General features: G+C 38.0%; 2 protein-coding genes, 1 long non-coding RNA gene and 2 pseudogenes across 4 annotated transcripts in view; 4 read left to right on the forward strand and 1 right to left on the reverse strand.

The window, feature by feature from the left end:
- The first annotated feature begins 5,920 nt into the window (after positions 1–5,920).
- Positions 5,921–22,457, forward strand: LOC143561685 (damage-control phosphatase At2g17340-like; annotated as a pseudogene). The gene is made up of 11 exons (XR_013140357.1): positions 5,921–5,935; positions 5,985–6,069; positions 6,218–6,286; positions 6,424–6,564; positions 6,753–6,881; positions 6,974–7,060; positions 10,151–10,225; positions 21,600–21,677; positions 21,791–21,868; positions 21,968–22,030; positions 22,116–22,457. The product of XR_013140357.1 is annotated as a damage-control phosphatase At2g17340-like (transcript).
- On the forward strand, positions 9,916–10,030 carry LOC143561686 (U6 spliceosomal RNA; annotated as a pseudogene).
- A 390-nt stretch (positions 22,458–22,847) lies between the features above and the next one.
- LOC143561666 (CMP-sialic acid transporter 2-like) lies at positions 22,848–26,048 on the reverse strand. The gene is made up of 14 exons (XM_077049681.1): positions 25,948–26,048; positions 25,755–25,821; positions 25,640–25,676; positions 25,443–25,554; positions 25,275–25,354; positions 24,348–24,423; positions 24,166–24,266; positions 23,972–24,043; positions 23,820–23,868; positions 23,700–23,741; positions 23,504–23,625; positions 23,291–23,399; positions 23,118–23,212; positions 22,848–23,034 (listed from the first exon to the last, which is right to left on the reverse strand). Exons 1-14 carry the CDS (start codon positions 25,972–25,974, stop codon positions 22,983–22,985), a joined length of 1,041 nt encoding a protein of 346 aa, XP_076905796.1. The 5' UTR covers positions 25,975–26,048; the 3' UTR covers positions 22,848–22,982.
- A 26,673-nt stretch (positions 26,049–52,721) lies between these two features.
- LOC143561667 (uncharacterized) lies at positions 52,722–53,295 on the forward strand. Its single transcript, XR_013140353.1, has 3 exons — positions 52,722–52,790; positions 52,865–52,956; positions 53,044–53,295. It is a non-coding gene; the product is annotated as an uncharacterized LOC143561667 (long non-coding RNA).
- Positions 53,296–71,049: 17,754 nt separating this feature from the next.
- The window catches only part of LOC143561674 (uncharacterized), a 1,469-nt gene continuing 429 nt past the window's right edge, over positions 71,050–72,089 (forward strand). Inside the window, exons 1-2 of the mRNA XM_077049684.1 lie at positions 71,050–71,724; positions 72,007–72,089. The exon at positions 72,007–72,089 is cut by the window's right edge and continues 118 nt beyond it. Coding sequence (XP_076905799.1) covers positions 71,269–71,724; positions 72,007–72,089 — 539 coding nt within the window. The 5' untranslated portion in view covers positions 71,050–71,268. The remainder of the gene's footprint in view (positions 71,725–72,006) is intronic.

The raw sequence follows: 72,089 nt of genomic DNA on the forward strand, positions 1-72,089 counted from the left end.
CATAGATCTATAAATCCTATTAGATCTGTTGGTTTTACATAAAACCTACCTGATGTGGATATTCAAAATCTCTAGATCGTGCGCGCCACCGCGGATCAAAATCGCTCCCTGTGGATCAACTTCGGATTCCGCATGCGCGCTCCCGGCGATCATTCTACGCCACAGCGGGTCGCATGCGCGCCCCCCGGCGATCACTCTACGCCAAAGCGGGTCGCATGCGCGCCCCCGGCGATCACTCTACGCCACAGCGGGTCGCATGCGCGCTCCCGGCGATCACTCTACGCCACAGCGGGCCGCATGCGCGCTCCCGGCGATCACTACACGCCACAGCGGGCCGCATGCGCGCTCCCGGCGATCACTCTACGTCACAGCGGGTCGCATACGCGCTCCCGGCGATCACTCTATGCCACAGCGGGTCGCATGCGCGCTCCCGGCGATTACTCTACGCCACAGCGGATCGCATGCGCGCTCCCGGCGATTACTCTACGCCACAGCTCACGCATATCACATGCTCATGAAGACAGCCAAAACCTATGCTCGTGGCGCATATCACATGCTCACGCATCACGCATGCTCACGCGTATCACGTATGCTCACGCATCACGTATGCTCACGCATATCACATGCTCACGCATCTCATATGCTCACGCATCACATATATTATTGGGCTTCACGTATGCTCATGCATATTAGATGCTCACGCATCATGCACGCTCACGCACCACATCTGCGCGTGAGAATAAAGGAGACATTGCGCAGGCCGCGCGTAAGCGACATAACAAATGAACAGTCTAATCCAAATCAGGATAAGAACAACCATGATTGTACTCACATGGCTACGCGCCATACTTAAAGGTTGGGAATCCTCATAATATCCCATATGGCTACGCGCCATACTTAAAGGTTGGGAATCCTCATAATATCCCATATGGCTACGCGCCATACTTAGAGGTTGGGAATCCTCATAATATCCCATATGGCTACGCGCCATACTTAGAGGTTGGGAATCCTCATAATATCCCATATGGCTACGCGCCATACTTAGAGGTTGGGAATCCTCATAATATCCCATATGGCTACGCGCCATACTTAGAGGTTGGGAATCCTCATAATATCCCATATGGCTACGCGCCATACTTAAAGGTTGGGAATCCTCATAATATCCCATATGGCTACGCGCCAAACTTAAAGGTTGGGAATCCTCATAAACCCATAGGCCACGCGCCAAGCTTAAAGGTTGGGCACACCTCATAATTTGCCCGAGGATGGGAACCATGCAATACATCCACTTTTAGTTGTCATGTTTTTGCAGGTTCGGCTACGAGCCGCACAAACACCTATGACATCATTATTATTATCTGGCCATTTGTGCCTCCATTATTATTTTGAAAACAGGCCGGGATATTCATCCTGCTCGGAGGAGGCCCTTGTGGGCCAGTCATTATCATCATTTTATAGCTCGTAAGTCGCCTCGCGCGCAAGCTTTTATTATTCTTATAGCTCGTAAGACGCCTCGCGCGCAAGCTTTTATTATTCTTATAGCTCGTAAGACGCCACGCGCGCAGGCTTCATTATTCTCATAGATCCGTAAGTCGCCTCGAGCGCAGGCTTCATTATTTTTACAGCTCGTAAGTCGCCTCACGCGCGCAAGCTTTATTATTCATATAGCTCGTAAGACGCCTCGCGCGCAAGCTTTTATTATTCTTATAGCTCGTAAGACGCCTCGCGCGCAAGCTTTTATTATTCTTATAGCTCGTAAGACGCCACGCGCGCAGGCTTCATTATTCTCATAGATCCGTAAGTCGCCTCGCGCGCAGGCTTCATTATTTTTACAGCTCGTAAGTCGCCTCACGCGCGCAAGCTTTATTATTCATATAGCTCGTAAGACGCCTCGCGCGCAAGCTTTTATTATTCTTATAGCTCGTAAGACGCCTCGCGCGCAAGCTTTTATTATTCTTATAGCTCGTAAGACGCCACGCGCGCAGGCTTCATTATTCTCATAGATCCATAAGTCGCCTCGCGCGCAGGCTTCATTATTTTTACAGCTCGTAAGTCGCCTCACGCGCGCAAGCTTTATTATTCTTATAACTCGTAAGTCGCCTCGCGCGCAAGCTTTTATTATTCTCATAGCTCATAAGTCGCCTCGCGCGCAAGCTTTATTATTCTCATAGCTCGTAAGTCGCCTCGCGCGCAGGCTTTTATTATTCGGCGTGCTATATCTTATTCATGCTAGTGCACCATCATTATCATAAAAACCACAACACGTCACCATCATGAAGAAAACCTCCCAAAACTCAAAGACAATAAAGATAAGGCCGAAGAAAAGGGAAAAAACCGCCTCACGCCCTAACACACCTCATAAAGTCCAGCGCTCCACCTAAACGCTTGCGCGCCCAGGAGCAACGCTGGACTTGGGGGGCTTGTAGGGGTATGGTACTAAACCCGGTTTTACGACCCTAATTTATTATGTTTGGCTTATTTTATTATATGGACTAATACAATGTTATTGGGCTGAGGGGGTTTTGTGGAGGTAACCCTAACTGGGCTAGGCCCATTAGGGTACCATGATGGTGGCCATGAGGCTCCCTATATAACGAGGTCTCCACCTCCTTATTAGGGGTTGGTCATTCTCAATAAGAGCCACCACCATATTTTTGTGTCTGTGAACAAGAGATCCTGGAGATTTCTTAGCGGTCACCTCCACACCCCCAAAAAGTCATTGCAGATCCCAACCAGCCGGAGAAGAAGATCAAGACGTGGTTCGTTCATCTTGAAATCCGTGGAAACATCGTCATGGATCAGGTCAGATTCATCTCGTGCTTCGACAAAACCCTTTTTATTTACCGAAACATAAACCGAATCGATTCATTCGTAAGTAGGTAATCCTGTCAAAAGTAACCGTTAACCGATAAAATTGAGTGACCCGTTTATGATTCAGGTAAGTGGGTAGGGGAATATCAGATACTTCGGTCTAGCTGAAGAGTTTCGGTTCTGATTATATATAGGTGTAGAAGATCTTAATCGGGTATATCGTATACCGGAATACATATGAGTTTGTATCATGAATCCTTTGTTGCACTAGAATGTAAAATAATAACCAGATTAAATTTGTTTCTAAAAATTTCTTTTATGGACTGTAAGAACTTACCTGCTCGTGTTCTATCGGAAGGCAAAGCATGTGTATAAGTAAGCATTAAAAAAGTTGTTTTTGTAACACAATTTTTTCTACCCTGAAATGAAAAGATAGTAAACATACTGGTATGACCACTGATTTGCACTTAACAAACATGTGGTGTGCATTGTTGATAATTGCAAAAATTAACTACTTGATATCCCTTCAGCCCCAAAACCCCTAATCATTAAACAAAATTCATGCCATGTAACTGAATTCTACAATAAAAATCCAAAATAAAATCACCTAAATAAATACGGTGTAGAATGCAAAGATTGTATCAAGAATTACCTTAGGAGCTGACTGCTTTCTCTTCGGGACTTACTTGGAGCTTAATTTACAATAAATATTTGAACCCGACACGACACGAACCGATTCCCGAACTAAACTGTTATATCCGGTCAGTTTTTATTATTATTAGTTTTCCGGCGGACTTGTATACAGGGAAAATAAAAGCTGTAAATTTTTTTATTTTAATTCTTTTTGATAAATAGAAATTATTACTGGTCATTTGACATAGGTTTGATATATGTCCATATCATTTGGTTTTGGTGGAAATGGGTTTTCATGGGCATTGGCCCGTTAAAAAAACTATTTAAACTACTTAAGATTGAATTAAATACTATTTAAGTTGGTATATGTTTATATAAAGTAGTTAAATTAAATAAAATTAATAAGTAATCGATGGTCTCTCACTCTAGTATGTTAAGATCGGTATCGACCGGTACATGTATTGAAAATACTGGTACCGAAAATTGTAAATTTTTTGTACTAGTATCGGTACCAAAATGTTCGGCACCAATAATTCATGCAAAATTCAAGAAATCTAGGTACCGAAAATTCAAAACTTGATACTGACGGTATCGAAAACGATCATCCCTACTCTCTACCTGGATTTGAATCTATATTCAATTCTTTAAATTTTCAAAGAAACATTTTCCTAGATCTTCATCCATTCTAACAAGTTCATTAATGACTTATGAGATATCTTAAATCTCACAAGAATAATCGTACACGCTAGCCATTCAACTTGTATCTTAACTATCATATGTACAAGATATTTCCTATAATATGACTTTCAATTTTAATACGGGGTGTGTGACTGGTTTATGATCATCATATGTGGTAGTAGGATTACTATGATGTACATAATATACCAAGTATATAGAAATTCTTTAAAGGAAAATGTTGTGTATCGACCAACACATGACAAGTATGAAAGAACATACTTAATAAATCTAACATGTTTGCACTAGACAATATAAATCATGAAAACATACCCTTTGTAATGTTAACGTATAAAAGTTTAATAAATTTATGTCTAGGGTGATAGCAACCTATATGTAACTATCATAATAAATGTACTCACAAACAACTGTGATTTAAGACGTCACATTTATGTACTATAGTTCTTTCATGTACTCATGTTACGAGCTATCTTAACATATCAACCCCGTCAAACCAATATATACATGGGTAATATCTAAAATCAAGTGAAAATCTACACTCTAGAGCACATACTCCAAACCAAATACTCTATTTTGAAGTGAAAACTCATCCACGCCCCTCATCGTTATAACACACAAAAATCGAGCTACATCTTTGTTTAGGAGCACATGCTCATGACCATTCTTCTCCTCGAGGAAACGCTCTAATCACACCTTTCATTCTAAAAGCACATGCTTTGAACTACACTCTTCTATCCATAGGACATGCTCCATACTAGACCTTTCATTTTAGAGCAGAAAACTCCATGCAAAGTTCCATATATCCTAGAACACAAGTCCAAGATCAGACTCTACCTTGAGACACATGCCTAGGATTATTTATTCACAACAAAATTACAAACACATAATGCACCAGGCACATCACGCCTCAATTCTAATTTTCCACACAACTGGCACGTGAAAAACAAACTGCCTATGACCAATCTATAGTTCAATGGCATGCCTATGACCAATCTATAGTTCAATGACATTGTAACGTACATGCTTCAACATACAGTAACATATTGTGAATTGTCATCTTTGTCAAGAACACGAAGTGTGTAATTGTTAACATCTCATTCATAGTACAAGGATCCATACCGTAACTCCCAACCAATCGATCAAAAAGCTACTTCAGCATTCCCATTAGCCCGACTCCATTCGTTTTAGCTCTGTGTCTTCGGTTGTTGAATTACACAATAAACAACACCAACAAGAAAATGTATTACAACACAAAACATGGAGAAAAGGAAACAACAGTGATTAACCAAAATTTGACGAACTCCATTATTGTCACTCTAATCGTATATTTCACCGACAAGAAGGAAGTAGTGTTGATGTTAGTTACTAATTTCAAAATTAGTGTTAAAAATGAAGTGATTCATTCCTCCTCATCTTTCAAACCAACCAACCAACCAACCTATAATGTGGTGGAATGGATATTCCAAGATAGATGCGTCATGCGTTGAGTTGGTGAAGAATATAAGTGTTAAAATCTCATAGTACAAGGACCAAAGGAGAAGTTACATGACCAGGTCAAAAATTTATGAAAACAAAAGGCCACCACTATTTCCAATAATAATAATAATATGGAGAGATGGTTCCGTTCCCGTTGCTGATAACCCTAAGAAGCCATTGAGCTCAACCTCTTCGCCAATTCCATTCCTTCTTTCAAGTACACCAATCATTCTTCTAATTCATTCATTATTATTATTATCATCTTCAATCTCAGTTCACAGGAAGAGAGCAGAAACTGTCCCTGATGCGCCCGCCAAAGGTCCTCTTTACTTTACTTATTATTCAATTAGTTTATTCATAATAATTAGTTCTTACTTTTTCCCCAATTGTTAAGGTATGCTGAAATACTAGAGGATTTCAACAAGGATCCTGAAACCCACACCTGATTGCATAGTCAGTATTATTATTACACCAATACCACCTAACTAACTTATTATGTAACCCCCCCTAAATATTACAATTTTATTAAAAGGTTGTTTAGGGTTACATGAATCCTATTACTAACATTTATACTGTTGGTTTAATAATTATATCATTGTAGCTTCTTTGTCGTATACGTGAGCTTATCCTCAGAGAGGTTGGTTTCAGAGACATATTCAAGAAGGTTAAGGTGAGGGAGGATATATTATTAACCTTACCTAGTCATTACTCAACAATTATCTGTGTGTGTTTTTTTATAACATATATAGTTTTTGAGTAAGTTTAAATGTAGAAATGGTTTTTAATTGCTTGGGTTTGATGCACTAGGATGAAGAAAATGCCAAAGCAATTACCTTGTTTAAGGATGTTGTCAATTTAAATGATGCTATTGAGGAAGAACCAAAGCGAGTGGAGAATTTGGTCAGGGGGATATTTGCAGGGAACATATTTGATCTGGGATCTGCAACGGTAACCGAATGCTTCTCACTAATAAAACCATTTATTCCACCATTCTACACGGACATAAATTTTAGTCATCTATTGAATTGTAACTCATGCATTACATGCTCCTGACACAGTAAATATCTGATTTTTATATGAAGAATAATTTGAGCTCTGTTATAATTGACAATGTAACATTTTTCTTATTCTTGAAGCTTGCAGAGTTATTCTCTAAGGATGGAATGTCATTTTTGGCTAGCTGTCAAAACATTGTTCCACGACCTTGGGTTATTGATGATTTAGATACTTTCCTTTTAAAATGGAGCAAGAAACCTTGGAAAAAGGTTAGTTCTACCGGGATTCGTCCTATAACCAAGCCGTTCCTTAAATCTGTCTCTTCGTTATGCATGTCTCTTACATATATTTATCATGACAGGCTGTCATATTTGTTGACAACTCTGGTGCAGATATTATCTTGGGTATATTGCCCTTTGCTAGAGAATTGCTTCGTCGTGGAACACAGGTAAGTTATCAAACTAAACACTGTTATGCTCTATAACTCAGTTTGCTTCTGCATTATTGATTCCCTAGCAGATAATTAAGTTTTAATAAACTGATCCCTCCAAAAAAAATGTATTTACTGTTTCACGCTTCACTATTTGTGTTTTATCTTATGTATGTACCCTTTGCATAGGAATGGAAAGGTAGCATTTGACCATGTTATGCATGTATACTTCAGTGTGGGCCATAATCTTTGAAAAACAGTTTCTCCTACTTCTCTTGTTAGTTTTATCTTATGCAACCACATTTATGCTTTAAATCCGTTGAATTTGAAGGTTTTAACGTTCTAATTCATCGCCCCGGTAATTATTAAAATCAAACTTAAAACAAAGACAGTGCCAAGACAGTTCCTACAAGTCAAGAAGTAGTGATCCTAGCTTAAGTTCCTACAAATCAAGATAAAACACAAATAGTAAGACTCAAGTTCTTGCATATAAAACCCTTGACCTTAAGACCCTCTTAAGTCTTAATATTAAAGGACTTGTGGATGTAACCCTAAAACCTTAGCATAGCCCAAGTAGCCAACAAGACATCTTGCTTAACAAGAAAATGAATCAAAAGAAAATTTATCAATATTAAATAGTAAAAGGTGATCACTAAGCGCCCGTAAATACACAAAATTGCCTATGGAGGTATCAAAGTTTAGTAAAGAGTTTTCTACCACCTCCATACACTAGATTTGAAAACCTACTAGATATGCAAAATATGATGCCTAAGGGTCACATCTTGTCACTGTCAAGTGGTGAATAAATTTTTCATGAAGTAAAGGATACTTGTATTTGTGTGTACAATAAGGTTACATGGGGCTCTACTGCTTTATGTATAGAATTTGATATTACTAATAGATGTCTTCCAGAGTGTCATTCTTCAATACATAACTAGTCTAATACACTCCAACAAGCTAGGATGAGGAATGGCCTATAGCCTGAATCATAAAGAGAGAAATGTAGGAGTTGGCAACAAATTTGTATAAGATGTCAACAATTTGATCATTAATCAACTTCCACATGCTTTGGCCAGGCACACAAGATAGGTTAAAGGCAAGCTTGTGGGAGTTATTTGGCGTTGTCTTGCTTGTGGTTAAAACAAATTAGCCATTGTGATGATGGTCATGACCGACTTGTGGTGACGTCTAGGTTTTTAGTAACTGGTAGTGAGCAGCAAGGTTTGCTAGTGTTAAAGAGAGCTTGTTGTTCAAGGGTTAGGAATTAGGACTATTGTAAGCTTCCAGGGTTTAAGAGTGGAGGTTGTTTCTTCTAGAATTTAAGAGATCAGGTTGTTTATTCTAGAGTTGGGTAGCGCTCTCTGCTGTGTGGAGGTTTTGGGGCTGCTGTTGTGAGCGGCTAGGATGCAGGATAGCATGTTGTCTTCATAAAGGTTCAAGAGCAACTTGGTTTTGATACCAAAATAAACCAAAAAGGATGATCATATGTTGATTGTGTGTATAATAGGGTTACACAGACTCACAGAGGCTCCATATATAGAGTTTAATATTATACGTAGATACCTTCTAGTCTAATAAAATCTATGGTCTGTTACCAATTTCCCAAAACTTTATAGACTTTTGTAAATTCAGAAAATAGTGACTTGGTGCAGATATTATCTTGGTTATATTGCGGTATTGCCCTTTTTGAATTGCTTCGTTGTGGGACACAGGTGGGCTGTCGAACTGAATAATTTTCTGCTCTATAACTCAGTTTACTTCACCCTCATTGATTTGACCAGATCAGTTCTTATTAATATCAAAAAGAAAACAACGAAAGTACCAACTTCTTGGCATAAGAAAAACCTTTAACCTTAATACCCTCTTAATATTAAAAGGATTTGTAAACTTAATCCTAAAACCTTAGCATAGCCAAGTAGCCAACAAGTAATCTTGATTAACAAGAAAACTAATTAATAGAAAATTTATTAACATAGATGATCACCGAGCCCCCTTGTTAATAGACAAATTTGCCCTGTTCAGACATCAATGGCTTGATCAGAGTTTTATACCATCTCTGGTCACTAGATTTGAACACCGACTAGATATGCAACAGAAGATACCTAGGCTTCACTTTTATCACTGACCAAGGGGTGAATAAAGGTGTCTTAAAGTAAAGGATACTTGTATACTGTTGTGTGTGTCATATGGTTATGTAAGGCTCTGTGTATAAACTTTCTTATTACTGATAGATGCATTATAGACTATCCTATCTTGCATGAAATTTGTCATAAAGTAAAGGCTACCTGTATACTGTTGTTATTCCTTAAATATATAACTGGTTTAATACGCTCCAACAAATTAGGAAGGTGAACGACCTGTAGCTTTAATTATAGAGAGAGAAATGTAGGAGTTCGCAACGGATTTGTAATTTGATTATCAATCAACTTCCACATGATTTGTCTGGGCATGGAATATAGGGTAAAGGCGAGCTTATGGGAGTTGTTTGTCATTTTCTTGCTTGTGGTAGAAGAAAATTAGCCATTGTGATGATGGTTAGAAGCGGCTTGTGGTGACAGTTATTGGTAGTGAAAGGCTAAGGTTTAGGAAAGTATGTTGCTTCTGCCAAGGTTTGAAAGCAGCCCATAGTGGCGGCTAGGGTTTAAGAAAGCATGTTGTTTAGAGTTTAGGACTGTTATGAGCCGTAGGGTTTAAGAGAGCAAGTTGTTTCTTCTAGGGTTTGGGAGTGGCCCTTCTGTTCTGGCGGTCAGGATTTCTACTGGTGATTGTGAGCAGCTAGGATTTTGGAATGCATGTCTCCATGAAGGCTTAAGAGCAACTTGCTTTTAATACCTAAATAAACCAAAAAGGATAATTATCTATAGATTAAGCATGTCCCTTCAGGGACATTCGATAAAATTGGGAAGATACAGATAATATTACCCCCCCCCAACTTTTATACCGCGCAAAAGGATGACACGCACAAATCAAAATATATTGATTGTTTGTTACACTACGGCTCCGTATAGTCTAATAAAGTCTATGGTCTGTTTACCAGTTTCCCAAAACTTTATGGACTGTGTTGTAAATAGAGAAAATAATGATGCTATTTTGGATTTCATGATGCAGGTTGTGTTGGCAGCTAATGACCTACCATCAATCAATGATGTAACTTATCATGAGCTACTGGAGATCATATCAAAGGTACTAAAGCTGTAACTGTCACACCCTCAAAATCCACTAACGGAGTTTTACCGTCAGAGGGTGTGAACTGGCAGGATCGGAATCATTAGTTATAACCAAACCAAAGAAAAACGTTTAAATGAAAGTAAATGCGGAAGCGTAAAACCTTAATTCAAAAGTTGCGTCACGCAGGACGACTTAAAAACCAAAAGTAACTGTTTAAGTTTAAATTTGCAGAATAAAAGTGTTTTCAATAATGCATGCTCCTAAACCGCGCGCCCGCCTCGGCTACCTGAGAATAACATACTAAAAGTGTCAACACAAGGTTGGTGAGTTCACAAGTAAGATAAGATAAATTGTTTAGCGTTTTGCGTAACCTCGTTACGACGTTTAAATGTTGCGTAACCTCGTTACGGCGTTTGAGTGTGTAACCACGTTACAACGTTTAAGTATTGCGTAACCTCGTTACGACGTTTGAGCGTGTAACCATGTTACAACGTTTAAGTGTTGCATTACCAGATAGTGTTATGTTAAATTATATATCGATAGGTAGCTAATCTATACAACAAGTATTGCTAAGTGGTTCGCGACCGAAGCTGACTGTTTATCAAGTGCCCGTCACCAGGTCATCCAGACCATGGTATGTGTTAGCCCAAATTTACACCCACTCAACCTCCAGTTGAGCTATAACGTCGGGTGGGGTTTGTCAAACCCAGTAGTACTACCCAAAAGTGACTCGCTATTCCAAATATTAACCGGTCCGATGTGTGGGACTTCAAGTTGTTACAAATGCCGCTTAGCCTTTACAAGTGATATATAATTTATAACAAAATCTTTCATATGCGTTTATCTCAGAAAATATGTTTATCGGAGTATGTTATCTCCCCCAAGTGGAAAAACATTTGAAAGCAGTTTAAGAGTGGGGTAAGTGAACTCACTGTTTGCGAAGAATATCCGATCTAGATCACCGAGTGATGCGCGTCGTAGAAAACTCTCTAGCGTTCTAAAACAACAAGGAGATTTTCTAAGTATCGGAACGTTTAACGAGTCTCTAGACTCGGCACATAATACCTATGCACGTAACATGTTTCGTGTTTCGTTTGTGTATTGTGTATGACTCTACAAGTACAATCGTGATACGACATATGAGTGAGCAATTACTTCCGTGTCATGTGTTAATAACCTACTTACTAGCAATAATTCCCGTAAGGGCAATTTGGTCAACAAACAAAGACTAACTAACCAATATTTCCCGCAAGGGTAATTTGGTCAATTCATGGCAATCAACTAGCAACTATTTCCCCGCAAGGGTATTTTGGTCAAAATTACAACAATTATATAGAAATTATCATATTTCATGCATTCCTATACAACTCAGCAGCTAGTTTCGTTATGACAGAATTTCTACTCGAAAGATTGTACTAGTTCACCGATTATAACGTCCCAATTAATTCACCAAAAATTACCACAGAAACATACATGTCTTAGGTTTCCAGAACATATTTTATCTTATTTTTATTCCATATAGATTGTTCACAATGATCAAAACATTACAGCTAACTTTTATCAGCCAGATTCATGCACATCAGAATGTTATTTGCAATTCCCGTTAAACGAAAAATCCAATAAATGCAAGACCACTTGGGTTTGGTTCCTAACTCAGTGAGTCAACTTCCAGAAGTGGAACCAACCCAATTGGTCTCGTGGTTCATGAGATATAACATTTACAACATAACCTAACAGCAGGTCTAACAGCTCAGCTTTGCATCACGTTTTTGTAAAATCATAAAAGTATACTTCCACTTATCCAAAAATTACGAATTTATACTTCATAGAAACTAGACTCAACCTAGTTTACTGCAGTACCCACAATCTCAATCAATTTCCACGTTTACACTTCGTTACAGTCAGTTAAACATCGTATATACATTCTGTCCAGAATCTGTTCACATCAAAACTCGACATAATCACAACCTATGAACTATCATGCATCCATATAACCCCCTAGACCCTATAACTACTATCCATGCATATCAATCCCACATACATGCAAGCTTAGGGTTTTATTTACACTCTCAATCAAGGACACAACAATTAACATGCAATACTATCAAACTAGTTATCAATCTATCATCCAATTAACAAGAATCATCACAATCATATACATGCAAGAATCGGCTGACTTAGGGTTTTCACATAACCCATTAAACATAAAAATTACACAACAAGGAGGTAAGAGGTGATCAAGTATACCTTCCTAGCACCTAGTTCTTGGATCAAGGACTTGAATTGATGTGTGTGTGTGTGATCTATGTGGACGGCAGCCGTGGATAGGGGAGCAAGGGGAGAGCCGATCGTAGGGTTAATAATAATAATAATAGTTAGGGTTTAGAGTTTAAGTTATATTTATAAGCAAACAAGTTACATTCTAGTCCCTAAACTTCCAATTGTTGTTTTTCTCTAGAATATTCCATCATACTTGAACAATAAGATAACATGACCATACCATTATCACATAGCACATAATCCTAACACATATTAATCATATAATTAGTGTCTTGACGTTTGTCGTTTATTTGTCAATCGTTTGCGTTAACTCGTTTGCGTTTCGGTGCAAATCCCGAAAGACTACACATGTAGTAAGTGTTAAGCGTCATTTAAACCCTAGTTTAAATGTAATGAAGTGTGCGTTAAAGATTCAACGATCTTAAAGTTTGAATTGACGGAGTTGAGTTAACGAGGTTAACCTGAAATTGACGATTGTCACATCATTCCCATGTTAAAGAATTTTCGTCCCGAAAATTGAGTCAAGTCGTGATGAGAGCCTCCGGTGATGTTTGACGGTTTGCCGGGTTTCGCGGTTTCCGGTGTTTGGTTAGCCCTTCAAAAAGGTGAGGATACTTTTTCATCATTTGATCCTCGCGTTCCCACGTGAACTCCGGTCCACGTCTCGAGTTCCAACGAACCTTAACGATTGGAATTTTGCTGTGTTTGAGCGTTTTGGTTTCCCAATCCAAAACCTCGACTGGTTCCTCAATGAACCGTAACTGTTCATCAACTTGTAGTTCCTCCAAAGGGACTACTTGGGTTTCATCAGATAGGCATTTCTTCAAATTTGATACGTGGAATACATCGTGTACGCCACCGAGTTCTGTTGGTAGATCCAGTCGGTACGCTACCGGACCAATGCGCTCAGTTATCCGGTACGGACCAACATATCGCGGGTTAAGTTTGTTTCGCTTACCAAAGCGAACCACACCTTTCCAAGGTGAGACTTTGAGTAACACTCGATCGTTTACTTGAAATTCGAGAGGTTTTCGGCGCTTGTCGGCGTAACTCTTTTGTCGATCTCGTGCTGCTGCCATGCGATTTCGGATTTGAACAATCTTTTCCGAAGTTTCGAGTACCAGTTCCGGACCAGTGATTTGGCTATCACCCACCTCTGCCCAGCAGAGTGGTGATCGACACTTCCGTCCGTACAGCGCTTCAAACGGCGCTGCCTTAATGCTTGCGTGGTAGCTGTTATTATACGAAAACTCTACCAAGGGTAAATGGGGTTCCCAACTTTTTCCGAAATCTAAGACGCATGCACGCAACATATCCTCCAGGGTCTGGATAGTCCGTTCACTCTGCCCATCTGTCTGAGGATGGTATGCGGTACTCATATCGAGACGTGTGCCCAGTGCGCTTTGCAGCGACTTCCAAAAGTGTGAGGTAAAACGAGAATCTCGGTCGGAAATGATGGAGACAGGCACTCCGTGTCTCGACACTACTTCCTTCATGTAGACACGAGTCAGTCTTTCCATTTTGTCTGTTTCCTTAATCGCTAGAAAATGTGCCGATTTAGTCAACCGGTCAACGATCACCCAGATGGTATCGCATCCCGTCGGTGTCTTAGGCAAACCCGTAATAAAGTCCATTGAGATTTGTTCCCATTTCCACATTGGGAGTTCCGGCTGTTGCAGTAGACCAGATGGTTTCTGGTATTCTATCTTGACTCTGGCACAAGTCAAACATTTGCTCACGTAGGTTGCAATGTCGGCTTTCATGTTCGGCCACCAGTAAAGTTCCTTTAAATCATGATACATTTTATCTGAGCCGGGGTGGATAGAATATCGGGACTTGTGAGCTTCGTCCATCACTAGAGTTCTCAACTCTCCGTATCGTGGAACCCAAATCCGGTTCTCAAAATATCGGACCCCGTCCGACCTGGTTTCAAGTTGCTTGCTCATGCCCCGCATGAGTTCCGATGGGAGATTATCATCTTTCAAAGCTTCCAGTTGCGCATCGCGAATCTGATCGGGTAAGCTGGCATGAATCGTGAGTTGCAATGCTCTCACCCGTCTGGGTTTATCTGTTTCTTTTCTGCTAAGGGCGTCGGCCACCACATTGGCCTTGCCAGGGTGGTACTTGATGGCACAATCATAGTCTTTAAGCAGCTCGACCCAACGACGCTGTCGCATGTTCAGCTCTTTCTGATCGTAGATATGTTGGAGACTCTTGTGGTCGGTGTAAATGGTAAACTTGGTACCGTACAAGTAATGCCTCCATATCTTAAGAGCAAACACTACAGCTCCGAGTTCCAAATCATGGGTCGTGTAGTTCTTCTCGTGAACCCGTAGTTGTCTAGAGGCGTAGGCTATAACTTTCTCAAGTTGCATCAGCACACAACCGAGACCTTGTATAGATGCGTCACAGTGTACCTCAAAATTTTCCGTTCCCTCGGGGAGGGCTAAAATAGGGGCGCTACAAAGCTTGGTTTTCAACAGTTGAAAAGCGGATTCTTGCGCGTCACCCCAGTTGTACTTAGTGCCCTTGTGAGTCAAAGCGGTTAGGGGTTGAGCAATCTTTGAAAATCCCTCGATGAAACGCCGGTAGTAGCCGGCCAGTCCTAGGAATTGTCGCACCTCAGTCGGAGTCTTAGGTGCTTCCCAGTTTTTGATGGCCTCTACCTTACCGTGATCGACATGGATACCATTCTCGTTTATCACATGTCCTAAAAAGTGAACCTCTCGAAGCCAAAATTCACATTTCGAGAGTTTAGCATACAGTTGTTCCTTCTTCAGCAGTTCCAGAATTATCCTTAAGTGTTCGTCGTGGTCAGTCTCGTTCTTGGAGTAGACGAGAATATCATCGATGAAAACAATCACGAACTTGTCGAGGTACGCCTTGCATACTCGATTCATGAGATCCATAAATACGGCTGGTGCGTTGGTTAGGCCAAAAGGCATAACCGAAAACTCGTAGTGACCATACCGTGTTCTGAAAGCCGTCTTTGAAATATCTTCTTCGCGCACTCTCAGCTGGTGATAACCGGATCGTAAATCGATCTTCGAGTAGTAACTCGATCCCTGAAGCTGGTCGAACAAATCATCAATTCGGGGTAAAGGATAACGGTTCTTGACCGTCACCTTGTTCAATTCCCGGTAGTCGATGCACATCCGGAAAGTCCCGTCTTTCTTTCGGACAAACAAGACAGGGGCTCCCCATGGCGATGAGCTAGGTCGGATAAAACCCTTATCCAACAAATCTTGCAACTGAGTGGACAACTCCTGAAGTTCCGCCGGTGCGAGCCGATACGGGGCTCGTGCTATGGGTGCTGCACCGGGTGTCAACTCGATTTGAAATTCGACTTGACGAATAGGAGGGAGTCCGGGCAAATCCTCCGGGAAGACTTCTGGAAAATCTCGCACAACCGGAATGTCTTCAATTCGTTTCTCCTCCACAGGTTTCTCAACAATCTGCGCCAGAATTGCCGGATGACCCTTTCTTAAATACTTCTGTGCCTTCATAATGGTAATGATGCTGGTGGTCATGCCGCTTCTCTCGCCTCGGACCGAAATGATCTCGCCTGAAGGGGTGGTAATATGGACGATCTTATCATGACATATAATCTCCGCTCGGTTCTCAGATAACCAGTCCATGCCGACAACGACATCGAAACTACTAAGCGTAAAAGGAATAAGGTCGATGTCAAAGACATGACCTGACAATTTCAACTTACATCCCGCAAGTATATGAGTTGTTATTACAGTTTTACCGTTAGCTAATTCAACAGGAAACTTAGCGTCTAACGGGGTTGGAGTAAGGTTTAAAAGTTGGCTAAAGGCCTTTGACACAAAACTCCTATCAGCTCCAGTGTCAAACAAAACAGAAGCAAAACAATCGTTTACAGGGAACTTACCAGACACCACATGCGGATCTCTGCGGGCTTGACCTGATCCAATCACAAACGCTCTTCCTTTGCCATTTCCTCCACCGTTACTGCCACTCCCATTACCCCCGTTATTGTCGTTCTGTTTCAGCTTGGGGCAGTCCTTCCGGAAATGACCTTCCTGTCCACATTCATAACATCCCTTAGTCATCATCGGTGGCTTAGGAGCACCCTTCGCCACAAGGTCAACTCTACAATCCTTCGCTTGGTGACCTATCTTTCCGCATCTTTGACACTTGACACGGTCACACTGCCCAACATGGTGAAAGTTGCACCTATTGCACTTTGGATGTTTCCCAGCATACCCGCTCGAAACCTGCCCGTTACCGTTGTTGTTGTTGTGATTCTGAGTGTTGAAACTCCGAGTAAATTCGGGCTTCCGGTAGTGTTGCGGTGGGAGGTTTGAGGATGAAGATCTGGTGTTGTCAAACTTTCTTTTCCCGCTGTTCGGGTTGCTGTTGTTGCTGTTGCTGGCATGGTCATTATTCGGGTTGTCACGGGCTTTTACAGTCGAACCCCTTGGTGGTAACGCACCCTGGGTCACAGCCTGATCCGTTAGTTTGTGAGCCAAACGGATCGCTTGTTGGATCGTGGCTGGTCTGGAAGACGTCACCATACCCTGAATCTGTGGTGCCAACCCATCAATGTACATCTCTATTCTTTTGCTCGGCGGATCCACCATCCGCGGACACATCACTGCCAACTCGTGCGAACGAGTGGTGTAGGCTTCAATCTCTGAACCCACCATTTTCAATGACCAAAACTCCGACTCTAACTTCGAAATTTCTTCCCTCGGACAGTATTCCTCTCGCATCATGTTTTTGAACTCCTCCCAGTTCATCGCGTTTGCCAGTTCCAAGCCAAGGATCTGGACGTTCGAATTCCACCAAGTGAGGGCGGAATCCTCGAGTGTCCCAGCAGCAAACTTGACCCTATTGGCATGGGGACAGTTACACATCTCAAAGGCCGACTCGGCCTTCTCAGCCCAACGCAGGAAGCCTATAGCTCCCTCAGTGCCCTTAAACGTACTGGGCTTGCAGTCTAAGTAGTTCTTGAAGGTACACGTTCCATTTGGACCTCCTGTTTGATTCTGATTGTGTGCAGCTAAAGCGGCAGCAACATGGTCATTCAGCAAGGTTTGGAGTTCAGCTGCAGTCATGCTGATGTTACCTCGTCCTCGTCCAGCGTTTCTTCCGGCCATTTCCTAGAATCACAGTATAAAATGTTAAACATGAATTTTTCTTTCATATACAACACACCATACATGTAATAAAAGGTAGGTAAGAAAAAAAAAAAAATCACATCACAACCACATATTAGTCTAAATAAAAATTTTTGATTAAAACCATTGTATTCGCTACAAAGTATTTCCAATCAATCCTTAAAATCGTAGAAAAATAATAGTTTGGATGGAGACAACCCCTCCATCTAAGTGTCATCATCACTAGATGTCGTCATCTGAGGACACCTCTGAATGTGCCTCCTCCTCAGCCGGTTCCTCCTCCGGTTCTTCTTCGGGTTCCTCCTCGGGATCTTCCTCGGGATCTTCCTCAGGCTCCTCTTCGGGATCTTCTTCAGGTTCTACTTCGGGTTCTACTTCAGGCTCTGCCTCGGGCTCGGCCTCAGGTTCTGCTGCGTTCTGATCGAGTTGCGTTTGTAGGATATCGCAACGTTCTAACGCTATTTCCGTTCGGGTCCTTGCTTCTTGGAGTTGTTCTTGCAAGTCTATCATCTCGGCTTGCATCTTCATCATAACCTTGGTTCGTTGTTCACTAGTCTCTTGCATTTCTTTCATTGCCGTTGTCATGCGGGCAATCTCCTCTTGAGTCTCGGTTCCATCTTTAAACAGTCTAGCAACATTTTCTCTAGTGTAGCGCATGTAACCCACATCACGCTCCAAACAAGAAACGACAGCTGCGAGGACTCGTTCCACAGGTTCGGTTATGGGTGGTAAAGTGTTAGGGTAACCAGGGTGGTTCGGGTGAGGCAATGGGGGAACTTGTTCACGGTAGACCATACGTCTGATCATGTTGGGATACCATTCCCAGCTAACGTCGTTATCATACAGGCCTCCGGATGGGCGGTACCTCTTTGGTGCGGGAGCTTCGAGTTCCGGGACTACACGGGGTGGCGAGGCAGTAGGTAACTGCGGTTCCTTCCCGTGAGCATGCGTCATCGAATCGGATGATGATGAGGGTGGCGTCGACATTCCTACAGGTAAGCCGTGTATGCGCGCGCGTATGAGCGAAAGAGGTAAAGAGATAAGATTTCAAGACTACACAAACCTATGCAGTGCGTATTATTATAACTAATGGGTCGTCGCGGTTATAGTCTAGTATGCATGCGGCTTCTAGTTCGCTATAACCAATGGCTCTGATACCAATCTGTCACACCCTCAAAATCCACTAACGGAGTTTTACCGTCAGAGGGTGTGAACTGGCAGGATCGGAATCATTAGTTATAACCAAACCAAAGAAAAACGTTTAAATGAAAGTAAATGCGGAAGCGTAAAACCTTAATTCAAAAGTTGCGTCACGCAGGACGACTTAAAAACCAAAAGTAACTGTTTAAGTTTAAATTTGCAGAATAAAAGTGTTTTCAATAATGCATGCTCCTAAACCGCGCGCCCGCCTCGGCTACCTGAGAATAACATACTAAAAGTGTCAACACAAGGTTGGTGAGTTCACAAGTAAGATAAGATAAATTGTTTAGCGTTTTGCGTAACCTCGTTACGACGTTTAAATGTTGCGTAACCTCGTTACGGCGTTTGAGTGTGTAACCACGTTACAACGTTTAAGTATTGCGTAACCTCGTTACGACGTTTGAGCGTGTAACCATGTTACAACGTTTAAGTGTTGCATTACCAGATAGTGTTATGTTAAATTATATATCGATAGGTAGCTAATCTATACAACAAGTATTGCTAAGTGGTTCGCGACCGAAGCTGACTGTTTATCAAGTGCCCGTCACCAGGTCATCCAGACCATGGTATGTGTTAGCCCAAATTTACACCCACTCAACCTCCAGTTGAGCTATAACGTCGGGTGGGGTTTGTCAAACCCAGTAGTACTACCCAAAAGTGACTCGCTATTCCAAATATTAACCGGTCCGATGTGTGGGACTTCAAGTTGTTACAAATGCCGCTTAGCCTTTACAAGTGATATATAATTTATAACAAAATCTTTCATATGCGTTTATCTCAGAAAATATGTTTATCGGAGTATGTTATCTCCCCCAAGTGGAAAAACATTTGAAAGCAGTTTAAGAGTGGGGTAAGTGAACTCACTGTTTGCGAAGAATATCCGATCTAGATCACCGAGTGATGCGCGTCGTAGAAAACTCTCTAGCGTTCTAAAACAACAAGGAGATTTTCTAAGTATCGGAACGTTTAACGAGTCTCTAGACTCGGCACATAATACCTATGCACGTAACATGTTTCGTGTTTCGTTTGTGTATTGTGTATGACTCTACAAGTACAATCGTGATACGACATATGAGTGAGCAATTACTTCCGTGTCATGTGTTAATAACCTACTTACTAGCAATAATTCCCGTAAGGGCAATTTGGTCAACAAACAAAGACTAACTAACCAATATTTCCCGCAAGGGTAATTTGGTCAATTCATGGCAATCAACTAGCAACTATTTCCCCGCAAGGGTATTTTGGTCAAAATTACAACAATTATATAGAAATTATCATATTTCATGCATTCCTATACAACTCAGCAGCTAGTTTCGTTATGACAGAATTTCTACTCGAAAGATTGTACTAGTTCACCGATTATAACGTCCCAATTAATTCACCAAAAATTACCACAGAAACATACATGTCTTAGGTTTCCAGAACATATTTTATCTTATTTTTATTCCATATAGATTGTTCACAATGATCAAAACATTACAGCTAACTTTTATCAGCCAGATTCATGCACATCAGAATGTTATTTGCAATTCCCGTTAAACGAAAAATCCAATAAATGCAAGACCACTTGGGTTTGGTTCCTAACTCAGTGAGTCAACTTCCAGAAGTGGAACCAACCCAATTGGTCTCGTGGTTCATGAGATATAACATTTACAACATAACCTAACAGCAGGTCTAACAGCTCAGCTTTGCATCACGTTTTTGTAAAATCATAAAAGTATACTTCCACTTATCCAAAAATTACGAATTTATACTTCATAGAAACTAGACTCAACCTAGTTTACTGCAGTACCCACAATCTCAATCAATTTCCACGTTTACACTTCGTTACAGTCAGTTAAACATCGTATATACATTCTGTCCAGAATCTGTTCACATCAAAACTCGACATAATCACAACCTATGAACTATCATGCATCCATATAACCCCCTAGACCCTATAACTACTATCCATGCATATCAATCCCACATACATGCAAGCTTAGGGTTTTATTTACACTCTCAATCAAGGACACAACAATTAACATGCAATACTATCAAACTAGTTATCAATCTATCATCCAATTAACAAGAATCATCACAATCATATACATGCAAGAATCGGCTGACTTAGGGTTTTCACATAACCCATTAAACATAAAAATTACACAACAAGGAGGTAAGAGGTGATCAAGTATACCTTCCTAGCACCTAGTTCTTGGATCAAGGACTTGAATTGATGTGTGTGTGTGTGATCTATGTGGACGGCAGCCGTGGATAGGGGAGCAAGGGGAGAGCCGATCGTAGGGTTAATAATAATAATAATAGTTAGGGTTTAGAGTTTAAGTTATATTTATAAGCAAACAAGTTACATTCTAGTCCCTAAACTTCCAATTGTTGTTTTTCTCTAGAATATTCCATCATACTTGAACAATAAGATAACATGACCATACCATTATCACATAGCACATAATCCTAACACATATTAATCATATAATTAGTGTCTTGACGTTTGTCGTTTATTTGTCAATCGTTTGCGTTAACTCGTTTGCGTTTCGGTGCAAATCCCGAAAGACTACACATGTAGTAAGTGTTAAGCGTCATTTAAACCCTAGTTTAAATGTAATGAAGTGTGCGTTAAAGATTCAACGATCTTAAAGTTTGAATTGACGGAGTTGAGTTAACGAGGTTAACCTGAAATTGACGATTGTCACAGTAACTCTATTGATATCGCATGTTATTCAAATGTGGCTAATATTGATGTTAATGGAATCTACCAGTTGAAAGATGAAAATGGACAGCTCATGGGTGTTGATACTCAGAATCTTTTGATTGCAAATTCTGGTAACGATTTGCCGGTAAGACAGTGAGATTGATAGCTTCATAGTTCATACACAGTTTCATCATGTGTCTCTTAAGTTGTTCAGTGTTGTTAATGTTGCGTATGATAATTAGTTCATTGTTATGACAGGTTATTGATCTCTCTAGTGTGTCCCAGGAGCTTGCTTACCTGGCAAGTGATGCTGACCTAGTAGTTTTGGAAGGAATGGTGAGTATTCACCAAACATACACAGATGCACACAAATGTTACAAAGTTCACGTAAGCACTTGTTATATCACTATTATCTGATATTGAATTTGTTGGCAGGGCCGAGGAATCGAGGCAAACCTGTATGCTCAATTTAAATGTGATTATCTCAAGATTGGAATGGTTAGCAACAGTTTATACTTGTTTTCTGTTCCTTTATGCTTATAGTGGAATTTTAACCAACTGTTGGTTGGTTGCATGCAATTAGGTGAAGCATCCAGAAGTTGCCCAGTTTCTTGGTGGGAGGCTATATGATTGTGTATTCAAGTTCAGTGATGTTTCAAGTGGCTGATTAGACTGTTTGCAAGAGCCTGGATGACTGCACCAGTTTATTCTTGTTACTTTTAACCACCTCTATAAATGATGACATGGAGATGCTTGTACTAATAAATTTGTCATGTCACTCTGTTCTTGCAAACAAAACGCACGCTATAGATCATGGTTGCATGAACCTAATATGAAATTTGCGGGTTTAATTTAACTTGCAATGGGGTCCAATTGAACCTACATACATGTTTAACTGAATTTGCCAATTTGTGGGTTGATTAATATAATTTGGATTTTGATATTTTATTTGATTTTAATGGGTACTTTAATGTTAAAATTTCAACAAGTTGAATATATTTTTCTGAAACTTTAACGGTGAATGGAAATAAGTGATTAGTTCAATATTTTAAGAGATTCTTTAAAACTTATTTGTGTAAGTTTGTATTTTACATTCCAGAGTAATAATATGTAAAAGATAAAAGAAACAAGCAAACATTTCAGGTTTAACAAGTTTCATCAGTCCAAACTCATGAATACACAAATCGTGTTCCGGTTTAGGCTTTACCTGCTAACCAATCAAAAGTTGCATTCAAAAAATATTCAACTTTCCTAGATTTACTCGTACGTTTTCTTTACAACATGTCTTGATGATATTTAAACATACAAAGCATGCAGACAATCCACAGTATATGTGTGCATCATGAGCGATATTTAAGATATTCTAAAACCGACAATGACTATTGAGATCAAGTTACAAGACTGCATTCAACGCTGGATTGTATGAAAAAAGAAAATGAATATGGCATCATCATCTCTGCAGCTTTCCAATAGAATGCAAATAAATGGAAACTGAAACGACACTGTGAACATTAACCCGTGTTAGCTACATAAACCACTAACAATCAATACATTAATCAGAAAACAAACAGTGCTAGCAACTTACGTGGAACCCAGGAAGAAAGCGAGGGATAGATGAAAATTAAACAGAAATACAGAAACAACTGCTGTTAGTAGCATTGCTACAGAAGTCGAATAAACCTGCAATAAAGACCAATACCGGTCATGTAGTGCATCCACGAAAACATTGACACTAAGAACAAATAAAAAAGACCTTACCTTCACAATATTGTCAGCATACTTCATCACCATCGATACAGCGATCCCACTTAGTGCATGGTTGATGATCATGAGCACGGTAATTGGTGAATATCCATGAAAAAATCCCCTGCGTAAAAGAGTCGGGCTTTAGTTAGACGCGGACAAAAGTGAAAACGCTAGAGATAACAAAGTCATCAAATAAAGAGACAGTAAAGAGCATAAGTAACATACTTGTTCATAACAGCATCAAAATCTTGGACAAATATTGCAATGACGTTGAAGACCATCCCAAACACATATAACCAAAAGTTCTGCACATTTATGTTCCTCGAAGGACGTTTTTTTATTATAGCCTGTAAAACTGAGGATGTTATGTATACACCGAGAGCCTTACATGTATTTATATAAAACAACACACATCCTTTACCTCTGTGTACACTCCAGCAAAACCACTTAAAAGTGCCATGATCTGCAAATAAATGATTAGTTGAAAGAAAATATTTGGTTGGTAAAATGAAGGAATAATATGAAAAGGACAAGGACTCACAATGGCCATCATCCAGCCTAGAAAAGGAGTCTGAAGAACGTGATCAGAACTGTTGACCAAGTCAAACACAGTGAAAAATAACAGTCAATACAAGCATGAAACTTGTAATTGCTTGAAACTTGTAATATTGTGATAATGATAATCGAACTTACGAAGGATTAAGTTGTGCTGTTGTGCAACCCGCACAAAGTAAGACGAAAGCAGCCCACTGGATTTCACTTAACCTGTGCAAAGTTATTGTAAGTAGTAAACTTGTAATACAAGATTAACATTCTGCCTGATCATAAACAAGGTGTCATATGGTAGCAGGAAATTATGGTTCATCCTTAAAGGTAAAAACACATACTTCTTTTTTAAAATTATGCGGTACAACACACCGGTACTGATAATATTCAGGTTTTTGAGTATCTGATACCCTGGAGTGTCCACATACGCAAAGATATAGTACTGCCATATACACAAATGTATCAGATACAGTAAAAATAAAAAACAATTTATAATGTCGAGTAAACAACAATTAAAACCAACCTGGAGCAAATTCTTGACAAGGTAAAGTGCTGCAGGAATGGGATAAACACTAACTTCATCCACTGTTGTACTCAACCTGACACCAGATTACAGAATTAAGGAGGCAATTCTTCAAATTTTTTCAAGCAATAGTAGGGTAAACAATGAATCGCATCATTTGTAATCTTGTGGAACATACAATGCAGATGCTAATCATTAATATTATTAAAATATTCTGAGGCAAACTGATGACACTATTCTCAAATTCTAACGAAGATGTTAAGTTTATTGAAGCGGAGGTAAGGATTAAGGAATGGTTTGAATGAACAAGTGCAAGGAAGAGGAAAAAGTCAACAAATTCATGTGAATCACATGCAATGAACTTCAGGACCCTGCATATTTGTGTGCTAACCTGCTGTTGTTCACATACTAAAAATATCCTTGAATACCAAAAAATTTCCTGTATCATTTAAAGCTTAAAGTTATTATCTCAACAAGTGACTGTAGATGCAAATGACTTCATATTTGAATGGACATGCAGGAAAATATATTGCAATGCCATGACTATTCCAATCCTATAACTTTAATGGAATGCTATTTGTTTAGAAACATGTGTAGCTCAGGCAGTATATGCACATTAATTGCTAAATCTATATGTGTACAAACACTAGGAACATGTAACAATCGGACGAACCTAGATAAAAGCCTAACAAAAAGATAAAACAAGCCAAACATAACCAGAACAATAAAAATCACATGAAGACAGTACACATGAATAAATCATGGGCAAGTACAACTAGAAAAATGCTATCTTTGAATAATCTTGTATCATAACAGATTTGAAGAATGTAGAACGATACAAACAACTAAATCAAACTGTACTGAAGTTTCAACAAGTATGAGTTTCATGGTGCAATGAAACTATGCGAGAGGCAAAACACAAGATACCTGTTGTCATCCGTCACACCTTCCGTTCTCCATATTCTAGTCAATGCCACAAGTGATAGTGCACATTTCAAAGCCTCAACCTGATTCCAAAAAAATAATCTAGCTCAATACCGTATATATTCTTCTTCTGGGGAACAACATATGAAAACACAAGTTCCTCCACCTCACCAAAAAGTTAGCTGTTGTGACACTATACTCATATCGTCCGGCTCGCTTAGACCAGACAATAAGTATAGCTTGGGAGCTCGTAAGAAACGTCAAGGCTAACGTCACAATCGACCTATCACAGTCAAGAAAACAATAATCATAGCATATAACCTAAAAACAAAATTATGAGTAAAATATACTACGAATCCATGACTTACTTCATCTTCCACTTAGTTTTATCATAAGGTGGAGGCACTGCAAATACCAAAATCAAACCCTAAATTACATTCCACATTCATAAATGAATTAAAATAATGCTAATAATAATAATACCATCTAAAAGAGGTTTGCCACGTAAGCTCTCAAGGTCGTCTTGATTAACAGAATCCCCAATCTTATCCTACAATAATGCCACATTATTATTATTATTATTATTATTATTATTATTATTATATTGAATATATGAAGTCAAGAGTAGTGTAGTGTTAAAGAGCAGATCTAGGTAGGTTGGTTATTTAAGTGGAACCTGATCTTTGATTCTTCTGTACTCCATCACCGGTGTGGGTTACGGCGGTGGAAATCCGATGAATTTGACAGACAGGACTGATCTATCTGTCTGCACTGGTGCCCCGTCTATTAAAATTTCTAAATTGTTATGAATTACCGACACCGACACTGTTATTTGTGACACCATGACTTCACCAACTATATTTTTATATGCACCAATTATATTTCGTTTGTCTCCTTAAATAGTACTTTTGCACAGTAGTTTTTGCATTATAAATAGAATGATTTGAACGAAGGTTGATATCCAGAAGTAAAAAAGATATCATATTGTTTACTCAGCATATTTCTTAGTTCAGTTATTACTTCGAAAATATTGTTATAATTAGGGCTAATATCATAACACGTTATCAGCACGAGCCGCTTATATCCTAATCAAGAAAGGTAATAGACACAAAGGTATCTACATAAGCATCATAAACACTTCTTTAATTATGTACATTAGATATATATCTATGCATATACATATACTAACTAATATACTGAGTAATAGCAATAATGTGTATAAACATTGTTATTAAAATTTGATAACTATTCTAACTTTTATTTATATATGCACACTAATATCTCATTTAGAAGTTAGATTTATTTACACTAACAATTCTATTCTTATTATTGTGCATACTAATTATATATATATTTTATAAAATAAACTGTATTTAATATCTTATTTATTATCTTACTTTAAAATAATTAATATTATATATTATATATATACACACAAACGGTAATGTTACCGTTATAAACGGTAATATAACCGTTGTAAAAGGTTATAAATTTTCACTATAAATAACCAATCATTAACCCCATTTCATTTACAACAAACATTCTTCTTATTAAATTTATCCAAGATAAAGTTCTCAAAATGATTCACCCGGTTTTACTGTTGGTCACTATAATGCTTATACTACTTCTCATTCTAATTTTTAATCTCCCATCTGAAGATTTCGGCATTTTCCTTTTCTTTTATATGTTTATAGCTCTACCAATGTATTGTATCTCATTGTTGATTGATATATATGGATTCTAATATTTATCTTATTATGTTTAGCAACAAAATGTCAAATATAGCAAAACTCGAATTCCATGCACTCAACATTTCTGGAGAAAATTATATGTCTTGGACAGCAAATGTCAAAAGACATTTAAAATCTATGGATGTGTTAGACGCAATCCAAGAATACAATGATTGCTCTGACCAGGATAAAGCAAGAGCTGATGTTTTCATCCATAAACATATTGATGAATTACTACAGCATGAGTATTTTAATTATGATAACCCATATATGATATGGGAAGATTTGAAAAGCAGATTCGGTCATCTAAAGGAAGTTTTACTTCCTACTTCTAGAGATGAATGGAACAGTCTTAGGTTCCAAGATTTTAAGAGGGTAAATGATTACACATCTGCTTTATACCGAATTTGTTCAAAGCTAGAATTTTGTGGGTATCCCGTAACAGAGGAAGAAAAGTTAGAGAAAACTTTCTCACGTTTCATGCATCAAATATAAACTTGCAAACACATTATCGTTTGCAGAATTTTAAGAGATACTCTGATCTAAATGCATTAATCCTTGTAGCAGAGAAAAATAATGAATTATTGATGAAAAATCATCAATCTCGTCCCACGGGTTCATTAGCAATACCAGAAGCACATGTTGCTCACAAAAGTTCTCATAAAAATTCTGATCATAAATGGGAACAAAGTCGAGGACGAGGCCGTGGACGTGGACGTAGTCATTTTGACAAAAGGCATTTTAATAATCGTAAGCATCCATTCAAATGGAACAATAACTCTTACGGTCGTGGTCGTGGCCGTGGTCGTGGTCGTAACCATAGAGCCAATAATTATCATGTCCCACACAATACCAATTCCAACCACCAAAATAAATGGAATGAAGCTGGTAGGTCCGAAAACAATGGCACTTCATGTTTTAGATGTGGAAGTACAAACCACTGGGCAAAGGCTTGTCGCACAGCTCCACATCTGTGTGAACTGTACCAAGCCTCTCTAAAAGGAAAAGAGAAAGAAGTGAACCATGTTGATAACTTTAATAATATCAATGCTGAGCTGAGCGTTGAAGACTTTGGGGTAGAACTTTGAAACAAAGTTGCTTGACTACTATAATTAGATGCAGTTATTAAGTGTGTTCTTATTATCTTTAATTATGTAGTTCCTCTTTCATGTACTACTTGTGTTTCAATTAAATAAAGTTCTTATTAAAATATCGTATGTCTTCGTTATACACTTATTTTTTTTCTTAATATTTTTCAAGATTTAAAATGAAAATCACCGGAGCACAAGATCAAACAAATGAAGAAGATATATGTATAGCGGATAGTGGAGCCACGCATACTATACTTAGATCTAAAAAATATTTTTATAAACTGAAACAAACAAAAGGGATCATCAATACAATATCAGGTCCTACAAATGTCACACCCTCAAAATCCACTAACGGAGTTTTACCGTCAAAGGGTGTGAACTAACAGGATCGGATTCATTAGTTATAATCAAAACCATAAAACAAAGTTTCAAAACCATGAAAACGTTTACGAGTAATTAAATGCGGAAGCGTAAAAACCATAGAAACCAATGTTGCGTCACGCAGGACGACTTAAAACCCAATGATAACAGTTTAAAATAAGTTTGCATAATTAAAAGTGTTTCAAGCAATGCATGATCCTAAACCGCGCGCCCGCCTCGGCTACCTGAGAATAACATACTAAAAGTGTCAACACAAGGTTGGTGAGTTCACAAGTTTATATAAAATAAAGCGTTTAGCGTTTGCGTTCAGCGTTTTGCGTTACAGCGTTTTGCGTTACCAGATAGTGTTATGTCAATTATATATCTATAGGTAGCTAGCCTATAAAACAAGTATCACTAAGTGTTCGACACCGAAGCTGACTGTTTATCATTTGCCTTGCCACCAGGTCTATCCCGACCATGGTATGTGTTTAGCCAAGATTACACCCACTCGACCTCCAGTTGAGTTTAGCGTTGGGTGGGGTTTGTCAAACCCAGTAGTACTACTCAACAATGACTCGCTATTATCCAATATTAAACGGTTCGATGTGAATGAAGGACTTTAGTTATTGCGTTTGCCACTTAGTCTTTACAAGTGATATATAATCTATAATAACAAAATCTTAAATGCGTTTTCGGAGTATGTTATCTCCCCCAAGTGAAAAGCGTTTAAAAAGTTTAAAAGGGGAAAGTGAAACTCACTGTTTGCGAAGTATTCCCAAAATAATTCACCAAGATGCGCGTCAAAAAAAAACTCTCTCTAGCGTTCTAAAACAACAAAGAGATTTTTCTAAGTGTCGGAATATTATCGAGTCTCTAGACCCGGCACATAATCCTATGCACACAACATGTTTCGTGTTTCGTTTGTGAATCGTGTGTGACTTTAACAAGTGTAGTTGTGATACGTTACATGTGTAAGCAATTATTAACGTGTCATGTATTCATAATGTACATCACTAGCAATTACTCCCCGTAAGGGCAATTTGGTCAAAACATAACAATTATATAGCAAGTATCATGTTTCATGCATTTTCACAAAATTCAGCAGCTAGTTTCACCGAGACAGAAATTCTACTTGAAAGATTGTACTATTCCACCGATCATAGCATCTCAATTAATTTACCAAAAATCATCACAAAAGCATATATGTGTTAGGTTTCCAGAACATATTTTATTTTATTTTTATTCCACATAGATTTCTCATAATGATCAAAACATTACAGCAAACTCATAACAGTCAAATTCATGCGCAACAGAATGTTATTTGAAATTCCCGTTAAACGAAAAATCCAATAAATGCAAGACCACTTGGGTTAGGTTCCTAACTCAATAAGTCAACTTCCAGAAGTGGAACCAACCCAATTGGTCTCGTAGTTCATGAGATATAATATTTACAAATCAACCTAACAGCAGGTCTAACAACTCAGCTTTGCACAACGTTTTTGTAAAATCATAAAAGTTAACTTTTACACGTCCAAAAATTGCAAATTTATATTATTTAGAAACTAGACTCAACCTAGTTTACTGTAGTATCAATAATCTCAACCAATTTTCAACTTTACACCCCGTTACAGTCAATTAAACATCAATAACACAATCTGTCCAGAAACTGTTTGCATCCAAACTCAACATATTAACTATCTATGAACCATAATTCATTCATATAACACTCTAGACTCCATAATCACTATCCATGCACATCAATTACACATTAAATACATGATTAGGGTTTTTGTTTGAACTCAAATCAAAGACATAACAATTAACATGTAGCAATATCAATTCTAGTTATCAATTCATCATCAATACATCATCAAATCAAACAAACTCATATGAACACAATAACATGTAAAAATCGGAATCTAGGGTTTGTAATTAACCCAATAAAAGTCAAGATTAAGTATAAAGGATGCATAGGATAGTCGTTTATACCTTCCTAGCACCTTAATCTTCAATCAAAAGCTTGAAATTGATTGTATGTATGTGTGTGTATGTCGACGGCAGCCAAGGGAGCCTAGGGGGGGCCGATCGGATTGTGTGGGGAGGAGGAAAGAGTTAGGGTTAGCATGTTATAAATAATAATATGTTACACCTTGGCCCCTCCACTTCTAAATATTACTTATCTAGCTTAAACTAACTTGTTTACATCTTGAGTTAGTGTTTTAACCAATATTATCACATAACACATAAGTCTAACACCTAATTATCACATAATTATTGTTTTGACGTTTTTCGTTTATTCACCAATCGTTTGCGTCAACTCGTTTGCATTTCGGTGCAATTCCTGAAAGACTACACATGTAGTAAGTGTTAAGCGTCATTTAAACCCTAGTTTAAATGTAATGAGGTGTGCGTTATAGATTCAGTGATCTTAAGTTTGAATTGACGGAGTTGAGTTAACGGAGTTAACCTGAAATTGACGATTGTCACATCATTCCCATGTTAAAGAATTTTAGTCCCGAAAATTTGAGTCAAGTCGTGATGTGTGTCTGAAAAAGTAAGAAAAATTTTCAGTTTGTCATATCATCCTCTAGTAGAAAGAAATTTCGTCCCGAAATTTAATTCATACCTCCGGTGATTTCTGACGGTTTGTCGGGTTTCGCGGTTTTCTGTGTTTGATCAGCCCTTCAAAAAGGTGAGGATACTTTTTCATCATTTGATCCTCGCGTTCCCACGTGAACTCCGGTCCACATCTCGAGTTCCAACGAACCTTAACGATTGGAATTTTGCTGTGCTTGAGCGTTTTGGTTTCCCAATCCAAAACCTCGATTGGTTCCTCAATGAAACGTAACTGTTCATCAACTTGCAGTTCATCCAAAGGGACTACTTGAGTCTCATCGGTTAGGCATTTCTTCAAATTGGATACGTGGAATACATTGTGTACGCCACTGAGTTCCGTTGGTAGGTCCAGTCGGTACGCCACCGGACCAATGCGCTCAGTTATTCGGTAGGGTCCAACATATCGTGGGTTGAGTTTGTTTCGCTTTCCAAAGCGAACCACACCTTTCCAAGGTGAGACTTTGAGTAACACTCGATCGTTCACTTGAAATTCGAGAGGTTTTCGACGCTTGTCGGAGTAACTCTTTTGGCGATCTCGTGCTGCTGCCATGCGATTTCGGATTTGAACAATCTTTTCCGAAGTTTCGAGTACCAGTTCTGGACGAGTGATTTGGCTGTCACCCACCTCTGCCCGGCAGAGTGGTGATCGACACTTCCGTCCGTACAGCGCTTCAAACGGCGCTACTTTAATACTTGTGTGGTAGCTGTTATTATACGAAAACTCTACCAAAGGTAAGTGAGGTTCCCAACTTTTTCCGAAATCCAATACACATGCACGCAACATGTCCTCTAAGGTCTGAATAGTTCGTTCACTTTGCCCATCCATCTGAGGATGGTATGCTGTGCTCATATCAAGACGGGTGCCTAGTGCGCTTTGTAGCGACTTCCAAAAGTGCGAAGTGAAACGGGAATCTCGATCAGAAATGATTGAGACAGGCACTCCGTGCCTAGACACCACTTCTTTCATGTAAACGCGAGTCAATTTTTCCATTTTGTCCGATTCCTTAATCGCTAAGAAGTGTGCAGACTTAGTCAACCGGTCAATGATCACCCAGATGGTATCGCATCCCGTCGGTGTCTTAGGTAAACCAGTGATAAAATCCATTGAGATGTGTTCCCATTTCCACATTGGGAGTTCCGGTTGTTGCAGTAGACCAGATGGTTTCTGGTATTCTATTTTGACTCTGGCACAAGTCAAGCACTTGCTCACGTAGTTGGCAATGTCGGCTTTCATGTTCGGCCACCAGTAAAGTGCCTTTAAATCATGATACATTTTATCTGAGCCAGGGTGAATAGAATATCTGGACTTGTGTGCTTCGTCCATCACCAGAGTTCTCAACTCTCCGAACCGTGGAACCCAAATCCGGTTCTCAAAATATCGGACCCCGTCCGATCTGGTTTCAAGTTGCTTGTTCATGCCCCGCATGAGTTCTGATGGAAGATTATCATCTTTCAAAGCTTCGAGTTGCGCATCGCGAATCTGGTCGGGTAAGTTTGCATGAATCGTGAGTTGCAATGCTCGCACTTGCCTGGGTTTATCTGTTTCTTTTCTACTGAGGGCGTCGGCCACTACATTGGCCTTGCCAGGGTGGTACTTGATGGCACAATCATAATTCTTAAGCAGCTCGACCCAACGACGTTGTCGCATGTTCAGCTCCTTCTGATCGTAGATATGCTGGAGACTCTTGTGGTCGGTGTAAATGGTAAACTTGGTACCGTACAAGTAATGCCTCCATATCTTAAGGGCAAACACCACAGCTCCGAGTTCCAAATCATGGGTCGTGTAGTTCTTCTCGTGAACCCGTAGTTGTCGAGAGGCATAAGCTATAACCTTCTCGAGTTGCATCAGCACACAACCGAGACCTTGTATTGATGCGTCACAGTGTACCTCGAAATTTTCCGTTCCCTCGGGGAGGGCTAGGATAGGGGCGCTACAGAGTTTGGTTTTCAACAGTTGAAAAGCGGATTCTTGCGCATCACCCCAATTGTACTTAGTGCCTTTGTGAGTCAAAGCGGTGAGGGGTTGAGCAATCTTTGAAAATTCTTCAATGAAACGCCGGTAGTAACCGGCCAGTCCTAGGAATTGCCGCACCTCAGTCGGGGTCTTAGGTGCTTCCCAGTTTTTGATGGCCTCTACCTTACCGGGATCGACATGGATACCATTCTCGTTGATCACATGTCCTAAAAAGTGAACCTCGCGAAGCCAAAATTCGCATTTCGAGAGTTTTGCGTACAGTTGTTCCTTCTTCAATAATTCCATAATTACCCTTAAGTGTTCCTCATGGTCAGCCTTGTCCTTGGAGTAGACCAGGATATCGTCAATAAACACAATCACAAACTTGTCGAGGTACGCCTTGCATACTCGATTCATGAGATCCATAAATACGGCTGGTGCGTTGGTTAGGCCAAAAGGCATAACCGAAAACTCGTAGTGACCATACCGTGTTCTGAAAGCCGTCTTTGAGATATCTTCTTCGCGCACTCTTAGTTGGTGGTAACCAGATCGCAGATCGATCTTCGAGTAATAACTCGATCCTTGAAGCTGGTCAAACAAATCATCAATTCGGGGTAAAGGATAACGGTTCTTGACCGTCACCTTGTTCAACTCCCGGCAGTCGATGCACATGCGGAAAGTCCCGTCTTTCTTTCGGACAAATAAGACAGGGGCTCCCCATGGTGATGAGCTAGGTCGGATAAAACCTTTATCCAATAAATCCTGCAACTGAGTGGACAACTCCTGAAGCTCCGCCGGTGCGAGCCGATACGGGGCTCGTGCTATGGGTGCTGCACCGGGTGTCAACTCGATTTGGAATTTGACTTGTCGTATAGGAGGGAGTCCAGGCAAATCCTCCGGGAAAACTTCCGGAAAATCCCGCACAATCGGTATATCTTCAATTCGCTTCTCCTCTGCGGGTTTCTCAACAATCTGCGCCAAAATTGTCGGATGACCCTTTCGTAGGTACTTCTGCGCCTTCATGAGAGTAATGACGCTGGTGGTCATGCCGCTTCTCTCACCTCGGATCGAAATGATCTCGCCGGAAGGGGTAGTGATGTGGACTATCTTGTCGTGACATATAATCTCCGCTCGGTTCTCGGATAACCAGTTCATGCCGACCACGACATCGAAACTACTAAGCGAAAAAGGAATAAGGTCAATATCGAAAACATGACCTGACAGTTTTAACTTACATCCCGCAAGTACATGAGTCGTTACTATAGTCTTACCGTCAGCTAGTTCAACAGGAAACTTAGCATCTAACGGAGTTGGAGTTAAGTCTAAGAGTTGACTAAAGGCTTTCGACACGAAACTCCTATCAGCTCCAGTGTCAAACAATACAGAAGCAAAACAATCGTTCACAGGGAACTTACCAGTCACCACGTACGGATCATTGCGGGCTTGACCCGACCCAATAACAAAAGCTCTTCCTTTACCATTGTTTCCACCACTACTGCCACTTCCATTACCTCCATTGTTGTCGTTCTGTTTCAGCTTGGGACAATCTTTCCTGAAATGACCTTCCTGCCCACATTCGAAACATCCCTTCGTCGTCATAGGTGGTTTAGGAGCACCCTTTGCCGCAAGGTCTCCTCTACAGTCCTTTGTCTGGTAACCCATCTTTCCGCATCTCTGACACTTGACACGGTCACACGGGCCAGCATGATGGTAGTTGCACCTATTGCACTTCGGATATTTCCCAGCATATCCGCCCGAACCCTGCCCGCTACCGTTGTTATTGTTGTTGTGACTCTGATTGTTGAAGCTCCGAGTGAATTCGGGCTTACGGTAGTGTTGTTGCTGTGGGAGGTTCGAGGATGAGGATCTGGTGTTGTCAAACTTTCTCTTTCCGCTGCTCGGGTTGCTGTTGCTGTTGTTGTCATTACTCGGGTTGTCACGGGCTTTTGCGGTTGAACCCCTAGGTGGTAACGCACCTTGGGTCACAGCTTGATCCGTCAGTTTGTGAGCTAAACGGATCGCTTGTTGAATCGTGGCTGGTCTGGAAGACGTCACCATGCCCTGAATTTGCGGTGCTAACCCATCAATATACATTTCAATCCTCTTACTCGGCGGGTCTACCATCCGTGGACACATCACAGCTAACTCGTGAGAACGGGTGGTGTAGGCTTCGATTTCTGAACCCACCATCTTCAATGACCAAAACTCTGACTCCAACTTTGCAATCTCCTCTCTCGGACAGTACTCTTCTCGCATCATGTTCTTGAACTCCTCCCAGTTCATAGCGTTAGCCAGTTCCAATCCAAGGATCTGCACGTTTGAATTCCAACAAGTGAGGGCAGAATCTTCAAGTGTTCCAGCAGCGAATTTGACCCTACTGGCAGGGGGACAATTACACATCTCAAACGCCGATTCGGCCTTCTCAGCCCAACGCAGGAAGCCTATAGCTCCCTCAGTGCCCTTAAACGTACTGGGCTTTCAGTCAAGGTAATTCTTGAAGGTACACGTTCCAATTGGACCTCCAGCTTGGTTCTGAACATGTGCGGCTAAAGTGGCCGCCGCATGGTCGTTCAGCAGAGTTTGGAGTTCAGCTGCAGTCAAGTTGATGTTACCACGACCGTGTCCAGCGTTTCTTCCAGACATCTAGGTGTTATCATTCTCAGATGTCATCGTCTGAGGACACCTCTGAGTGTGCCTCCGGCTCAGCCGGTTCTTCCTCTGGTTCCTCTTCGGGTTCCTCCTCGGGATCTTCCTCGGGGTCCTCCTCAGGCTCCTCTTCGGGATCTGCCTCAGGCTCGGCCTCAGGCGCTGCCTCAGGTTCGGCTGCGTTCTGAGCAATTTGCATTTGTAAGACATCGCAACGCTCTAAAGCTATCTCAGTTCGAGTCCTTGCTACTTGGAGTTGCTCTTACAAGTCTATCATCTCGGCTTGCATCTTTCTCATAATCTTCATCTGTAGATCATTAGCCTATTGCATTTCCTTCATCGCCGCTGTCAGGCGGGAAATTTCTCTTTAGTTTCGGTTCCATCCTTTAACAGTCCTGAAACGTTCGCTCTCGTATAGCGCATGTAACCCACATCACGCTCCAAACAAGAAACGACAGCTGCGAGAACTCGCTCCACAGGTTCGGTTATGGGTGGTAGGGTGTTGGGGTAAGCAGGATGGTTCGGGTGGGGTAGCGGGGGAACTTGTTCACGATAGACCATACGCCTGATCATATTAGGGTACCAATCCCAACTAACTTCGTTTTCGTACATGCCTCCGGATAAGCGATACCTCTTCGGTGCAGGAGCTTCGAGTTCCGGGACTACACGGGGTGGCGATGTGGTAGGTAACTACGGTTCCTTCCCGTGAGCATGAGTCATCGGATCGGATGATGATGATGATGGCGGCGTCGACATTCCTACAGGTAAGCCGTGTATGCGCGCGCGTATGAGTGAAAGAGGTAAAGAGATAAGATAACAAAGACTACACAAATCTATGCAGTGCGTATCATTATAACTAATGGGTCGTCGCGGTTATAGTCTAGTATGCATGCAGCTTCTAGTTAGCTATAACCAATGGCTCTGATACCAATCTGTCACACCCTCAAAATCCACTAACTGAGTTTTACCGTCAGAAGGTGTGAACTAACAGGATCGGATTCATTAGTTATAATCAAACCATAAAACAAAGTTTCAAAACCATGAAAACGTTTACGAGTAATTAAATGCGGAAGCGTAAAAACCATAGAAACCAATGTTGCGTCATGCAGGACGACTTAAAACCCAATGATAACAGTTTAAAATAAGTTTGCATAATTAAAAGTGTTTCAAGAAATGCATGATCCTAAACCGCGCGCCCGCCTCGGCTACCTGAGAATAACATACTAAAAGTGTCAACACAAGTTTGGTGAGTTCATAAGTTTATATAAAATAAAGCGTTTAGCGTTTGCGTTCAGCGTTTTGCGTTACAGCGTTTTGCGTTACCAGATAGTGTTATGTCAATTATATATCTATAGGTAGCTAGCCTATAAAACAAGTATCACTAAGTGTTCGACACCGAAGCTGACTGTTTATCATTTGCCTTGCCACCAGGTCTATCCCGACCATGGTATGTGTTTAGCCAAGATTACACCCACTCGACCTCCAGTCGAGTTTAGCGTTGGGTGGGGTTTGTCAAACCCAGTAGTACTACTCAACAATGACTCGCTATTATCCAATATTAAACGGTTCGATGTGAATGAAGGACTTTAGTTATTGCGTTTGCCACTTAGTCTTTACAAGTGATATATAATCTATAATAACAAAATCTTAAATGCGTTTTCGGAGTATGTTATCTCCCCCAAGTGAAAAGCGTTTAAAAAGTTTAAAAGGGGAAAGTGAAACTCACTGTTTGCGAAGTATTCCCAAAATAATTCACCAAGATGCGCGTCACAGAAAAACTCTCTCTAGCGTTCTAAAACAACAAAGAGATTTTTCTAAGTGTCGGAATATTATCGAGTCTCTAGACCCGGCACATAATCCTATGCACACAACATGTTTCGTGTTTCGTTTGTGAATCGTGTGTGACTTTAACAAGTGTAGTTGTGATACGTTACATGTGTAAGCAATTATTTACGTGTCATGTATTCATAATGTACATCACTAGCAATTACTCCCCGTAAGGGCAATTTGGTCAAAACATAACAATTATATAGCAAGTATCATGTTTCATGCATTTTCACAAAATTCAGCAGCTAGTTTCACCGAGACAGAAATTCTACTTGAAAGATTGTACTATTCCACCGATCATAGCATCTCAATTAATTTACCAAAAATCATCACAAAATCATATATGTGTTAGGTTTCCAGAACATATTTTATTTTATTTTTATTCCACATAGATTTCTCATAATGATTAAAACATTACAGCAAACTCATAACAGTCAAATTCATGCGCAACAGAATGTTATTTGAAATTCCCGTTAAACGAAAAATCCAATAAATGCAAGACCACTTGGGTTAGGTTCCTAACTCAATAAGTCAACTTCCAGAAGTGGAACCAACCCAATTGGTCTCGTAGTTCATGAGATATAATATTTACAAAACAACCTAACAGCAGGTCTAACAACTCAGCTTTGCACAACGTTTTTGTAAAATCATAAAAGTTAACTTTTACACGTCCAAAAATTGCAAATTTATATTCTTTAGAAACTAGACTCAACCTAGTTTACTGTAGTATCAATAATCTCAACCAATTTTCACCTTTACACCCCGTTACAGTCAATTAAACATCAATAACACAATCTGTCCAGAAACTGTTTGCATCCAAACTCAACATATTAACTATCTATGAACCATAATTCATTCATATAACACTCTAGACTCTATAATCACTATCCATGCACATCAATTACACATTACATACATGATTAGGGTTTTTGTTTGAACTCAAATCAAAGACACAACAATTAACATGTAGCAATATCAATTCTAGTTATCAATTCATCATCAAATCAAACAAACTCATATGAACACAATAACATGTAAAAATCGGAATCTAGGGTTTGTAATTAACCCAATAAAAGTCAAGATTAAGTATAAAGGATGCATAGGATAGTCGTTTATACCTTCCTAGCACCTTAATCTTCAATCAAAAGCTTGAAATTGATTGTATGTATGTGTGTGTATGTCGACGGCAGCCAAGGGAGCCTAGGGGGGGCCGATCGGATTGTGTGGGGAGGAGGAAAGAGTTAGGGTTAACATGTTATAAATAATAATATGTTACACCTTGGCCCCTCCACTTCTAAATATTACTTATCTAGCTTAAACTAACTTGTTTACATCTTGAGTTAGTGTTTTAACCAATATTATCACATAACACATAAGTCTAACACTTAATTATCACATAACTATTGTTTTGACGTTTTTCGTTTATTCACCAATCGTTTGCGTCAACTCGTTTGCGTTTCGGTGCAATTCCCGAAAGACTACACATGTAGTAAGTGTTAAGCGTCATTTAAACCCTAGTTTAAATGTAATGAGGTGTGCGTTATAGATTCAGTGATCTTAAGTTTGAATTGACGGAGTTGAGTTAACGGAGTTAACCTGAAATTGACGATTGTCACAACAAACTTGATAGAAGAAGTGGGAAAAACTAATTTAGCATTACCAAATGGTACAAAGCTCAAAATAGAAAATTCTTTATTTTCCCCAAAATCAACAAGAAATTTGTTGAGTTTCAGAAACATATATCATAATGGATATGATACTCAGTCAAGGACTGTTAGTAATGAAAAATATTTGCATATCATAAGCAAAGATCAAATATTGGAAAAATTGTCAATGCTCCATTCTGGTTTGCATTATACATATATAAATGTGCCTCAAGCACATATGGCAGTCAAAGAAAATTGTTGCGATTCTGGTATCATAAACTTATGGCATGACAGATTAGGCCATCCAGGATCCACAATGATGAAAAGGATCATTGAAAATACACATGGGCATCCACTGAAAGGTCAAAAGATCCACAAAATAGATAAAATGCCTCAATGTACATCTTGTTCTCTTGGAAAATTAATTACAAGGCCTTCGCCATTAAAAGTCGATAAAGAAACACCAATGTTTCTTGAAAGAATTCAAGGTGACATATGTGGACCAATTCATCCACCATGTGGACCATTTAGATACTTCATGGTCTTAATAGACGCATCCAGCAGATGGTCTAATATCTCTTTATTATCGACTCGTAATGTTGCTTTTGCAAAATTTCTTGCTCAAATTATCAAATTACGTGCACATTTTCCGGATTATACCATTAAAAGAGTAAGGCTTGATAATGCGGGAGAATTTACATCATATGCTTTTGATGATTATTTCATGTCTGTGGGGATTGTTGTAGAACACCCTGTTGCTCATGTACACACACAAAATGGCTTAGCCGAGTCGTTGATCAAACGCCTACAGCTAATAGCTAGACCATTAATAATGAGGACAAAACTCCCTGTTTCTATTTGGGGTCATGCAATTATGCATGCTGGATCATTAATCCGCGTAAGACCAAGTGCAAATCATAAATACTCTCCCACACAACTTGTTTCTGGAAATGAGCCAAATATCTCTCATCTTAGAATTTTTGGTTGTGCTGTGTATGTTCCTATTGCACCACCACAACGCACAAAAATGGGTCCCCAAAGAAGGTTGGGAATATATGTTGGATATGAAACATCTTCCATCATAAGATACCTTGAACCTTTAACAGGTGATGTATTTACAACACGTTTTGCTGATTGTCATTTTAACGAGACAATGTTCCCGACATTAGGGGGAGAAATGAAAAAGCAAGAAAGAGATATATCATGGTGTGTGCCATCATTGTTACACCTAGACCCAAGATCAAAACAAAGTGAGACAGAGGTTCAAAAAATAATACATCTACAAGAAATTGCAAATCAGTTACCTGATGCATTTACTGATATAAACAGGGTCACTAAATCTCATATACCAGCTGCTAATGCTCCAGCTCAAGTTGAGATTCCAAGCAAGCAAAACCATAATAATGCACCTCATGAATCTCAAAAACGTTTAAAACGTGGAAGGCCAATCGGTTCAAAGGATAAAAATCCTCGAAAAAGAAAGGGTTATGAGAAGGATACTGACCCTAAGGAAGGAATGATTGACAAAACCTTCCCTCAGGAAAGAATAAATGATATAACATTTCCTCAGGAAGAAATAAATGATTCCAATAAAGAATTGTCAATAAACTATGGTAAATCACATATAATGTGGGATCGAGATGAAATGGAAAATATTGATGATATATTTTCTTATTCTGTGGCAAGCGATATCATGGAAGAAAATGACGACCCTGAACCAAAATCTGTAGATGATTGTAAAAATCGACAAGATTGGAACAAATGAAAAGATGCTATTCAAGCTGAATTAAACTCACTAAACAATCGAAAGGTTTTTGGACCTATTGTCATTACACCAAAGTCAATGAAACCTGTAGGATATAAATGGGTTTTTGTGAGAAAACGAAATGAGAAAAATGAAGTTACAAGATATAAAGCAAGACTTGTAGCTCAAGGTTTTTCTCAGAGGCCAGGAATTGACTATGAAGAAACGTATTCTTCTGTCATGGATGCTATTACGTTTAGATATTTAATCAGCTTAGCAGTCTCTAAAAATTTAGAGATGCGCCTTATGGATGTTGTCACAGCTTCCTTGTATGGATCACTAGATAGTGACATCTATATGAAAATTCCCGAAGGATTTAAGCTCCCCGATGCAATAAGCTCAAAGCCTAAGGAAATGTATTCCATCAAATTACAAAGATCCGTGTATGGACTGAAACAATCTGGAAGGATGTGGTACAATCGTTTGAGTGATTATTTGATAAGCAAAGGATACACAAATAATCTTATTTGTCCATGTGTCTTCATCAAGAAGACAACATCAGGATATGTGATCATAGCTGTGTATGTTGACGATCTAAATTTAATTGGGACACAAAAAGAAATTAATGAAGCAATTGCTCTTTTAAAGAAAGAATTCGAAATGAAAGATCTTGGAAAAAACAAATATTGTCTTGGTTTACAAATTGAGCATATGCATAATGGGATACTTGTGCATCACTCAACTTATACTGAGAAACTCTTAAAACGTTTCAATATGGACAAAGCAAATCCTTTAAGCACACCGATGGTTGTTAGATCACTCAATGTTGACAATGATCCATTTCGTCCTTGCGAAGATAATGAAGAGATTCTTGGTCCCGAAGTACCATACCTCAGTGCAATTGGAACACTTATGTATCTTACTAACTGTACAAGACCTGACGTTTCTTTTGCAATTAATTTATTGGCAAGATTCAGTTCATCCCCTACTAAAAGATATTGGAATGGCATTAAACATATTTTTCGGTATTTAAAAGGAACTGTTGATTTAGGTTTATTTTATCCTAACGATTCAAAAGAAGGGTTAGTTGGTTATGCAGATGCAGGTTATTTATCTGATCCCCATAAAGCAAAATCTCAAACTGGATATGTATTTAAGAATGGAGGAACTGCGATTTCATGGCGTTCTCAGAAACAAACACTCATTGCAACATCTTCAAATCATGCTGAAGTCATTGCATTGCATGAAGCTTCAAGAGAATGTGTATGGTTAAGATCTATGTCACGACACATATTGATTTCTTGTGGACTAGAGAAAGATCGAATTCCAACTTCTATCTATGAAGATAATGCAGCTTGTGTCTCGCAAATGAAGGAAGGATATATCAAAAGTGACAGAACAAAGCATATACCACCAAGATACTTTGAGTATACTCGAGACCTTATTAAAGACAATCAGGTTGAAATGAGATATGTCCAGTCCAGCAACAACTCAGCTGATCTTTTCACAAAAGCACTTCCCACAGCAACATTCGGGAAACATGTTCATGATATTAGCATGCGCCATGTACGAACAATGTAACGACCTGCAATTTGAGGGGGAGCTATATAGTGCACTCTTTTTCCCTTAGCTAAAGTTTTTTCCCATTGGGTTTTCCTTTAGCAAGGTTTTTAATGAGGCAGTACTTCAAGACCCCGACGTTTTGAAATGGTGTCATCCAAGGGGGAGTGTTATGAATTACCGACACCGACACTATTATTTGTATGACACCATGACTTCACCAACTATATTTTTATATGCACCAATTATATTTCGTTTGTCTCCTTAAATAGTACTTTTGCACAGTAGTTTTTGCATTATAAATAGAATGATTTGAACGAAGGTTGATATCCAGAAGTAAAAAAGATATCATATTGTTTACTCAGCATATTTCTTAGTTCAGTTATTACTTCGAAAATATTGTTATAATTAGGGCTAATATCATAAAATAAATCTAGATTTATTTACATATATTCAAGGTCACCATCTATAAAAACTAAAAATGTGTGATGATATTTTGATAAGAGTGAATTAGTTTTTGATTTGCATAATTTCGGTTATTATGAAATGGTAGGTAAGTGTTGTTTGGGGAGACCTATGAACGAGTCTCATTCAGCAACAAAACAGCACTTATTGGATAAGAGGTTTAAACATCCATTCAGAGGTATACTTTTTAAACGAGCCAAACGCTCCTATGCACATATGAATAGTCTCATCAAGTGTCGAACAAACAACCCCTTAGTTAAGTCTCGCAGTGATAGCTATGGATGGACTGAATTTAGTAAAAGTGAAAAATTATACATTTGAGTTTATGTGTGTTAGCGTAATTAATCTATGAGTTTGAACGGGATGTTTTTATAACACTTGATAACTTAAGAGGTCTGAATGGGTGAGCAACACTTGCGACCACTTTTTGTTGCCATCGCCTAATGATGACCACTACCATCATTGTCATGGACGCAACCACTACACCACTATCGTCGCTACACCAACCACCTTCGTTGTCACCATTGCCCATAACACAGCCTTCGTTATCACCAATTGTCACACCCCGACTAGCAATAGCGTAAGCGTAAACGGGAATGCAACAGACATATCTGATATCAACCGCATTGTTTATAAAGAAACATTAACAAACTAATTTACATCATATTACATCATTTTAACTCCAATTACATACTAGGTGTATCACAACATGAGCAAGATCTTTAAGTCGTTTTATTTTCTACTAGCATACTTGCATCTATCTACAATAGTATTGATCACAACTCGAAATCATAGCATACAAGCATCACATTCCAGTTTCGGTATACCTGAAAAGCATGTTAAAAATGGTCAACTACGAATAGTTGGTGAGTTTCATAAGTTTTAAGCAATCGACTAAGCATATCCATAATAATCATAATACATATGCGATGTAATTATACTAACCCACAAGTGAACCATTGACAGTGTGTTTCTACCGTGTGGTCTCCGCTACCCACATTAATCTCGTGGCCTCCACTACCCACGTCATGCCCGAGAAGTTATGCCTAACACTACATTGTCATGTGCAATTGCAATAGCGCCATGGCAATCTATGCCAATTCTATTGGGTTCGTCAAACCGAAAGTACTATTCACATTCCACTGACTCATAGTTAATCACTTGTGTTTGTGGGGCCTTTTTGTTAGCACTTAGATAATTCACATGTTACTGCATTTCATATATATAAATAAATATATGTGTGTGTGTGTGCGCGCGCACGTGTGTAAACATGTTTTTCACCCCCGAGTATTCATTAAAACAGTTTAAAAAGAGGGGTCATGAAACTCACCTTATAGTTGTCGAGCCTCCCACATCTGATGTTTCTATAATTTGCTGTTACCGGTCCTTCCCGGAAAATAAGATTGAAATTCAAGTTTACAAGAATGAAAATAAAGAAGCATCTAAGTCCAAAAGAAGTTTGGATCCATTGAACTTTGAATCACTTTCAAAGTTCGAGATGGAAGATGCTGAGAAAGAAAAACAAGCATGATTAGAGACGAAAGCACCTATCTATACAAAAGCCTAGAGGGAGATTGTAGGACTAAATATATGAGGCTTATGTATTAGATAGTTTTTAAATGTAATTCGTCGTTTAATTTGTCTTTCGTTTAAGCATTGTATGGGCATGAGACACCTTTGGTTGTAACAAGCCCAATGTTCAAGCCCATTTTGGCCCATGATGTAATGACCTAGACATGGAGTATATATACTCACATATACTCCATATTCTAGGTAACTCTCTTGTAAATAAAACATCTTTCTAAAAAGCTTCATCTTTTTCTCTCCTTTGTATTTGCAAACCTAAGATCCGAGTGTTGTTGGTGATTTCCGCTAACCAACAACACATATTGATCCGAGTAAAGTTGTGAGATCCATTATATAAGACATACACTTGTGAGGTTAATTTTAGGTATGTTTTATCTGCGTAGACAACTTGGGGTTACTTTAAGGTATTTTTATGCATACAATGTAGTCAATTGGGGCCTAAGTTTAATGATGTTGGCATAATTCGGAAAGTTGTATCCATGTATGTATTGTAATATATTTTTGTAATCGAAAGAAACAAACACAAATATGAGCATGATAACCTGTAATTAACTTTTCTGTATGGATCTTTAAAAGTGCCAAATTTTGGTTCTTGAATCTTGTGTTCATTACTTCAACATAGCATCTGCTAAATTGGCTTAACTACTTCTTTCGCAAGTTCACCAACACTATCGCACCTACCTCCACCGTCCACAATACCTGTTGGATCCACAGAGAAGGAGCTGTTGGTAAATGAAAATGAGCAGACTCACCAAGACCGGACTAATGCCTCAACCTCTACTAACTGCGGGTCTCCCAACTACTTTGGCCCACCATCACCGGAGTACGTGGGATCAATCCCTGATTCCCCTACACCATCACTTAAGGTGTTCAATTCGTATGTATCTGTGTGAACTTGAGGTTAATTTAAGGTATTAATTTGTATATGTGTAGACGACTTGAGGTTAATTTTAGGTATTCGTGTTTGCGTAAACTTGTGAGGTTGGATTAGTTATGGCTACTATCAAATGTTTTAAAAATCTGTATTTTATTCGTTACCGAATTAGACTAAAAAATTGTACAACCGGTTGGACTGAATTGTACCGGGAGGTTCAACCGGGTTGTATAATTTATCTTATAATTTCACCTAATATACCGGTTTCGGGTTACTCACCAAAAATCCGGTTCAACCAGTGGAACCGACCGGTTTAAACCGGTTTATTATAACACTGACCCTAACCCTAAAACTTATCATTGGTTACTTGTTTCTCAGGTTCTTCTTATACACGACTTCTTCCTCCACGCCTTCCACTTATCATCAAGCCCCCCATATCAACACAGAATACCCCGTCTGCCTCATACCGCAGCAACCCTCCAGATCTATTTCTTGTGATCTGCGCAACTATCTATTTCTTCATGATGATAAAGAGAAACGGTAGGGAGACATATTAGTTTGTGTTTCTGTTAATGATATGGATCTTTGAAAGTGTTCTTTTTTGCAGGTTCACGGCTGCTACCTGCACCGTCCACATCTGTTGAGCCGCCATCTACAATACCTTCTAAGCCACCATCTATAGACCATTATCTTTTCTTGTTTATTATGATGTGTTTCCTGTATCACCAAAACATCAGTAACCGAGGTATGTGACTAATTTAGTCAAAGAATTGGGTTTCTGTTTTCTAAAACATGTTTTATGTTTTTATTTCAGAGTCTGAGGGGACAGACTCGGAAACTGAGCAGGGGACAGACTCGGAAGCTGAACGGCTGCTGAAGGTCACCAACGCGGGTCTCCCAACTTTTATGATCCTCCTTCACCGGAGTATGTGGGATCTATACCCGACTCCCCTACACCTCACCACCACCCTCCCCAACAGCCCCACCCGCGCCCCCGCTTATCCCTTATGGCGTAAGGATAGGCTTCCTGACTCGTTCCCGAGCATGCACGGAATAATCATCTGTTTCTTGAAGCGATTTTGGATAACGTTTTGGATTAAATATAAGTGATGGTTTTGTTTGTACTTAAGAGTGATTTTGGATAACGTTTTGGATGAAATATAAGTGATTGGGTTTTTGTTTGTACTTAAGAGTGAATGAACATTTGTGCTTTATGCCAATCCTCTTATTGTTTCTTCGTCCATATTTGCGGATCCACCTTACCCTCTTTCCTTTCGATTTCAAGTTCTTTCTCTTGAATTTTAAGGAGAGTAGACTTGTAACGCCCCAAAACTTGAATTTTAATTTAATAGCTTGATCCCTTGTGTTGTGGTATGAAATGAGATAACCAAGTTATTTAATTTAGTCAAAATATAAGTTCAATAACAAGGAATGAATAACAAAAATAATGAACAAAACTATAGGGGGTAAAGGGGGCAAGTTGGAAAATGTTTTAATTAAAAACATAGGGAAAAAGGAAAACCCATTTCTGGGCTAATGTGTGTTCTTGTGAATCAAAGAGGAAGAGGAAAAGAAAGATGATAGATTCGAAATTGCATGGATAATCTGTGAATTTAAAGCATCAAGTAAGTATCTTGAATCTCCTTGGTTGAAATTTTATTGGGTTTTTGATGAACTACCCTTAATTGGGCAAATTGGACGAATTGGGTAGTTAAATTCGTGTTTAGGAGCACTTATCTAGTGTCATTGAGGCTTTTGATTTGGAAATCCATGTTCAAGTTATATGATCGAATTGATTGAAAGAAATGTAAGGCTTTGCTATGTTGATGTTTATGTATAAATTAATGATGATGAGTTTTGGAAAGAAACATGATGATAATTGATACCATGAATTAGGAATATTATACTTGTACTTTGTGCTTTTACATATGGTACGCGCACCAAATGTTTGATGAAATGTCTAGGTGAAGTTAGAAGGTGATGTTGTATGCAAAAACATGGTTATTATTATGTATATAATGCGATAATTATAATGAAATTGCTAGAAAGCTTACATGTGTTTTGATGTAACCCATATGAAGGTTTTGTTTGATTTCAAGATTTGTACAAGTGTGCACTAATGGGTTGCACTATTTGCTTAAAGGATTGTGCACACCATGAGCCGAATTAGTGGCTCAATGGTAATTTAAAAACGGATTTGTAATAAGTGTATAGTTTGTTGATTTACTAGTAAAGGATGATGTTATGATTACGTTAAATTGGCTAGTTCAGTATGTCGTTGTCAAATGTAGAATCATGAAATTAGACCAAATATGTTATCTGTGATGATGAAATTCAGGTGTTCCGTGGATGTCATTCATGTCTTATACATATTTATGAACTATTAATGAAAGTTGATATAGCTATGATGAGTTGAAATGGATGTTGATATGAATGAGCATACATGCATACTAACAATGTCATGAACATGACGACATGAAAGGATAGGAAACCACATTAGCACATACTCAAGCACGAAAGACTAAATGGTAAAAAGGGGAGTGAAGAAGCAAGCACAATCACGAATGCTTAAAGTAAGTGATTTCCGCACTCACTTCGTATTAATTACATGAAGAAAGATATATATATATATATATATATATATATATATATATAGGGGATGGTTCAAGAGAGAAATGATATTATTGCAAGAAATGTAAGAAATGAATATGTACCAATAGTTTTGGTTTAAGTTTTAAATGCTTAAAGCTAAATAAAGAAACTATTAATTATTCTATTTCTTCAATTAATATAACTAATAAACCATAATACTTATTTATTTAACTAATATAACTAATTAAATTATTATAATTAGAAAATATTAAGAACTCATTTATTTGTATAACTTACTTTTTGTTTCTTGAATTTTTATCCTACACAAGTATAATTTATTCATACATTAAAATTTCTTTCTATCCAAAACTAATTTCTTTCAACTCAATATATTAATATCCATCAACACATACTTACATTATGATGAATGATACCAAAAAAACAATTTTACATGTGTTTGCATTAGATATCAACAAAAAACATACAACCTACACAAAAGCGTATAATCTACACTTGTTCCAAGAATACGACAACATATAACCTACACACGAAAAACATTTAATCTACACACAAAATTCATCATCAATAAATACACACGCACACGAAAACATATAACCTACACACAAAAAATATATAACCTACACACGAAAATTTTATCTTACACAAATACAATTTATTCATACATTAATTTCTTTTAAAAACCAATTTCTTCAAATTCAACATATCAATATCCATCAACACGTAGTTACACTGTGATGAATAATACAAAAAACTATCTTACACATGGTTGCATTAAATTTCAATAAAAAATATACAACCTACACAAAAACATATAACCTACATTTGTTCTAAGAATAAGAAAACATATAGCTACAAACGAAAAACATATGACAAACGCATGTGTAGGGTATGTGTATCTTTGTGTAGTTTGTATAATTGTTGATGTTGAATTACATATGTAAGTCATATGCTTTTTGTATGTTGTACGTTTTTATTGCTCAAAACAAGTGTAGGTCATATAATATTGTGTAGGTTGTATATTTATTGAACTTAAATACGTTGATATATGCTAATATATTGAGTGAAAATTATTTTTTTAATAATAAAAAATATAGTATTATATGAATAAATTGTATTTATGTTGAATAAAATGAAGAATGTGCAAATAAAAAATAAAACTAAAGTAGTGTTTTTATCTTTTTAATTATTATAGTTAAATTAATTAGATATATTAATTAGAGATATTTATTATGGTTATATTAGTTGTATTAATTGGAGAGAGAGAGTGCATTTATTGTTGCATTTACATCTTTTTTATTTATTTTTATATAACTAATACCTAAAATAAAACTAGTGACTCATATTCATTTATCTCATTTCTTGCAATAAATTGATTTCTTTTTTGAACTTAAAACTATATATATACATATGTATATATATAGGGTTGATATCATTTAAGAACTCTAAAAAAGTTAAGAACTCCTAGGAACTCTTAACAACCAACCATTTTTTAAAAATTTTTTATATATTAACATTATTTTAGAGTAGCTTTATCATATTTTATATATAAGTTTTTGATTACATATATTAATTACAAGGTAGGATTAGTTGATTGAAATGGATGGTATGATGATGAAAGTTAATAATATACCTATAGTTTGATGATGCCCAAGACCCGTTTATTTTTTTTACTATCAAATTGGTTTTTTAATTTAAATATATATATATATCTTTTTTAAAATAAATAAGATATTATTTTTTTATTATATCCTATTTTATAGGATTTTTACATAAATAATTTGGTGAGAACAAGTTTTAATTTAATGAGATGTATAACCAGTTTAAGGAATATCTGGGTTTGGTAAGACTCATACCCATGAATTTGGGTCAAATGCATGAGAAGCCTCCATTTAAAATCAAGCAAATCTGGTGACTCCAAAAAAGAGAGAGCGACCACATCGCGACACATGGGATTTTTATGATACAGGGTACATGTGGGTTGTAGGTTCTTATTGTTGGACAAGCTAGATTGATGATTTTTATTTAGAGCACGAAAGCCAAGTATAGGATGTGTTTATATTATGCTATACAGTTTTGGTATGTTAGTTATTTAACCAGTATTTTATTTCTATATATATTAGGGTGACTTACGATTTGTGCGGTGATATAGCAAGATTATGCTCATACCGTGACTGGGTATCTTCCATCTCCGCCATTAGGGCCGTATGCCGTTCCTGCACCTGTGACACAAGAGTCAATTCGAAGTCAGAAATTTGTGGCGGCTTTTTTCCATTTGATATCGTCGTTAGCTGAGACATTCGTGTAAGCATCTTTTGTTTTCTTTCAAATGTTTTAAGATTCCTAATCAATTATAGCAATCTGCTGGTTTTTCTGCAGATTCATATAATATACATGGACTTTAATATTGCTATGGTACAGCATAGCTGGTCCCATGTTGAATTCATCTTTTTTTCTATTGTGTCCTTGGATTATAAATTAAAACGTCACTAGCTCTATATGGTTTGTTGAACAAGACTATACTTTTTCTTAACTTACTCCTCGATTTTATCAGATATTCATCGGATTAGCCAGAGTTACCATTCAAGCAGTGTTTAATTTGATAAATGAATAATATACATGTGTTTTATAGCTAAACCAGTTACTGATTGAGTTTATTACATGTGAAAGGCTGCAAATGTGTTCACATGTGCATAATTTAGTTCGACCTGCACAGAGACAAATACCCGTGTGTACAGTATCTCATGTACAGACTTCCATTGGTTGAGTGTCTGATGTTCGGCACCCTTATTTCAGCAACGGATACTGTCACACTTCTCTTCACTTTAAGGTTTGAATTGGTTTAAAGTAAAGTGCTCTGTCCATTGATTTTATGTCCTCATTTATCAGTATTGATTTAGAAGAATAAATTAGTGGGGGTGACTTATTTTCTTTTCTTTTAAAGACGGAGAAATCAAAAAGGGCGTTTATCATAGAATACTATAATACTAAATGAATATTCAAATGCTTTAGAAGGGTGGTGATTTGCGTACTCGATCCTACGGGCTCAGATGAATTAGATACAGAAGATATGTTAGTTTATGAGTCTTAATTTATATACGTTAATACACAATCAAACAGTAAAATTCTGCCTTTTATTATGGCGTCACTTAATGGGAAATGTTAATGATATGATGTGGGAGATAAGTTCTTGCAAAGCTCCATATGGATATATCTAATAGGTTCTAGAATGTAGTTACATGTTCTTGAATCTTTTTTAAGCAGTTTTATGTGTACTAGATTGCAAAAACCGTTAGGAGCTATTTTAGTCTGCATGCACATGCTTCTTTATTCTGCTGTCAATGTTTTTCACCAAATTCTCTGATAGTTCATTGGTCACATAGATTTTTACTCCAGATTTTATGGGTTGTGAAAAACTCTTTGTATACCGTGAATGAACCTGGACTGCTACAGTTCTACTTAATGGTCTGAATATGCTTTTACCATGTGAACTTTACTTGTTCGTCGCTTGCCTGTTTTCCAATTGTATATGACCATATTTATAATCACCATAGGAGCTTGGCATAGACATGAATCTCTACGCACTAGTGTTTGATGAATCGGTTTTATATGACGTGGTAAGTTTGGTTCTGATTTTAGTTATCCTACTTCCATATTGAGTTGTGACATCTATACTAGCACTGAACTTTTTTGTATTGGTGTGTGTTCTTTTGATTGTTGCAAAACTCGCAGATGGCAATTTCCCTTTACAGGTTTGTATAAATCCAGTGCTATGTTTAATATTCAGTGGGACACATTATATATATATAATATGAAAAGATTAACACATAACATGGCTGTAATTCATTGGTGCAGTACAAAGTCATTGGTGAAGAGCAATTCATCTAGACAAAATTTCTTCATTATAGTTGTCAGATTTCTTGAGACCTTTGTTGGTTCCATGTCAGCAGATCAGTTATTCTAGCTTATGCTTTTGCTGATGCAGACAATTGTTGTATGTTTTGCTTGCTTCAAATAATGAAACAAGAAAACAGATGGCAGCGGAGGAATCTGATGGCTTGGCGAAGGGGGGGTTGAATAGCAGTAAGGATGCGGCTTAGGTTAACTAACACAAAGAAGATACAGTTCACTCAACGATTGCCTTTGGGTTCCGAACTCCATATGGGGAAGGAGCGTTGTTGTTTGCAAGAATCCATTTTCTATTTTCCTCTTACGATATAAACTAAGGATTTACCCAGTTTCTGTGGAAGTGAGATTGAGTACATGTTAGGGGAGAAATGAATTGCCAATAACTGATTCTCCATATAAAAACATGTATATCTTAAATCTGAATTCTTAATAGTGCGTTAGGTCCATATGTCCAGAAAAAATAAGTATCAAACAAAGTAGAAAAGTTAGTAAGTACAATATTTGAACCATTCACTCTCTTTTAGACCATTACTATTCAAGCACTCAACTACTATAAAATATTTGACAAACAATGTTTTCATGTACCTTGTAAGCAACTGTTATGATCTGTTTCTAACATGGTATATGTGGGTCTTGCTTATTGGTGGCTCAACCGGTACTATGCTCGAAGCTTTACATGTTGTAGGAGATGAGCCCCACTTGACTGATGTGAGCAGAATTTTCCTTTTTTTCTTATAAACTAATATCGCTATAGATTTTCTTACCTTTTAACTGTTTTTCTTCTTTTGGAATCAGAACTTTGAAGCTAACAACGGTTACACGACTCTTTGACGATGAAGAGTCGTCAACATCATCTGGGAACAGACTAAAGATGAAACTTAAAGAATTTCATAAAAGGTTTGTAAGCAATCTCATATATTTATTCATCATTTTCGCATCTTTTTTTACAATTTTGTGTTTTTTGGAAGCAGTGCTGCATCTTTAAGGGCATTAGATGGGAACTACCTTACTCCATTCTTCACAACTCAATCTGGAGACGGGGACGACAGTGATGATGGTCATGGTAAATGAGCACGTATATATTTAATTGTTAATGTCATATGTTATAATATGTTGTTAATGTTTTAACTAAGAATTTTTTGATGGTCAGCTGAAGATTCGTTACTGAGGTCTAGAAGAGAAGGTTTCCACTAGCAGAATTCTTCTATCTGAGATGGAATGAAGTAAACTGAATGACGAATGACCGAAAATTGTTAAGTGTAGGCAGTTAAGGTACGATACAGTTGCTAGTATACTTGTGTAAATGATGAAAGTAGATGAGAAAGGGAGTTGGAAATGTTATTTACTTGTTTTGACTATAAGTTGCATTGTTTTGATGAAAAGCCCACTGTCAAACAAACCTTACAACTAGTATGTAAAACCGAAAACATGTGGAAACACCATAAAACCGTTCAGTTGTAAGGGTAATATATTGGTTATACAGTTAAGGGGTACCGAAAAAAGGCGAGCCTTAATGCTGGTGTTGCATATGGACAGACTTTGTTATGAACAAACCAATCTCTCTTTCTCTGTTAAAAAAAAAACTAATTAGACTTTTCATACTAGTTGTAATTATTGTAAATATAAGTTTAAAATGTAGACGTAAAACTGTTTTACTTATAAGTTACTTCACATTATATATTATATATCATCAAGAGAGTAGACATGACCAAATATTAATTGTGGTTCTAGACTATTGGCGTAAAATATTAGGTGTTGATTGGTCTTGCCAAATATCAGTTGTGGTTCTAAAACTTGTATTGTTTATATAATAAAGGAATCAAATATAGGACGCGCGTCCCCTTAATAATCAACCAGGTTTTTGGTTTTCCCGCCCATGCTTATTAACTTTTATTCGGGTTTTTATTTCCACGGGTTATTAATATTTACAACATTCGTATTCTCCAGCTACCCCTTGTTCACAATTAGGGTTTATATTCTCCACACCACAGTAATACGATTTGCAACTATCATTTAGAGTTTAATACGGTTTGCTTCTATGATTTTGCTTGTAGTTACTGATTTCTTGTTTTTGTGATTGATTCAGTTTAGAGCAGATATGAGTTTCGCTAAAGAGTACGTTTTTTTGACGGAAATTGGAATTGAGCCTCTGTGTTACAAGCCAAACAGAAGAACTCAACCCAAAAGACTAGTTTGATAGGTGAGGGAACCCATTTGGCTTATAAACCCCACATCAGTTGCCCATACAACCGATGTGGGACAAGTCCCATACCTTGCAATGGTTTCAGTTCATAACTTTCTGAATCTCGGTAGTTATGTAAATGGTGTCTGGAAGGGAAGTGGTGCTGTTGTATCGTCGATTAATCTCGCTAAAACAAGGTAATCCAATTTCTATTGTGTATCAATCGTTAGGCCTGAGAAAATTTATAATTTTTATTAACAAGAAACAGGCTTGATGATGTTGTGCATTTTATTAACATACTACTTTTATTCATATACTGTTTTCAAATAGGCATTTTTTTGTTGATTCCGGTAGTGTTATGATTCGCATATATTATGTTACCTTTGATGTCTCATTAATTTTTGTTTGGCCAGATTCTCTAGCTTGCTAGCTTTATGTTATGTCATATCTTGCAATCTTGATTTAAGCGAGTAAGTCGCCATGTGTATATCATAATCTACTGAAGTAATATTTTGTTCATATTGTAATTTAGTAATCAAGTTTGTTTGGTGTATATACCACTTATGAACAATCATTGTGCTTCTAATGATATTTTAGTTTTTCTTAGTGACCTCTTTTTAATATATTGCAGGTGATATTCTTTTTATGCATATGAGCAAGGATCCTGTTCGTATTGGACAAATGTGTCGTTCATTGTTGATGTGAGTTTCTTAGTTATTTTTGTACAGTTTTTTTTAGTAAATTCAATTTGGTAGAATTTCATGTTAATTTTATATTTATTTTTATATATTCAGGCACCTACAAAAGGTTATTATTTTTAAAAAGTTATTTTTCTGAAAAAAATATATTAATCTCTAGGATATATAGTAATAATGTGAGGACTGAGGAGAGTAAACATGAGTCGTATACTAAATATTTGTCTCAAAATGATTCAATGTATCTACTCTAAATAGGTTTCCTTTTTACTTTATAGCCAAACAAAATTGTTTTTGACTTCAAAGTAGATTATTGTATAGGAGAAATTACAATCTTAATTAGATCATTTCAGTAGGATCGGGTTGCCATTCAAAAGGGGGTGGTGATGCAGCTTGTCGCTCTCTTATCCACCTCTCTATTGTAATTGGATCATTTTATTTAATATATTAATCAATCGTGTTATGATAAAAAAAAATCTTAATATTTAATTTTCTAACAAGTTGTGTATGAGGGCAGTTTGAATCAATTGTATGACTATTTTTGTTTGCATTTCACAGATTCTGGTGCAACCGCAGATCAAGAAACAAGTTGGGCAGCCCCTCATTGACCACACCTGCTGCTTTCCTCCTTCACAATGAGAATCTTGATGTTCGTTCATTGATAAAGGTTATATTTTTTATGGTTCATGCTCATTGATTGATTGTTTGTTTGTTATATAGTTTATGATTTATGTTCATTCATTAACTTTCATCTGGTGTCAAATTGTTATGTTGAAATTGTTGATATCAAATTAGACAATTAGTGATGTTAAATAGTTAATTTGTTTAAACTTTAAACTAGAATTAGATGTTAATTTGAATTTGAATTTGAATTTGAATTTGAATTTGATTTATATTCAATTATTAATGCTTTGACTAAAATAACATGCTCATACTCAGAAGCTACGCTTTGACCTTTTACTTTATGTTCTTTTATAAAGGGTTCATCTCCTAAATAATCATAGGTAAACATTCTAGCCATTTTGTGTGCACAGCTCATTATGATAGCAGGCTAAAATTTTCAGGTAAGATTTTGCAAAGGGCATGAACTGTAAAATAATCGTGACATGATTGTAAATCGCACCCTTTAAAATTTCATCTCAGGTCATATTGTCTATATCAGTTGACTAGACGTACAATTTTGTTTATGTAAATCATATTTGTTATATTAATTTTTATGTTTATTTCTATTTACGATTTTACTGAAGTTATGCATATGTTTTTTTATTTGTGATGTTTATGTTGTATAATAATTATTAATTTATTTTATTAAGTTTAAAACTAATCTCTTACTATATCAACACTCTCATCAATTATAAATTTATATTATTCATGTAATTAATGTCTTAATTATTTATCTAACTTTTTTTTTACTATAATTCAAGTTAATTTGTATCGGCTCGTGTATTACATGGGTCACTAACCTAGTGAGTAATATAATAAGTGTTAAAAGTAAAAAAAATTCAAAATTTTCCCAATTTGTTTTACTAAAATTAAGAAATATGATTTGTTTACCAAGTGGATATGACGCTCGTCAAATATCATAGATCCAGCTGTGTGCCGATATATACGTTCCATCCCAATTTATACACCCTGCATTTAATGGAACAAGTGTATTCAGATTGGTAATATAATTATAACGCATATAAAGTAAATTGACTATCCAGAGTTCTATATCCTTTAAATTATAAAAATTATCGTCACGTAAAACTTAATTACATAATTAAACTAAGTATTCGGATGGTTCAAAAGACGACGGATAATTGATTAAGCAGTGGCTCTAATGATCTTCAATTTATACTTAAACTGAATACGTAAGTATATATTTGAAATTCTGTGAGATAAGAACCTTGAACCTTGAAAATAAGACTACAATATTGAATCTACCATTTTTATTCACGTATTCACATTCAAAATCATAGATTCATAGCCTTTTGGACCTATGTGTGGGACTGCCGCGGACCGAGTAGAGTTTGTGGGATATACTAAAGGTAATTTATCTAAAAAAACATATCTCATTCACTCAATCAAGGGAAGCAAGGCAAGGGGTACCCTGTCGATCGAGTTTTTAGACTGTTAACTCACGCACCTTCTAAATCTACATCTTGTCCATCACGAGAATTCAACCATTTTGGGAGAAACACTTTTACACACATCTTGGTACCGTTGGACTACAAGCCATTTGATGTGAGTTAGATATGCATGCCATCTCCCTTACCTTTACAAGAATTTGTCTAATGAATATCTCGACCACTAAGATCTCCTCACATGCCAATTGGCAAGCACATGAGAACGGAAAACAACACATGATTCTTGAATATAAATATTAGTATTGAGTTATATATAGAGTTTAAGAGAGAAAATTCACACATTTGTGTAAGGATAACTCTCCTATCTATATGTGGTAAAATCCATCTCTCTCTATACGCATATTATATTCATACATGCATTGTATATGTTAGTTGTATTCGACTCTTAAATTATGATGAGTGATTACGACCTTCCACACTCCTAAGTTCCCTTTCTTTGTTTCTACAACGTTGAAGCATGGAAGCTCATTTCAAGATAAGTAACGACGTACGACTAGATCAAGAAACAAATCCTTAGTAGGATCATGCACATCAAATGGAATCATTTGTTAGACCCTTGCAAAATATATATTGTTTTGTCATTTCATACATTGACAAAAGGATTACACTAACAAGTGAAATCCATCTTAGACTTCACTACATGTATTTTTCTTACATTTCCATATTTTAGACTTCACTATTATGTTTTTTTGGGGATTGTTGTAAGCTTGTCATTGGTGGTGTTGAAATTTGTAGAGAAAATACAAGAAAACTCGTAGTTTTAGTTTTTTTCTTTTATTTAATTTTACTTGTAGCAGTAAAAGTAAAAACGGTTACTTCATGTAAAGCTAGCTGCTAATACATGTTTTAAATTCCACATAGTCAAAAGTAAATAAATAGTGAGACCATTAACGTGTTTCTAAAAAAGTAAGATTCAATTTGAAAGCCACAACTAAGTAATAAGTTCCGGTCAAAAGAATAGATGAGTGATAATGAACAAGGTAACAAAGATTGGCGAACCGACAAGTAAAAAAGTCAAAATAACAACATAGGTGTCACCTCCCTTGATGGATCCCACCACCTTTCACAACTTATATATGAATAAATGGATCTCTAAATTCAAAGATGGGTGGATTCTTATTACTTACTACTTGTTTTATTCAATTCTTTTCTTTAGAGAGACAAACTTAGTGTAATGTGTGCCGTCGGTCGTCGTTTTCCGGCTGTCGGTGGATATGGAATTTTTACTGTTGTCAACTGTAATGTAATTTGTAAAATTGGTTAATGTAATTTTTTTCTTTTAAGTTTTGTTATATATATGAAATTATTATTATTTATTGTATTGTTTGTATGTTTAATGTTTGATGAACAGTTTCATTTACATGACAATCTTGTGGTAGAATTATGTGTTCCGGTAAGAATGTGGGTGGTCGAGAACCGCTTTAAGAAGTGACCCTACTATCGTCACTTTACGCCATTTCGAGTTGCTGTCTCGTGCCAACTTACATAATTAACGCACCTTGAAAAATTCTCCGCCTCATTTGGTCTTAAGATTCTTGTTATAAGATCGTTTACGATTTTAGTTCAAAAACTTTGTTATGATGTAATGTGATTTCTCCATTAAGCTCATTTGTATTTAATTTTCACTCTAATTATATTTTTTAAATTCAGTTTTTTATCACGTCAGGACTTGAACCCTTAACACTTAAAAAAACAAAATCTTATCCAATGCGGTACATTTATACCGCTAGACCAAAAGCCTATGGTTCTGTTGTGCTAAATGAAAATATGGTTTTTTCACTATATGATTCAACTCCCTTGTGTATGTCTTGTTAGTTGATATACAAGTTGTTACCTATGGTTCCTTGATTTACCAGACGCGTAAAGATGAAAAGGTAAACTTGATTTTGTGAAAGAATTTACTAACAAAGGCTCCTTTAAATCAAGTAACTTCCCTAACTGGCTTTAATTTCCTAGTCAAATTACTAGAATGTATGTCTTTATTCACTTAAAATATTATAGTTTAGTGAAGAGGAATGCCATTGAACTGCAGAAAGTGAACTTTTATATGGGACTAACCTTTATGGTTGACAACTCATTTGATTTTGAATAATCGTTTATATACTAATAATTTGTTGAAGATTGTCAAAAACACACCCATAGAGTGTTTCTTCCTTTAATTCGAGAGGTATTGTGTGTTACCATGTAGGAGTCACAACTAAAACAGTTCAAATTTTGAGTAATCAATTCGTCCCTTATATTCGACTGTAACTAACTCCACAATTTTAGATATTTTGTTCTTTTGCATAGCCACTTAATGAGCCACTAGGTGATTGAATAAGACACTGGAGGGCGTAACACCCCGAAACAGTCCATTGCCGAACTTCAGGAGCATAGCTGTCCAACCAAAGGTCGAACCCCAAACATTCCTGAGTTGGGAGAAGGTTCGAGAGAAGCCTCCGGATTTTTGATTAGAAAGGCAGTGCGCCAAGCCCAGGAAATGTCAATGCATTGACAATGTACTGTAAATCTATTAAGTTTATATGCATTGACAATGTACTGTCATATTTGTCTTGATTTCTTCCAAATCATTTTATTACCAAAGAAGTGAATCTTAATGTCATGTTTGAGGTTGGTCACTTAGAAAACCCCTATGTGGCGAGACTACCAAGCATTATTAATCATAGTAGGTTCTTACAAAGAATATCGTCCGGGTTTTATTTGAGATAACTATAGGCTATTTTAACTACAACTTAACACATTGTCTAAATAAACTATAATTCAATGTGTTACAAGTTCGCTAAACTATATGTGTCAAAAACGATACTTGTGAACTATGTTTTATGGTGGTTGTCTTTGTAGGATTGAGTTTGAGTAAAAAGATACATTTGAAAATGGCTTGTTGAACTTTTTAAATATTTTGTCTAAATTTTGTTTCATGTGTTCCGTAGTCGATGGTTTAAAAGGTCTAACTAAGAAAGAAAAACGACGTTAAATGTTATTCTTAATCTTAATAATAAAAAGTAATCCATCCCCGAACCATCCCCTAGTTACCTACGTTTAAACAAAATAATCATTTGCTTATATTAAAATCTTGGTTTTGTCTTAAAATGTAATAAACATAAATAAGACGTATGGTTTATTTTCTTAAACATCTGGCATCTGTTGTATAATCTAGTAAAAGGAAGGAAGAGGTATGCATTAAAACTTATTGATTAATAAACAAGTGGAAGAAACAAAAAGGTACAATAACCAAGTTGGTCATGTGTATTTCCATGATTGGGTATGAGGTGTCACCGACAGTACAGTTGCCGATGCTGGCTACTCCCATCTCTGTCAAAAACAAAAAAAAAAATTTCTCTCTTCCTTTAACCAACTAAACGAAAAGCTCGGCTACCCGTGATAACCCAACAACAAAAGGCGCTGACTCATATATTTGTGAACCTAAATAGCATTGGGTAGCCTAAACCCACCTCTCCTGTTAAGAAAAAAAGCTCGTCGCCTGAAGACCCACTTCGATAAAACTCGGCTATCGGGTTCGAACTTGAGACCTTAGGCTATATGTAGTGGGCGTGGGCTCAGGCGATTTTTGGGCGAAATGGGGCTAGAAACCGCCCCCCAAGCGATAAGGGGCGAGGGCGGGGTCTTTTTCTAGCCCAGCATGTCTGTTGTTTTGGTTGGTTTATATTATTATATATATATATATATATATATGTGTGTAAGATATATATATGTATATATATATTATTATATTACTATTTGTATATGTATATATGTTGTGTATGTATATATATGTATATGTATATGTATATATGTTGTGTATGTGTATATATGTAAAGGTATATGTATATATGTTGTGTGTGATATATATATATATACACATATATATATATATGTATATGTATATATGTTGTGTGTGTGTATATGTGTATATGCAAAATGAATCCTAGAAACAACCCGAACCAACCGAACCACCCATTCTCCTTTCGGTCAACACCATGGTTCGCAAAACCAACCGAACATGAACCTACAATGGAACCCGATGAACCTAAACCAACCGAGCTATCCGTTTCAATTTCCCGACCCGAACCTAAATATGTACGCCAACCGAGCTATATGTTTTTTTTATATTTTTAGTTATGTATTTTTTTGTGTTTCTTTTTAATATTAATGCATTTTTATATAATTATTTGAAGAAATTTGTTTTTATTTGGTTAGTTTAATTATAAAAAGAAAATAATAAAAAAAGATACTGTGGGTCCAATTTGTAGTCCCTACACCATTACACCCCAAAAACAAATTCGCCCCATTTGCTAACTGGGCGCCACGTGTCACAATTCGCACCCATTTGTAGCCCCTCCACTACACATAGCCTTATAGACTAGTAGGATCCACCCCAAATCTTTATTTCTTCACAAATGTCAATTAAGCTAAAGCTCATTGACTCAAAATATAAAACAATATTTGCGATTTTAAAACATAGAATACAAATTCTATTTTCAGAAAATAAAACGTATTAAATTGACGGTCTCCTTAAATATTATTGGCATGAAATTCCGATCTAATAAAATGAAATTGATGAAGCATGAAACGAATAATTTCTGTGTATAAAAATATCATCTAAGGAAAAAGTTAAGTATAAGAGGCATTAAACCATCCAAAGTTCCCTGTGACAGGGTCGCGCGAGAACCAAAGTGTCGTGCGGCTCAAGCAGGCACATCGCTTCGGCCATATTCGAGGCCTTAAATTAAAAAATGATAAATGAAAGAAGTGAAATATATCATATATTAGTGAGTGAAACATTCATTTCCTGTTTCGGCTACGTGGTCTTTGTGATTCCATTATCGGGACGGTCGAGCATATTTTTGGGGGATGTGTGGTCTCTTTGGTGGTGTGGGGTTTCATGAGTTTGTGGTGCAAGGTGTCTCCTATTTACGTCTTCTTGTTTAGAGATTTGTTGGAGCTGGATCATACTTCGGGGTTGGGAGATAAAGGTACCAAAGTATAGTGATTATTTCATGTTAGAGATTTTGGAAGGCTAGGAATGAGAGATTGTTTGAAAACAAAGTTTTTAAGATCAAAGATATTATTGACGAGATAAGGCCCGTAGATTTTTTATGGTTCAACAAAACGCCCAAATATAAGTCGATTGTTTGGTTAAATTAGTGTAAGTTCAGGTTAATGTATTTGTTGGTGTTTTGGTTCCCTCTCCAGCTCGTGGAGAGTGTGCTGTTGGTCTTGTTTTAGGTTGCTACTACTGATCCTATGGTAATGGGCCGAGGACTGGACTGGACTGGATCGGTATAAACTAAATAGAGACCGACAATGTTAACACTAATTTTAATTTAGACTGCTTCCATCAGAGGAAGTTTGGTTCAGTATGTATGTAACTATGACTTTAGACTACTCCCATGAGGAAGTTTTGTTCAGTCGGTTAAGATTCCTTAAATATCTAAACAGGTTACGAACATGTTAACAAGCTCAATTCGTTAATGAACAAAAATGAACACGAATTTTCGTTCGAAAGAGTGTTCATAAACCGTTCGTTTGTCTGACAAAAACTTAGCTGATTTGATTCGGTTCATTTACACCCCTTAATATTGTGGTTTCTTATATTTAGAAAGAGTGAAACCAGAGGTTAGTTGTGGCTACGTGGTCTCTGTGATTCCGTTATCGGGGAGGTCGAGCATGTTTTTTCGGGATGTGGGGTCTCTTCGGTGGTGTGGGGTATCGTGAGGTCGTGGTGCAAGGTGCCTCCTATTTATGTATTCTCGTTTAGAGATCTTTAGGAGTTACATCATACTTCAGGTTTTAAGATCAAATATAGTAATTATTTCACGTTGAGGATTTTGGAAGGCTCATAATGAGATATTGTTTGAAAACAAAGTTTTAAGTTCGAATATATTATTGACAACATAAGGTCTCTAGGAATTTTACGATTAAGTACATCCATATATAAGATGATTGTTTGGTCAAAATGATGTAAGTTAAAGTTGATGTAAATGGTGGTGTTTCGGTTCCCTCTCCGGCTTGTGGAGAGGGTGTTGTTGGTCTCGCCGTCTCGGTTTAGTTTGCTACTACTAATCCTATGGTCATGGGTAAGGACTAGACCAAATTGGTATAAACTAAACAGAGACCAATAACGTTGATACTAATTTTAATTTAAATTAACATTTTTAAAGAAAAACTAGCTCTCGTTTTTGATTAATTAAAAACTAACATGATTCTAGTTTGGTGTAGGATAGTGGCGATTAAAGGAGAATAAATAAGCCCGTTTAATTTATCCCTTAAAAGAAAGGGATTGGAGCCCATTAGCCACTTCCTAATTATTTGTTCGAAATATAAAACCTTGATTGTTTTAAAATAAAATAAAAGTAATATTTGAACGGTAACTAAAAACAGGCCGAACAAGCCAGGAGCAAAACGGCACAGAGAAACAAAAGAGGAAGCTAAAAAAGAAAAATTAAACCATTCTTTTTAACTCAAAATTTAAACTTGGACCTAACTTTAATTAGACTATCTTTAATGTTAAATGCGTTTTTAACTATCACGTTATTTGTCACATAAGACTACTCTCATTGCTTAACCAATGGTGATTTGTCCCACTACTTAAAACAAAAACAAAAAAGCTTGAAATTATGACAAACAGTTTGGTAGAGCAAACTAGTTTACAAACCAACACCACATGCCATAACATGAGTGGGCATACTTATAAATTTTAATTTTAATTTTAATTTTTTATTCTTTCACAATAATTAGTTTTAGTTCTAATTTTGATTTTCTCTAATAACTTTTAATAACTAATTTTTATAAAAATCTAAAAACACACTGTTTTATTAACATACCGGTATAATTTCTATTAATAATGAGGTAACTTAAAAAATTTAATTTTTTGATATAAAATTAATAGTAATCATTTAAGTATGTACGATGAATATAACTTTTTAAACTAAATATATAATTTTTATTTTATTTTTAGAAAAAGATTTTTTTTTAATTCTAGTCACTTTTAATTAAAACAACAACAATTATAAACTATATGTATTTAATAAAAAATATTGAATTTTGGATTTGATAATGAATGTGAAAAGTTTAGTTTGATTGGGTTGGATATGTGGAAGAGAGAAATTAGTTTTATAATAAAAAATGTGTTTGGTTGTGAATGAGAATAGCCTAATATCCTTAGACTATCTCTAATGTTACGTGCAGTGCACCAATAACTGTCACGTCATTTGTCACCTAATATCCTTAGACTATCTCTAATGTTACGTGCAGTGCGCCAATAACTGTCACGTCATTTGTCACATAATATCCCTACAAATTCTTAAAACCCTCATTTCATCTCAACGCTACCCTTTTTAATTTCCATCGGCAAGGTTCTCCAATTGTTAAGGGCTACCAAGGGCATTGTTTATTTCATGCATTGGAGAGAGTCTTACAAATCATTAAAAACCTCAATTTCATCTTCAACTCTACAAATATATTTAGGTTGTGTTTGTTTTTGAAGACAAAAATTGTCTGCAATTTTATTTCATCTTATTTAATGTCTGCAACTGAAGATGTGGTCTGAAGGTCTGCAATCTGAAAATATAATACTGTTTGTTTTATAAACTGGAAATCATCTGCATAAGCTGAAAATTAGTTACCTAACATATATTACGGTAGATAAAAGTCATTAAACGTTTGTAGACTGCTAAAATAATTGGTAGTTGTGTACGAACTATGGAAGTGGGTGGTGGTAGACGATTGTGGTAGGCGGTGAACGGTGGGTGGTGGTATTGGATGGTTATGGTGGTGGGTGGTGGAAGGTGATGGTGGCCGACAATGGGTGGTGGTGGTGATGAACGGTGGTGGTGGTGGCGGTGGATGGTGGTGGTGGCAACGTACGGTAGGTGGTGGTGGTAGTGGACGGTGGTTGTGGCCGACGGGGGTGGTGGTGGTGGTGGACAGTTAACGGTGGTGGTGGTGAGTGGTTGACGGTGGTGGTGGCGAACGGTAGGTGGTGGTGGCGGCAAACGGTGGTGGTGGTGGTGGTGGCTGGTGGTGGCGGCGAAAGGTGATGGTGGTAGTGGTGGCGGCGGACGGTGGATGGTGGTGGTGGGTGGTGGTGGCAACGGACGGTGAGTGGTGGTGGTAGTGGACGGTGGTTGTGGCCGACGGGGGTGGTGGTGGTGGTGGTGGATGGTTGACGGTGGTGGTGGTGAGTGGTGGGTGGTGGTGGCGGCAGACGATGGTGGTGGTGGACGGTGGTGGTGGGTGGTGGTGGCGGCGGAAGGTGGTGGTGGCGGTGGACGGTGGATGGTGGTGGTGGCGGACGGTGGGTGGTGGTGACTGGTGGTGTTGGACATTGGGTGTTGGTACTTGGTATGATGTTAAAAAGTATGAAGATGGTGAAAAAAACTTCTTTTTTAAGATCATAAAAGCAGTTTTCAGATCTTTTTTCTTTTAAAAAACAGTCTTCAAGAGCTTATGTCTGCGCGCCCGCAGACATAGGCTCCTTACAGACCTTATAAGCAAAAACAAACACAACCTTACCCTCTTTAATTTTCATCTAAACACCTAGCTATTACACACAATATTTATGTATATTTTTTTACTTTAGGCCCACCTTTTTATAAGGGCACATGCCCTTGTGTAAGTGTAACAACATTTCTCTTAAGGGCAATACCCTCCAATGCTAAGGGTCTCTGAGGATTTATCTTCTAAGGGCCCATTGGAGATAGTCTTAGGATTGTCAAATTATGTCAAACACGACATGATAACCTGTGGTACTAAACACGAACACGAAACATTATTTTCAAATATGAACACGAACTTGTTTAATAACTGATTAACATATCAAGATTTGTTCAGAGACCTGTTTAAAAATAAACAGGTGTAATGAAACAAAAAGTTTCAAGATGAGCATAAAAGTCTTTATTAATACATAATCCATAACATGTTTGAAAAACACAAAAACACAAATCCATAACATACTTGAAACTAAAAAAAATGGAAGCAAATCATAATATCGTTAAAAATATAATATTGGGTTCTGATAGACAGGAGTGAAACGTCGTATGCATATAAGTATGACTTGAGACTACTTCCATTAGAGGAAGTTTTGGTCAGTCGGATAAGATTTCTTAAAAATCTAAACAGGTTATGAACATGTTAACAAGCTCAATTCCTTAATGAATAAAAAAGGACCAGATTTTTGTTTGATAAAGTGTTCATGAACCGTCCGTTTGTCTAAGAAAAACTTAGCTGACAAACACAAACAAATCTTGTTTGTTTGTTAGATTTAGAAGAGTAAAACGAGAGGTTAGTTGTGGTTTTCAACTTGTTTTATGTAGGGGTATGGTACTAAACCCGGTTTTACGACCCTAAATTTATTATGTTTGGCTTATTTTATTATATGGACTAATACAATGTTATTGGGCTGAGGGGGTTTTGTGGAGGTAACCCTAACTGGGCTAGGCCCATTAGGGTACCATGATGGTGGCCATGAGGCTCTCTATATAAGGAGGTCTCCACCTCCTTGTTAAAGCGTCATGCTCAATAAGAGCCACCACCCTATTTTTGTGTCTGTAAACAAGAGATCCTCAGGATTTCTTAGCAGTCACCTCCACACCCCCGAAAAGCCATTGCAGGTCTCAAGCAATCGAAGAAGAAGATCAAGTCGTGGTTCGTTCATCTCGAAATCCGTGGAAACATCGTTATGGATCAGGTCAGATTCATTTCATGCTTCGACATTGGCGCCATCCGTGGGACGGCAACGAACTACCCTTCGATTTTCGTCTCGGCTGTCAGATCTCTCCCAGGAAAAACCCAGATCTGGAAGTTTACAGAAGAAGGCTTCAAGGCTTGTTCTACTAAAGCTCAAAAAGATCCATAGATCTAAAAGAGGCTTCCAGATCTGTGCAAAAAAGAAACTACCTGATTCGGATGATCAAGCCTCCGGATCTGTGATGGTTTTAAATTCTCTCCGCTACGAGCTTCAGATCTATCTAGATCTGATTTACAGATCTAGATCTAGATTACAGACCTGGATTTTAGGTTAAAAATTACAGATCTCTCAAATTGTAGATCCAAAAATTACCAGACTTCCGCCGCCATGCACGCGCGCTCGCGGATTCTCACTCCGCAGCCATGCATGTGCCACCGCGGGAACCACCATGTGGGTTTCGTGCAAAAGACCTCCACCATGTGGGTTTTGCGCAGAAGACTGCCACCACGCATGCTCGCTGGCGGGTCACCATTCCGCCGACATGCGTGAGCGCAACTCTCCGCCATGCACGCGCGCCCGCGAGTCACCACTCCGTCGCCGTGCATGCGCACATAAGGCCAAGCGCCAAACTTAAAGGTTGGGAATCCTCATAAACCCATAAGGCCACACGCCAAACTTAAAGGTTGGGAATCCTCATAAACCCATAAGGCCACGCGCCAAACTTAAAGGTTGGGAATCCTCATAAACCCATAAGGCCACGCGCCAAACTTAAAGGTTGGGAATCCTCATAAACCCATAAGGCCAAGCGCCAAACTTAAAGGTTGGGAATCCTCATAAACCCATAAGGCCAAGCGCCAAACTTAAAGGTTGGGAATCCTCATAAACCCATAAGGCCAAGCGCCAAACTTAAAGGTTGGGAATCCTCATGAACCCATAAGGCCACGCGCCAAACTTAAAGGTTGAGAATCCTCATAAACCCATAAGGCCACGTGCCAAACTTAAAGGTTGGGAATCCTCAAACCCATAAGGCCATGCGCCAAACTTAAAGGTTGGGAATCCTCATAAACCCATACGGCTTCGCGCCGAATACAAGACCGAACGCGGCTCCGCTCCGCTCAACACGCCGTCATAATTAAACCAATTAACACAAGCCACGTCACATGCGCGCCACCGCGGGTCAACCATTCCGCCATTCTACATGCGCACCGCCATGATGCTTGAGCGCAGTCGCATATCACATGCTCATGCACCACTTATGCTCACGCATCAAATATGCTCACGCATATTACATATGCTTACGCATCACATGCTCACGCATATCACATCAGCGCACGCAACATCTGCGCATTGCGCATGACACAAAGTCTACGCGCACGCGCATGCAACATCTGCGCGTGGCGCATGACACAGTCTACGTGCACGCGCATGCAACATCTGCGCGTGGCGCGTGACACAAAGCCAAAGCCTATGCGCAAGCGCATGAAACATCTGCGCATGACACAAAGTCTACGCGCACGCGCATGCAACATCTGCGCGTGGCGCATGACACAGTCTACGTGCACGCGCATGCAACATCTGCGCGTGGCGCATGACACAAAGTCAAAGCCTATGCGCAAGTGCATCTGCGCATGACACAAAGCCAAAACCTACGCGTAAGCGACACAACAAATGAGAATAGTCTAATCCCAAATCAGGATAAGGACAACTTTATTTAGCAGCAATGAACTAGGGGACTATCGTGGTATACCACCACTACATTATCGCGATGGAAGACATCCGAATCTTAGGGCGGGAGCCTAACAATATCCCAAACGGCCACGCGCTAATTTGATATGTTTTTGCAGGTTCGGCTACGAGTCGTACAAGCACATGACATTATTATTATCTGGCCGATTGCGCCTCCATTATTATTTTGAAAACAAGCTGGGATAGTCATCCTGCGTAGAAGAGGCCCTTGTGGGCCAGTCATTATCGAGATGCGCGCTCTATCTTTTATCAGGCCTCGCGCCACTATCGTAAGTCGACATTGCGCGCAAGCTTCATTATTTTATAGCTCGTAAGTCGCCTCGCGCGCAAGCTTCATTATTTTTATAGCTTGTAAGTCGCCTCGCGCGCAAGCTTCATTATTCTTATAGCTCGTAAGCTACCTCGCGCGCAAACTATTAAGCATCATTATCGAGATGCGCGCTCTATCTTTTATCAGGCCTCGCGCCACTATCGTAAGTCGACATTGCGCGCAAGCTTCATTATTTTATAGCTCGTAAGTCGCCTCGCGCGCAAGCTTCATTATTTTATAGCTCGTAAGTCGCCTCGCGCGCAAGCTTCATTATTCTTATAGCTCGTAAGCTACCTCGCGCGCAAACTATTAAGCATCATTATCGAGATGCGCGCTCTATCTTTTATCAGGCCTCGCGCCACTATTATATGATGCGTGCTATATCTTATTCATGCCAGTGCACCATCATTATCATAAAGATCACAACATGTCACCATCATGGAGAAAACCTCCCAAAACTCAAAGACAATAAAGACAAGGCCGAAGAAAAGGGAAAAAAAAACCGCCTCATGTCCTAACACACCTTATAAAGTCCAGCGCTCCACCTAAGCGCTTGCACGCCTAGGAGCAACACTGGACTTGGGGGGCTTGTAGGGGTATGGTACTAAACCCGGTTTTACGACCCTAAATTTATTATGTTTGGCTTATTTTATTATATGGACTAATACAATGTTATTGGGCTGAGGGGGTTTTGTGGAGGTAACCCTAACTGGGCTAGGCCCATTAGGGTACCATGATGGTGGCCATGAGGCTCTCTATATAATGAGGTCTCCACCTCCTTGTTAAAGCGTCATGCTCAATAAGAGCCACCACCCTATTTTTGTGTCTGTAAACAAGAGATCCTCAGGATTTCTTAGCAGTCACCTCCACACCCCCGAAAAGCCATTGCAGGTCTCAAGCAATCGAAGAAGAAGATCAAGTCGTGATTCGTTCATCTCGAAATCCGTGGAAACATCGTCATGGATCAGGTCAGATTCATTTCATGCTTCGACATTTTATAATTGAACTGATAGAATATTTAATTTGTATTCACTTAACCAACCAATATTGTTTTGTTAGTTTTCGAATGGAAAAGTCTTACAACTTTGTAGCTAACATCTAGTTTCATGATTTTGTATTCTAGTTTTCATGTGGGGTATTTTTTTATTTTTTTTTATCATGTCCGAATATCCGTTATCAATCATCTGATTTAATAATTTATGATTCTAAACCACAAAACATCTTTCGTTTAGTTACCTTTTAAAATATTTTCCAAATTAAAACATCATATACATTTTTAACACATGAAAGAAAGACATAAATTGAGATGTACTTTAAACTAACTAATAACTAACAAAGAAGAGATCCACATCGGAAAGCAAGCCTCATCTTCATACTTTCTTTCCAACCGCACATTGGAGTATTATTATTTAGACAAATTCAATTCAATCAGCACCTAAAGTAAATACCGGTCATGGCGGGCGTTATTGGCGGCAGACTCGCTGCAATCATCAACCACAACCATCGTCTAATCCACACACCCCAATCCCAATATTCCAACAACATTAAGCTTCCCGCCATACATTCACGCCGTACCTCCACCATGTCTGCATCAGCCACCACTCCCACCACCGCTCTCAACAACCTTACCCTTCAACCCACCACCCCCACCGGTAACTCACTTTTATTATTATTATTATTGTTAATAAATTCTAATCGTTCATGTTAATTGCGTTAGCAGTGTTGTGGTCTCAGTGGGCGATGAGGATTTGAGCTAGGAGGTTGTCAGTTCGAATTCTCTGAGCCCACCCGTGTTTTAGTCCAACCGTATGTTACGCCATAGAGTTCTGCTCTTGTGGCGAAGTGGTAGACTGCAGTATGGCTATGAAGCTAGCACGGACCCAGTTCAGACAACGTAGTCTGGCCTGGCCAGAGTGGTTATCGGGGCTCTCTAAATTGGATAGTATGGTGGCCTAACAAACAAGAAAATCGTCTTTCCAATAATAATAGTAATTGCGTTAGCAGCATTTAGTATAAATATTAGCATGCTTATTAGTTCTCTTGACAATTGAATGATTGTTTACATGTTTTGGGGTTGAAATTAGTGTTCACTGGCGCACACCCTAAATTGATGTTAACTAAGCGCACACCCTAAATAAACACCACAGACATACTATCTAGACGCTAGACTACTACTAACATGCTATACGGGCCGTATGACGGGAAATAAAATGGCCGTTTTTGACTGATTAATATGACCACCCACAAAGTCATATGCCAGAATGACAAATTCTGTCTCATCATACGACCCGAATGATATGATTGGCTTTGCACAACAGTGCTGATTTGGCATCATACAGTCTATATAATATCATACAACCCGTATGATGGACATTTTTTAAGGTGGTGTACCAATAGCATGACCCTAATGGGACAGTTTCTTGTTTATGAACAGGGTGCTGGTCAGAATTTACTGGTAAAGTTTCTGGCGAATGGGATGGTTTTGGAGTTGATTTCACCATTGATGGAAAACCGATCGAGCTTCCCGAAAACGTTGTACCTGATGCATACCGAGATTGGGAGGTTCAAGTGTTCGATTGGCAGACTCAGTGCCCGACTCTAGCTCAACCTGACACCAATTCCGCCATGTACAAACTGATTAAATTGCTCCCTACTGTTGGTTGTGAAGCTGATGCAGCCACACGGCATAGTGTTGATGAGAGGATAATCGGAGGTCACGATAACATGGTTTCCTCATTTGCGTATCAATCTACTGGAAGCTACACTGCGGTTTGGTCAACACAGAAGTCAGCATCCTCCAAAGTATTGGAATTGGAGCATTGTTTGATTGATCCTCGCGATAAAGAATCACGCGTAAGGATTATCCAAATTGTGGGTGTTGAAGGAAACCAGAAGTTAGTGTTAAAGAGCATTAAAGTGTTTGTTGAGCAATGGTATGGCCCGTTTAGAAACGGGGACCAGCTAGGCGGATGTGCAATTCGTGACTCTGCGTTTGCTACAACGCAAGTTCTTAACAGATCAGATGTTTCAGGTGTGTGGCAACGGTCAAGTTCCATAGCCAGATTTCAAGATTCTCCTAATGTAAGTTTCGCGCAACAAAATCACATCTTTAATGATATTTTATACAACAAAACACAACTTTAATGATATTTATACTTAAAAGATATTTGTACAACAAAATTGCATCTTTAATGATATTTCATGTTTAGTGATATTTATACAAACTCACATCTTTAATGATTAGGTGCAACAAAATCACATCTTTAATGATATTTATACAACAGAATCACATCTTTGATGATATTTATACAAAAAATTGTATCTTTAATGATATCATGAACTTGGTTTTCATAATCATGACAGATTCTTCAAGAACTTGTGGCAATTGATAGTATAGAGAAGTCTGCAAGAGATGCAGAGAGTTTGGTATTGCTGCCAAAGAACTT

Source organism: Bidens hawaiensis, unplaced genomic scaffold (genome assembly GCF_021521415.1).
Source record: "Bidens hawaiensis isolate Kalapana, Puna unplaced genomic scaffold, B.hawaiensis_p1.1 tig00020770_1, whole genome shotgun sequence".
Classification (NCBI taxonomy): Eukaryota; Viridiplantae; Streptophyta; class Magnoliopsida; order Asterales; family Asteraceae; genus Bidens; species Bidens hawaiensis.

What these genes read in the sequence shown, in the direction of transcription:
- LOC143561666 (XM_077049681.1), bottom strand. Translation starts at nt 25,974, where the DNA reads ATGGAGTACAGAAGAATCAAAGATCAG. An exon ending in ACAGAAGAATCAAAGATCAG is followed by an intron (nt 25,822 to 25,947) that starts GTTCCACTTAAA and finishes GCATTATTGTAG; the next exon opens with GATAAGATTGGGGATTCTGT. An exon ending in GCTTTCTTCCTGGGTTCCAC is followed by an intron (nt 23,035 to 23,117) that starts GTAAGTTGCTAG and finishes TAATGTTCACAG; the next exon opens with TGTCGTTTCAGTTTCCATTT.